We start from the raw sequence: 72,089 nt of genomic DNA, 5'->3' as shown, positions 1-72,089 counted from the left end.
TTCATAAATTTCAAAAGTTCTAGTTTCATAAAATCAAGAATACTTCCAAGATTGCAAGTTTACTTCCAAGTTTTCTAAATCCATTCCAAGTAATCATCCAAGATCAAGAAACCTTTGTTACTTACAGTAGGTTATCTTTCTAATACAAGGTAATAATCATATTCAAACTTTAATTCAATTTCTATAACTATAACAATCTTATTTCGAGTGGAAATCTTCCTTAAAATTGTTTTCGTGTCATGATTCTGCTTCAAGAACTTTCAAGCCATCCAAGGATCCTTTGAAGCTAGATCTATTTTTCTCATTTCCAGTAGGTTTATCTAAGGAAATTGAGGTAGTAATGATGTTCATAACATCATTCGATTCATACATATAAAGCTATCTTATTCGAATGTTTAAACTTGTAATCACTAGAACATAGTTTAGTTAATTCTAAACTTGTTCGCAAATAAAAGTTAATCCTTCTAACTTGACTTTTAAAATCAACTAAACACATGTTCTATATCTATATGATATGCTAACTTAATGATTTAAAACCTGGAAACACGAAAAACACCGTAAAACCGGATTTACGCCGTCGTAGTAACACCGCGGGCTGTTTTGGGTTAGTTAATTAAAAACTATGATAAACTTTGATTTAAAAGTTGTTATTCTGGAAAAATGATTTTTATTATGAACATGAAACTATATCCAAAAATTATGGTTAAACTCAAAGTGGAAGTATGTTTTCTAAAATGGTCATCTAGACGTCGTTCTTTCGACTGAAATGACTACCTTTACAAAAACGACTTGTAACTTATTTTTCTGACTATAAACCTATACTTTTTCTGTTTAGATTCATAAAATAGAGTTCAATATGAAACCATAGCAATTTGATTCACTCAAAACGGATTTAAAATGAAGAAGTTATGGGTAAAACAAGATTGGATAATTTTTCTCATTTTAGCTACGTGAAAATTGGTAACAAATCTATTCCAACCATAACTTAATCAACTTGTATTGTATATTATTTAATCTTGAGATACCATAGACACGTATACAATGTTTCGACCTATCATGTCGACACATCTATATATATTTCGGAACAACCATAGACACTCTATATGTGAATGTTGGAGTTAGCTATACAGGGTTGAGGTTGATTCCAAAATATATATAGTTTGAGTTGTGATCAATACTGAGATACGTATAAACTGGGTCGTGGATTGATTCAAGATAATATTTATCGATTTATTTCTGTACATCTAACTGTGGACAACTAGTTGTAGGTTACTAACGAGGACAGCTGACTTAATAAACTTAAAACATCAAAATATATTAAAAGTGTTGTAAATATATTTTGAACATACTTTAATATATATGTATATATTGTTATAGGTTCGTGAATCAACCAGTGGCCAAGTCTTACTTCCCGACGAAGTAAAAATCTGTGAAAGTGAGTTATAGTCCCACTTTTAAAATCTAATATTTTTGGGATGAGAATACATGCAGGTTTTATAAATGATTTACAAAATAGACACAAGTACGTGAAACTACATTCCATGGTTGAATTATCGAAATCGAATATGCCTCTTTTTATTAAGTCTGGTAATCTAAGAATTAGGGAACAGACACCCTAATTGACGCGAATCCTAAAGATAGATCTATTGGGCCTAACAAACCCCATCCAAAGTACCGGATGCTTTAGTACTTCGAAATTTATATCATATCCGAAGGGTGTCCCAGAATGATGGGGATATTCTTATATATGCATCTTGTTAATGTCGGTTACCAGGTGTTCACCATATGAATGATTTTTATCTCTATGTATGGGATGTGTATTGAAATATGAAATCTTGTGGTCTATTGTTGCGATTTGATATATATAGGTTAAACCTATAACTCACCAACATTTTTTGTTGACGTTTTAAGCATGTTTATTCTCAGGTGATTATTAAGAGCTTCCGCTATCGCATACTTAAATAAGGACGAGATTTGGAGTCAATGTTTGTATGATATTGTGTAAAAACTGCATTCAAGAAACTTATTTCGTTGTAACATATTTGTATTGTAAACCATTATGTAATGGTCGCGTGTAAACAGGATATTTTAGATTATCATTATTTGATAATCTACGTAAATCTTTTTAAACCTTTATTGATGAAATAAAGGTTATGGTTTGTTTTAAAATGAATGCAGTCTTTGAAAAACGTCTCATATAGAGGTCAAAACCTCGCAACGAAATCAATTAATATGGAACGTTTTTAATCAATAAGAACGGGACATTTCAGTTGGTATCCGAGCGTTGGTCTTAGAGAACCAGAAAATTTGCATTAGTGTGTCTTATCGAGTTTGTAGGATGCATTAGTGAGTCTGGACTTCGACCGTGTTTTCTTTAAAAATGATTGCTTAACATTTTTGTTGGAAACTATATATTATTAACATGTAAATAGTATGTGATATATTAATCTCTTAACGTGTTTGATATTATGTGATAGATGTCTACCTCTAGAATAAGTCCCATTGACTCACCTAATAATAATGAAGAGTCGAATGCAAATTGGAATGATTCGTGGACTGATTCACAAGTTCCCGAAGAGGAACCGGAAGAAGAGTCGGAACCGGAAGAAGAATCGGAACCGGAAGAAGAATCAGAACCGGAATAGGAGGAACCGGAGGAGGAAATAGAACCAGTGGGGGAAATAATAAAACGGTTAAGTAAAAGAAAATCCTCAACCAACTGACCAAGGTTAATTATGGTCAATGGTGTTTCCGCCAAGGAAGCAAAATATTGGGAGGATTACCAATTCTCCGATGAATCGGATTCCGACGAGAATTCCGATGATGTTATAGAAATTACCCCAACTGAATTTAAAAAGGCAAAAGAAAATAATAAGGGAAAGGGCATAAAAATAGAGAAATCTAATTCCAACCCCGATGAACTTTATATGTATTGTCAACCCCCAAAGTCCTTAAGTTGTAACAATGACCCGGGAACCTCTAAACCACCAGGTTTTTGTAAACCGTTGTGGAAAACGACAGCTAGTATTAGGGGAACATCATATATCCCTAGAAACTTGGCAAAACGAACCAAAACCGAAGAAGAAGAAACGAGCGAGTCGGAATAAGATAGTTGTATTCGTGTGGTGTAATATATGTAATATAGTGTGCTTATGATTTATGATATATGTAAAAATTTCTTGTATTAATAAGTTTTTTTTTATGAATCTAACTCTTGTCTATTTTACAGTATAAAAACACAAAATGGATAGACAACCCAATATTTTAAGAGACCTACCCGGAGACATGATTGATGAAATCTTGTCTAGAGTCGGTCAGAATTCTTCGGCACAACTATTTACGGCAAAATCAGTTTGTAAGACATTCGAAGAACGTTCCAAGAATGCCTTAGTTTATAAAAGGCTTTCATTTGAAAGATGGGGGATATCACATTGGGAAACCCATAAGTTATGATGTGTTTACTTTGACGCATATATTGCGGGGAACCCAAATGCTATTTTACGCAACGGGTTAAGAAATTATTTTGATTCAATGTATCCGAATATAGGACTTCATGATTTAGAAAAAGCGGCTAACATGCAACATAAAGAAGCATGCTATGCTTACGGGTTAGTAATGTTCGCTTCTCACCAAAGTGAGAAAAAGAACATCGGGCTACAACTATTAAACAAAACGTTCCCACAAGTGACGGAGTCGGTAATTGGGGTAAGAAATGAGGTTTTTAGGTTATTACGATACTGTTGGTCATTACGTAACCCTCGTCCCTTTGACGACGTTACAACACGCTGTCTTATCAACGGCCATAACGGTTATGTTCCACAAGACCAAGGATGAAAAGTAGTCCTAGTAAAACCAGAATGCATGACTTGTTTCTGGACGTATGAATTACGTGTCTTTATTGCCTTTGCTGAACGACTTGTGTACTAGCTAGAATTATCTTCACAACTATCTTGTATCGAAGTTATTGTGTGCTATATTTCATGCTTTATGTAAAATAAGCGGTATTGTAAGTTTGTAAAATATTGTATAAAAGTTTGAACGCGAAATATTATTATAATCAGTTTTTTATATAGAATTGTAGTAGTTGAATTGTATATTAGCTACTAAGTATGAACTTAACGGGTAGGTACTACCCGAATTTAAACTTATAAAACGCTAATATGAAGAAAAAGCTTTTATAAATGAGTTCATATTATGCTACGAAATACTATTAACTACTCTTAATATTCTGTATGATTAACTTGTTCCATTTGACTATTTTGAAGGAAATGGCACCGACTACTCGACACACCATGAATATGAATGAATAGGAATTCCGTACTTTTCTAGCTTCAAACATAGCCGCAGTACAGGCTGCGCTACATACCAACAATAACCTTGGATCTAGCAGTATAGGAAATCGTGTAGGATGCACCTACAAAGAATTCACTGCCTGCAAACCTTTGGAATTTGATGGAACCGAAGGACCGATCGGATTGAAATGGTGGACCGAGAAGGTCGAATCGGTGTTTGCCATAAGTAAGTGTACTGAATAGGACAAAGTGAAGTACGCTACGCATACCTTCACAGGTTCTGCGTTAACATGGTGGAATACCTATCTAGAGCAAGTGGGACAAGATGATGCTTACGCACTACCGTGGTCAGCATTCAAGCACTTGATGAACGAGAAGTACCGTCCTGGAACCGAGGTCAATAAGCTCAAGACAGAACTTAGAGGGTTACGAACCCAAGGATTTGATATTACCACGTACGAAAGACGATTCACAGAATTATGCCTATTGTGTCCGGGAGCGTTCGAAGATGAGGAAGAGAAGATCGACGCGTTTGTGAAAGGATTACCGGAAAGAATCCAAGAAGATATAAGTTCACACGAGCCCGCCTCCATACAACAGGCATGTAGAATGGCTCACAAACTAGTGAACCAGATTGAGGAAAGAATTAAAGAACAGACTGCTGAAGAGGCCAATGTGAAGCAAGTCAAAAGAAAGTGGGAGGAAAACGGTGATAAGAATCACCAATACAACAACAACAGCAATTACAATAATAATCGCAACAATTATCCCAACAATCGCAACATCAATCGCAACTACAACAAACGGCCCAACAACAACAACAACAACAACAACAGCAACTACAACAATCATCCCAACAACAATAACAACCGCAACAACAACAACAACAATCAGAAGCAGCTATGCCAAAGGTGTGAAAAGTATCACTCGGGGTTCTGCACCAAATTTTGCAACAAGTGTAAAAGAAATGGTCATAGCGCGGCGAAGTGTGAGGTCTACGGACCAGGGGTTAACAGAACGAAAGGAACAAATGGTGTCGGAACGAGTAATGGCGGAGCAAGTAGTGTCGGAGCAAGTTATGCCAATATAGTTTGTTATAAATGTGGAAAAACGGGCCACATTATTAAAAATTGCCCGAACCAGGAGAACACGAATGGACAAGGCCGCAGAAGAGTTTTCAATATTAATGCGGCAGAGGCACAGGAAGACCCGGAGCTTGTTATGGGCACGTTTCTTATTGACAATAAATCTGCTTACGTTTTATTTGATTCGGGTGCGGATAGAAGCTATATGAGTAGAGATTTTTGTGCTAAATTAAGTTGTCCATTGACGCCGTTGGATAGTAAATTTTTACTCGAATTAGTAAACGGTAAATTAATTTCAGCAGATAATATATGCCGGAATCGAGAAATTAAACTGGGTAACGAAATATTTAAGATTGATTTGATACCAGTAGAGTTAGGGAGTTTTGATGTAATAGTTGGCATGGACTGGCTGAAGAAGGTGAAAGCAGAGATCGTATGTTACAAAAATGCAATTCGCATTGTACGATAAGAAGGAGAACCCTTAATGGTGTACGGAGAAAAGGGCAACATGAAGCTACATCTTATTAGTAATTTGAAGGCACAAAAACTAATAAGAAAAGGTTGCTATGCTATTCTAGCACACGTCGAGAAAGTACAAACTGAAGAAAAGAGCATCAATGATGTTCTCGTTGCAAAAGAATTTCCCGATGTATTTCTAAAAGAATTACCGGGATTACCCCCACATCGATCCGTTGAATTTCAAATAGATCTTGTACCAGGAGCTGCACCAATAGCTCGTGCTCCTTACAGACTCACACCCAGCGAGATGAAAGAACTGCAAAGCCAATTACAAGAACTTTTAGAGCGTGGTTTCATTCGACCAAGCACATCACCGTGGGGAGCTCCTGTTTTGTTTGTCAAGAAGAAAGATGGTACATTCAGGTTGTGTATCGACTACCGAGAGTTGAAAAAACTTACCATCAAGAACCGCTACCCACTACCGAGAATCGACGACTTATTTGATCAACTACAAGGCTCGTCTGTTTATTCAAAGATTGACTTACGTTCCGGGTATCATCAAATGCGGGTGAAAGAAGATGATATTCCAAAGACTGCTTTCAGAATACGTTATGGTCATTACGAGTTTATGGTCATGCCGTTTGGTTTAACTAATGCACCAGCTGTGTTCATGGACCTTATGAACCGAGTGTGTGGACCATACCTTGACAAGTTTGTCATTGTTTTCATTGATGACATACTTATTTACTCAAAGAATGACCAAGAACACGGTGAACATTTGAGAAAGGTGTTAGAAGTATTGAGGAAGGAAGAATTGTACGCTAAGTTTTCAAAGTGTGCATTTTGGTTGGAAGAAGTTCAATTCCTCGGTCACATAGTGAACAAAGAAGGTATTAAGGTGGATCCGGCAAAGATAGAAACTGTTGAAAAGTGGAAAACCCCAAAAACTCCGAAACACATACGCCAGTTTTTAGGACTAGCTGGTTACTACAGAAGGTTCATCCAAGACTTTTTCAGAATAGCAAAACCCTTGACTGCATTAATGCATAAAGGGAAGAAATTTGAATGGAAGGATGAACAAGAGAAAGCATTCCAGTTATTGAAGAAAAAGCTAACTACGGCACCTATATTGTCATTGCCTGAAGGGAATGATGATTTTGTGATTTATTGTGATGCTTCAAAGCAAGGTCTCGGTTGTGTATTAATGCAACGAACGAAGGTGATTGCTTATGCGTCTAGACAATTGAAGATTCACGAACAAAATTATACGACGCATGATTTGGAATTAGGCGCGGTTGTTTTTGCATTAAAGACTTGGAGGCACTACTTATATGGGGTCAAAAGTATTATATATACCGACCACAAAAGTCTTCAACACATATTTAATCAGAAACAACTGAATATGAGGCAGCGTAGGTGGATTGAATTGTTGAATGATTACGACTTCGAGATTCGTTACCACCCGGGGAAGGCAAATGTGGTAGCCGACGCCTTGAGCAGAAAGGACAGAGAACCCATTCGAGTAAAATCTATGAATATAATGATTCACACTAACCTTACTACTCAAATAAAGGAGGCGCAACAAGGAGTTTTAAAAGAGGGAAATTTAAAGGATGAAATACCCAAAGGATCGGAGAAGCATCTTAATATTCGGGAAGACGGAACCCGGTATAGGGCTGAAAGAATTTGGGTACCAAAATTTGGAGATATGAGAGAAATGGTACTTAGAGAAGCTCATAAAACCAGATACTCAATACATCCTGGAACGGGGAAGATGTACAAGGATCTTAAGAAACATTTTTGGTGGCCAGGTATGAAAGCCGATATTGCTAAATATGTAGGAGAATGTTTAATGTGTTCTAAGGTCAAAGCTGAACATCAGAAACCATCAGGTCTACTACAACAACCTGAAATCCCGGAATGGAAATGGGAAAACATTACTATAGATTTCATTACTAAATTGTCAAGGACTGCAAGTGGTTATGATACTATTTGAGTAATAGTCGATCGTCTCACCAAGTTAGCACACTTCCTGCCAATAAGAGAAGATGACAAGATGGAGAAGTTAGCACGACTGTATTTGAAGGAAGTCGTCTCCAGACATGGAATACCAATCTCTATTATCTCTGATAGGGATGGCAGATTTATTTCAAGATTCTGGCAGACATTACAGCAAGCATTGGGAACTCGTCTAGACATGAGTACTGCCTATCATCCACAAACTGATGGGCAAAGCGAAAGGACGATACAAACGTTTGAAGACATGCTACGAGCTTGTGTTATTGATTTCGGAAACAGTTGGGATCGACATCTACCGTTAGCAGAATTTTCCTACAACAACAGCTACCATTCAAGCATTGAGATGGCGCCGTTTGAAGCACTTTATGGTAGAAAATGCAGGTCTCCGATTTGTTGGAGTGAAGTGGGGGATAGACAGATTACGGGTCCAGAGATAATACAAGAAACTACCGAGAAAATCATCCAAATTCAACAAAGATTGAAAACCGCCCAGAGTCGACAAAAGAGCTACGCGGAAAGTAAAAGAAAAGATATAGAGTTTGAAATTGGAGAAATGATCATGCTTAAGGTTTCACCTTGGAAAGGCGTTGTTCGATTTGGTAAACGGGGGAAACTAAATCCAAGGTACATTGGACCATTCAAGATTATAGATCGTGTCGGACCAGTAGCTTACCAACTGGAGCTACCTCAACAACTCGCGGCTGTACATAACACTTTCCACGTCTCAAATTTGAAGAAATGTTTTACTAAAGAAGATCTCACTATTCCGTTAGATGAAATCTAAATCAACGAAAAACTTCAATTTATCGAAGAACCCGTCGAAATAATGGATCGTGAGGTTAAAAGACTTAAACAAAACAAGATACCAATTGTTAAGGTTCGATGGAATGCTCGTAGAGGACCCGAGTTCACCTGGGAACGAGAAGATCAGATGAAGAAGAAATACCGGCATTTATTTCTAGAAGATACGTCAACACCTCCAACTGCTTAAAATTTCAGGACGAAATTTATTTAACGGATAGGTACTGTAGTGACCCGAACTTTTCCATGTTTATATATATATTAAATGAAATTGTTATTTACATGATTAAGTGTTTCCAACATGTTAAGCAATCAAACTTGTTAAGACTTGATTAATTGAAATAGGTTTCATATAGACAATTGACCACCCAAGTTGACCGGTGATTCACGAACGTTAAAACTTGTAAAAACTATACGATGACATATATATGGTTATATATATAGTTAACATGATTTTATTATAAGTATGTATCTCATTAGGTATTTTAACAATGAGTTATATACATAAAAATGAGACTATTAATTTAAGAAACTCGAAAACGATATATATAACGATTATCGTTATAACAACGTCTTACTAGGTACATATGAATCATATTAAGATATTAATACACTTGGTTAATTATGTTAAATGATAAGTAAATATATTATTAAGTGTATTAACAATGAAATACATATGTAAAAATAAGACTACTAACTTAATGATTTCAAAACGAGACATATATGTAACGATTATCGTTGTGACGACATTTAACTGTATATATATCATACTAAGATATATTATATATCATAATATCATGATAATATAACAATTTAACATCTCATTTGTTATAATAAATAATGGGTTAACAACATTCAACAAGATCGTTAACCTAAAGGTTTCAAAAACAACATTTACATGTAACGACTAACGATGACTTAACGACTCAGTTAAAATGTATATACATGTAGTGTTTTAATATGTATTCATACACTTTTGAAAGACTTCAAGACACTTATCAAAATACTTCTACTTAACAAAAATGCTTACGATTACATCCTCGTTCAGTTTCATCAACAATTCTACTCGTATGCATCCGTATTCGTACTCGTACAATACACAGCTTTTAGATGTATGTACTATTGGTATATACACTCCAATGATCAGCTCTTAGCAGCCCATGTGAGTCACCTAACACATGTGGGAACCATCATTTGGCAACTAGCATGAAATATCTCATAAAATTACAAAAATATGAGTAATCATTCATGACTTATTTACATGAAAACAAAATTACATATCCTTTATATCTAATCCACACACCAACGACCAAAAACACCTACAAACACTTTCATTCTTCAGTTTTCTTCATATAATTGATCTCTCTCAAGTTCTATCTTCAAGTTCTAAGTGTTCTTCATAAATTTTAAAAGTTCTAGTTTCATAAAATCAAGAATACTTCCAAGATTGCAAGTTTACTTCCAAGTTTTCTAAATCCATTCCAAGTAATCATCCAAGATCAAGAAACCTTTGTTACTTATAGTAGATTATCTTTCTAATACAAGGTAATAATCATATTCAAACTTTAATTCAATTTCTATAACTATAACAATCTTATTTCGAGTGGAAATCTTACTTGAAATTGTTTTCGTGTCATGATTCTGCTTCAAGAACTTTCAAGCCATCCAAGGATCCTTTGAAGCTAGATCTATTTTTTTCATTTCCAATAGGTTTATCTAAGGAACTTGAGGTAGTAATAATGTTCATAACATCATTCGATTCATACATATAAAGCTATCTTATTCGAAGGTTTAAACTTGTAATCACTAAAACATAGTTTAGTTAATTCTAAACTTGTTCGCAAATAAACGTTAATCCTTCTAACTTGACTTTTAAAATCAACTAAACACATGTTCTATATCTATATGATATGCTAACTTAATGATTTAAAACCTGGAAACACGAAAAACACCGTAAAACCGGATTTACGCCGTCGTAGTAACACCGCGGGCTGTTTTGGGTTAGTTAATTAAAAACTATGATAAGCTTTGATTTAAAAGTTTTTATTCTGGGAAAATGATTTTTATTATGAACATGAAACTATATCCAAAAATTATGGTTAAACTCAAAGTGGAAGTATGTTTTCTAAAATGGTCATCTAGACGTCGTTCTTTCGACTGAAATGACTACCTTTACAAAAACGACTTGTAACTTATTTTTCTGACTATAAACCTATACTTTTTCTGTTTAGATTCATAAAATAGAGTTCAATATGAAACCATAGCAATTTGATTCACTCAAAACGGATTTAAAATGAAGAAGTTATGGGTAAAACAAGATTGGATAATTTTTCTCATTTTAGCTACGTGAAAATTGGTAACAAATCTATTCCAACCATAACTTAATCAACTTGTATTGTATATTATTTAATCTTGAGATACCATAGACACGTATACAATGTTTCGACCTATCATGTCGACACATCTATATATATTTCGGAACAACCATAGACACTCTATATGTGAATGTTGGAGTTAGCTATACAGGGTTGAGGTTGATTCCAAAATATATATAGTTTGAGTTGTGATCAATACTGAGATACGTATACACTGGGTCGTGGATTGATTCAAGATAATATTTATCGATTTATTTCTGTACATCTAACTGTGGACAACTAGTTGTAGGTTACTAACGAGGACAGCTGACTTAATAAACTTAAAACATCAAAATATATTAAAAGTGTTGTAAATATATTTTGAACATACTTTAATATATATGTATATATTGTTATAGGTTCGTGAATCAACCAGTGGCCAAGTCTTACTTCCCGACGAAGTAAAAATCTGTGAAAGTGAGTTATAGTCCCACTTTTAAAATCTAATATTTTTGGGATGAGAATACATGCAGGTTTTATAAATGATTTACAAAATAGACACAAGTACGTGAAACTACATTCCATGGTTGAATTATCGAAATCGAATATGCCCCTTTTTATTAAGTCTGGTAATCTAAGAATTAGGAAACAGACACCCTAATTGACGCGAATCCTAAAGATAGATCTATTGGGCCTAACAAACCCCATCCAAAGTACCGGATGCTTTAGTACTTCAAAATTTATATCATATCCGAAGGGTGTCCCGGAATGATGGGGATATTCTTATATATGCATCTTGTTAATGTCGGTTACCAGGTGTTCACCATATGAATGATTTTTATCTCTATGTATGGGATGTGTATTAAAATATGAAATTTTGTGGTCTATTGTTACGATTTGATATATATATAGGTTAAACCTATAACTCACCAACATTTTTTGTTGACGTTTTAAGCATGTTTATTCTCAGGTGATTATTAAGAGCTTCCGCTGTCGCATACTTAAATAAGGACGAGATTTGGAGTCCATGCTTGTATGATATTATGTAAAAACAGCATTCAAGAAACTTATTTCGTTGTAACATATTTGTATTGTAAACCATTATGTAATGGTCGCGTGTAAACAGGATATTTTAGATTATCATTATTTGATAATCTACGTAAATCTTTTTAAACCTTTATTGATGAAATAAAGGTTATGATTTGTTTTAAAATGAATGCAGTCTTTGAAAAACGTCTCATATAGAGGTCAAAACCTCGCAACGAAATCAATTAATAAGGAACGTTTTTAATCAATAAGAACGGGACATTTCATTGGTGTCGCGAAACGCAACAAATGTCGTTGTAATGACATTATTAACCCATTTTAATGGAATCTTTTGAGGGTGTTTTGGTAAATTCACTTATGGCCGGTTCTAGAGCCATAAGACTAATTCAAGGCTCATATTATCCTCATTTTCACTCAAAAACACTTTCACCTTCAAACCCTAGAGAGAGAGGAGAGTTTTAGAGAGAGAGAACTCCATTTGGAGAAGAAGGAGGTTGTTTCGGGTCAAACCTCAAGTGTTAAAGTTGTTCATCTCGTCAACGGCATCATTTTGGTGGTATTGGTAAGTCACAACTCCGAATTTCATCTTTGTAATTTGATATTCAAGTTTAGGGTTTTGAGCTAGTTAGTTGTAAAACCCATTTAGGAGGTGAAATGGGTAATTGTAACTAGTTATTGTTGATGTTGGTGGGTTTTGGGTTGGTTAATGATTTAACCATGTTTAAGGCTTGTATGTAGCTTGTAATCACTAGTATTAGTGATTATAGAAGTGTTGGAACCACTTTGGGTGTATTTTGGTTAACTAATTTTGAAATGGGTCAAATTAGGGTTAAGGTGTCATATTGGGCAAGATTGGTATTTAACGCCTATGCTTGGGTTTAATTGGTATATTAGGACCATTGTCACTTGTGTTAGTGATCATTGGCTAGTTTTGGTGCGGTTTGAGCTTGGAAGTGCATTTGGGTCGAAATTGCACTAATTGACAATTTGGGTCGATTTGTAAATCCACCCTAATTGTGTTGTTGTATTTGTGTTAATGGAATAAGTACTTTCCATTGGCGTGTTGCGGATTACTTGGTTGCATTCATCAAGGCTTAAGGTGAGTGTTAATATCCTATGTGCATATGTATGTGTAGGATGGGTGCGGGTCGGGTGAAGTGGTTCTCGGTCATAGAGCTCACTTCACATATAGGTGGATTGATGGACTTGTGTGTAGGTCCAATTGGCACGGTTGTGCATTTTGGTTGACCACCTTTGGTGAGGTGCACACTTTGTGTGTACGTTATCACATGGGCGTGTGATGTGGATTATATAACCCCAATGGCAAAGGGTTAATATTGTGAGTGGAGTATTTATACGTACGTGTATATGGCGTATCTATTTGTGGGTGTTATGGCATGAACCATCGAGCCGGTAGTGCCATAACATGTGTGTGATAAGATGTGAACCACGTGCCGGTAGCATCGAGTGTGAACCACGTGTCGGTAGCACTATAAATATAATGATGTGAACCACGTGTCGGTAGCATCGAGTGTGAACCACGTGCCGGTAGCACTATAAATATAATGATGTGAACCACGTGCCGGTAGCATCGAGTGTGAACCACGTGCCGGTAGCACTATAAAATGAGCGTGAACCACGTGCCGGTAGCGTCGAAGTGTGAACCACGTGCCGGTAGCACTATAAAAGAGTGAGACTCAAATGCGTATGGTGTGAACCACGTGCCGGTAGCACCATAGCGTTATGGTTAACCATATTATGTTGTTGGATATTGTTTAGCATGTTAAATATTGTATACGTATATTGTTGTATTGTTGTGATGTAGCTAACCCTCCGGGTGTAGCTCATTGGCATTGTTCACCTCGTCATTGGTGAACTAACTTACACTTTGTTGATATCTTTAGCTTGTGCTTAGAGATCGTACGGTATGCTTAGTGTAGTTGCCTTATACTTGGATGCTTCGGTATGCGGTATTTGACTTTTGTGTGGCGTGTCCATTTTATACATATATATGTATGTAGTATATTATCACTCACTAAGCGTTAGCTTACCCTCTCGTTGTTGATATTTTTATAGGTTCTCATGCTTGGCGGCTCGGGTAATCTTGGGGATTAGAGATCTTGGCTAGGTTGCTTAGAAGATCTTGCTTTTGTATTCGATTAGGATTTGGGTAGCGTAGTCCCAAATCACCATGCTCGGTTTTGGTTGGAAACTAAACTAGTCGGGTCGTGTATGTCCGTTTGGACAATTAATCAATGTTTTAAGGTTTATTAAACCTTCTATTGTATTAAAGATGTTTATGGAAACACAATTGGGACCTAAAGTGTTATTTAAAGCGTATTAAAAGGAAAAAAATTTATGGGCCGGTTTTAATACGAGTTGGGTTGTTTCACAATATCAAACACATTAAGAGGTTAATATATCACATAATATTTACATGTTAATAATATATAGTTTCCAACAAAAGTGTTAAGCAATCGTTTTTAAAGAAAACACGGTCGAAGTCCAGACTCACTAATGTATCCTAACAAACTCGATAAGACACACTAATGCAAATTTCTGGTTCTCTAAGACCAACGCTAGGATACCAACTGAAATGTCCCGTTCATATTGATTATAAACGTTCCATATTAATTGATTTCGTCGCGAGGTTTTGACCTCTATATGAGACGTTTTTCAAAGACTGCATTCATTTTTAAAACAACCATAACCTTTATTTTATCGATAAAGGTTTAAAAAGCATTACGTAGATTATCAAATAATGATAATCTAAAATATACCGTTTACACACGACCATTACATAATGGTTTACAATAAGAATATATTACATCAAAAATAAGTTTCTTGAATGCAGTTTTTACATAATATCATACAAGCATGGACTCCAAATCTTGTCCATATTTTAGTAGTCTTGTTTTTACATATGCAGTTCATTGTTAATATACTTAATGATATGTTTACTTATCATAATACCATGTTAACTATATATATATATATATATATATATATATATATATATATATATATATATATATATATATATATATATCTCCATATATATATCTCCATATATATGGCATCATATAGTTTTTACAAGTTTTAACGTTCGTGAATCACCGGTCAACTTGGGTGGTCAATTGTCTATATAAAACCTATTTCAATTAATCAAGTCTTAACAAGTTTGATTGCTTAACATGTTGGAAACACTTAATCATATAAATATCAATTTCATTTAATATATATAAACATGGAAAAGTTCGAGTCACTACATAAACGGTAGACACTCAAAGTTCCAACCTTATTTGATCTATACCTTCTATTTCACCAAAGACTTTTCTTTCTTTTTGTTTTCAAGTTCACCGGAAAACAAAACTAATGAATCATCTTTGGAGATTTTCTTGGTCAACATAAATATGGGAGAAAAGAGAGTGGGGACATATTTTAAGATGCAAGTCTCGGTTGTTTAAAACAATACAAGCATGCCTCTTTTATTATTGTCCTTTCAAGGTCCTCTTCTTCTTTTTAAACCCACTATATTGATGAAGAGGTTTTCGGTGGTTTTTTAAGAGAGAAAAAGATTTGAAGAAATTAATATGAGATTACATGCACACTTGACTAAGTAGCAGTAGCATGTCTTGATTAATTAAAAGGAAACACTTTACTACTTCAACTCTTTTCAAGTTGCATGTTTTTGTTAGTTTTCTAAAAAGGAAAACATTTCACATGTAACATCAGTTGCATGAACCAATGTTGTCTAGATACTTACGAAATATTTAATTAACTATTACTTAACAAGTTAAGTAATTAATTAAACAAATCTCATATTTATTTAATTTATTAAACCATTAACAAATGTTCAATAAATTAATTCCCGATTTGAAGGTATATCAAACAATTTATAATTGGTCTTTGTGTGTGACCGAATAGGAATAATGGACTTTATATTTATTAATGTCATGGGCATACCTTCGGAATATATGTACCACGGTCAAACCACGGTTGAACCGTAACCAACCCGTGAACATATTTCCAACACTAGTTTCCCATCTACCTTCTCCATTTACTAAATTGATGAGTTGCAAGATTTATCCTGCAAAGTTACACTTCTCAAATTCTAGTCGGAGGAGTATTTGTTCCCGTACGAAGAAAGGAGGAAAGAAAATAAACATAAACATGCCTACTGAAGTCAAAAACTATCTATTAAATGGTTCTCCAAGTGCCACTGTCATGATTTTCTCACGTGAGGTAGTTTCGCCATATATGAAGGATTAATTTATATCCCAATTATCACTTGTTGCTCTAATTTGTAATTTAATGGAAAGTATTGTTTGCAATTGGGATATAATGAATTTATATCCCAATTATCACTTACCGCGTGTAGCCTCTTGCTTTACATATTGTGAATTTGCTGGTCAATTTTTGGATTTTATGATCACAAACGAAAAATGTTATAAGGTTCATTATAAAGTGTATGATGTCATGCAGGAGGTGAAAGAGTTGGAGAATGCAAAATCAGCACTGAATAAAATGGCGAATTTGAAGATGCTACTAGAGGAGCAGAAAATTGAATGTGAGACCAGTAGAACTCATATAGATCAGAGTAAAGCACCATTAGAGCACCACAAGGCAAATATAAATGATCAAAGGGAGACACAGAATGCGGAAGAGCAACTTGAAATTTCACATATCAACGACTGTTGGGATGATCTGTTTCAGCATATTGAAGGAGAAGGCTCTGAGATTAATGACATACTTTCAACGTTGCGTGAGATTGAAGAATTACTGAAAAACGTTCCAGCATCAAAGAAGGATATGATTCAAGCACGTTTTTCTAGCTTACGAGCTGAGGCTTACAATGTTATGAAATTAATAGTTAGAAGCGAGATTGCATTTGTGTCTACCTCTGCCTTCATGAACTTGCTATAGCTTCATATTAAATGATAATCTGCCAAGATTCTTTCAAAGCATATTCGAAATATGTGTATCTCTGTTAAGAGTTACAGTGAACATATAAGTTAATTTTGTAATTTTTACTTTTTATACTTAATTTCAAGTCTTATGAAATGAATTTAGTAACAAAATTTATTTGCATTGGACATGCAATATAAGGTGCTGGAACATCCTCTTGCAGGTGGGCACTCAATGTGTCATTTACTTGAGAGTCATTTTTATATGTTCAACTTATTGCACTCAAATTCACATGAGAGTTACTAAAGTTAATTATTACTACTTTACAAGAATAGAATATTTTGGTTCAAGAGAGTTAACTTTACAAAGTTGATTTACACCACTGTGTGGTTCATTGCACATGAAAATGTACAAATTCGATCTTGTAACTAGAAGTGTTCATCACTTCAATTTTTAATTTATTCAGTGTATTCGGTTCGGTGTATTGGTTTTTTTAATTGTTTTGCACAAACCGAAAATCAAATTCAAAATTGAAACTGAACCGAAACCGAGAACCGAATTTGAATTCGGTTCGGTTTCGATTAAAACCGAAAATCATGAAAAAAAATTAGAATCATGGTAGTTAAGTTGTGTTACTGATGTCATAATTATGTACAACCTAAAACAATAGCATACTAATAAATTATCAACAATTTGATGATTTATTAATACTATTTGTAAAGCCCGTGAACTTTGTGTTGTAGCTCATGTGGTAGTGGTCTGCCTCTCTTAGCGAGAGGTCGGGAGTTTGACTCCCGTGGGGTGTATCATTGCACACAAGGTTGTCCCTTTATAACCCTTGAATTCCACTCAAATGTGTCTTTCGCACATCGCGCTGCGGAAAGCAGTTGTTGGGGTGGTGTGGGGGGGGACCCACCCATGCCCTCAGATTGGGCCGAGTTTCCTCATAGGCAGCAGTTGGGGGCGAGTTATGCAACTATGAGAGATGAACGTGTGGGCGGTTTAGTCCCCCCTTGGTGATCCCATACTGCTGTTAAGAAAAAGGGTTGTAAAGCCCGTGCAATGCACATAATTGTTCTGTTTCGATATCTACATATTCATGTCATTATATACCGTAAAAGAGTTATTATCATTTTATGACAAAATGAAAAAAAAAATAGTAATCATAAAGTTCAAATTAGAGCTAAAAAAATCTCTGAAACTGCAAGAACCAACCATTTTTGCGGTTTTTCATATAATCAAGCAATTTGTGACATCAAAAAACATAATTACTTGCTCAACTATAAGTCACTAAAATTATAAATATATAAACTTAAAACATGACAAATACTATTTAGACGTTAGCAACTTCACCTAAATGAAATACAATTTACCTCTCACTTTAACTACAAAACTACTGAAGCAATCATTCCTCATTTTAAATGATATGAGTTCTTCGACACACACACACACATACACACATATACATACATACTAAGTTTTAGAGCCCGTGTGTTGTACGGGTGAGTAAAAAAACCGTGCAAAATTTATTATGAATGGTACTGGTACCCGCGAGCGACGGGCAACTCTCCATGATACCCGAGGCACATCCGTCAAGAATTTATTTTACCGTCGGCCCTCTACCCCTCAACAATCTTATTATTCCGCTCATTTCTGCGACCAACGGGCAAACTCGCAGGTTTTAGAAAATATATACATATTATCTAAGTAGTGCTCATGAATAGTCTCGAATTGCGGGTAAATCCGTAAATAATTATACATAATTTAAAAAATATTATCATTATTATTTAATTTTTTTAATTTACTTTTCTATATGCTTTTTATGATGGCAGGTGATTCTCACATATCACTTTTTGATCCATGTACATTTTTGTTCCATAAAGTCACAATTATGCCTCTAGGAAGTTGAACTTATATTATTATTGTAAATATGATTAAAGGTAAAATAGGTAATTAGGTGTACATGGATCAAAAAGTGGTGTGTATCTCCTCCCTTTTATTTAGGGATGACATCGGGTTTGGGTTTGGGTCGGGTTTAGGTAATCCCGGACCCGAACCCGATTAAGAAACCCCGCCCAAACCCGGTTCAAAACCTGTCGGGTCCCCCATTTTACTTACATACTATCGGGTTTCGGGTTTTCTCACGGGTAAACGGGTATACCCGATTAGTAATTCTGTATTTATTTTTCAATAAGTTACCAAATCAGAATATCGAAGAATAACTTAACTACTTCATGTTTAAAGTATTATAGAATATCACATAGAAAAAGTTGATTGAAAAGTTTCTAAAATACTTAAATACACAAAGTATATAAAATATCACATATCGAAAACTTGTTGTATATGATTATATTGAATAAAATTATACTCGTCTTTAAAACAAATAAGAGAAATCTTTCATACATTAACAATATAATACTAATACTTCCTCCGTCTCATCTTAAGTGTCACATTTTCATTTTGGGATGTCTCATTTTAAGTGTCCATTTGAAATTTCAACCAATCAAAATGAGTTATTATGGAGAGAGAAGATTTCTTATTGGTGGAGAATGAAGTTAGTGAGATTTTCTAAAATTGTGTTGAAAAAGTAAGTGGACACTTATAGTGGGACGAAGGGAGTAATAAAATTGTACATAAAAATTATTATTAAAATTTCTCGGGTCGGGTATACGAGTATGCGGGTTGAGTATGCGGGCCGGGTAAACGAGTTTGTATCCAAAACCATACCCGAACCCGGAAATTTTTTTCTAACCATCAACATACCCGACCAATGACCCGACGGACCCGGGTCAGACACGACCCAATTATAACGAATTTCGAGTTTCTCATCGAGTACGGGTCATTTTACTATCCCTACTTTTATTATACTTCCTACCTTATTTTAATTTTTTTTGTGTAATTTTAAATATACTACTCCCTCCGTCCCGGATTAATTGTCCAGTATTCCTTTTTGGGACGTCCCAAATTAATTGTCCACTTCCAAATATGGAAAGTAAATTTGATAAAGTTTACAATATTGTCCCTAATGAATTAATTAAATTACAAATGTGAGAGAGAATTCTAAATTAATTAGTTGAGGGTAAAACAGTAAAGTAAGAAAAAAGTACAGAAAAAGTACAGTGTGATAATGACATTTCTTAAACTGTGTATTTTTTGTCTGGGGACAATTAATCTGGGACGGAGGGAGTATAAGAGGTGAATGATTTGGTCGTTTCAACATGAGAAAACGGCAACAAAATACAAATTTACAAAACGGCCCCCAACAATGTTAAACTCAACGAATTTGCAGGGGCTAAACATGTAAAATTATTATCCTTTTTAAAAAACACCACCCACATTTTTAACGTGCCGTATCTTTTCGCTCGTCGCGATTTAAATTCTTCCGACATCACCGTTTAACTCGGAAAAAAATTACGAACACAACGAAACTAAGTACGCGCAAAATGGACATTTTTTAGAAAACGTTAAATATTTCGGGCTATTTTCCATACATATACACAGACGTAGAATAAACGAGCGAAACTAACTACATCACACCCACGGCTCCGTCTTCCTTTTTTACGCGAATTCTCTGGTTCTAAAAACGCGCACGCCTACACGATTTTTCAGGTTCTAAAAACGCGCATGCCATTAGGAACACTAGGTACTAACCAAGTGGATCCAACCACACCCTTATCACCGCGTTTATGGTTCTATAAGTATATAACGCTACGTTAAATGTGAATATGCAACCGGAAAGGCCCCGCTGCATCGCGCGGGCCGATCCGAATCTAGTTAACCCTTATATACTAAAAGTGGTGGTCGATTTCGTAGTTTCAGTTATGTCGAATTGTCGTTCTGACTTTACGTTCACATTACAAACGGCCCCTCATCTTCGACTATATTTACACAACGGCCCCTCAAATTTACACTTTTTCAGGGGTACAAAGTGTAAATATATATTTTTATTAAAATAAAAGAAACTAATTCCACCCGAATTTATAACGGGCCCTATCTTCTCGCTCGGTGCGAGTTAAATTTTTCATAGACCACCGTTCAACTCGAAAAAATCTTATGAACCCAACGGGACTAACTATACCCGAAACGGACACTTCTAAAAAAAATGCTAAACAAAACGACAACTCGTATCTTCCCGCTCGCCACGAGTTAAATTTTTTCGACGGAAGCGTCAGACTCGAAATAATTTTATTTAACAAAACGAAACTAACCACGTTCGAAACAGGAACTTTTTAAAAAACGCTAAACACAACGACAGCCCGTATCTTTCTGTTCGCCGGAAGTTAAATTTTTCAGACAGCACTGTTACACTCGGAAAAATTTATTGAACAAAACAAAACTAACTACGTTCGAAACGGATACTTTTTAAAAAACGCTTAACACAACGACATCTAAAACGGCGATTAACACATGGACCATGTTCCCCTCTTTAAATAAACAATGCTACGTTTAATATGAATACGCAGGCCGAAAGCGCCCGTCGCAACGCGCTTGCCGGTCCGGACTAGTATGTACTATAGAGAGAAATGGAGTTACATTTTGGGAATTGATATATCCACATTAATTTTTACTTGTTCCACTTGAAATTCCTAAAATGATATTAATGATAAACTTATATAATTTTTTAAAAACTTTTTATTATAATTTATGGAGGTGTATTTTAGGAGAAAATGATGAAATGATGGTGAAAGAAGTAAATGGAATGTTGGAAATATCATCTCCCAAAATGTAAGGGAGATATATTTCCAACATCCCATTTTAGGAATTTTAAGGGAAGAATTACGTGATTGTTGACAATTATCATTTACCTCCTTTCTCTCTATTCTCAATACAGAGATGGAGTTGCTCTCATTCTCTACCCCTTCTTCTTACCATCCCACCACCACCACCAATCTCCGCCGCATTCTTCACCCTAAACCACCGCAGTCTTTCTCTCTCCACCGTCTCCAACAACCCATTAAATGTTCAATTCAGTCGTCCCCTCAAACCCTAAATTTCGACTTGAAACAAAATCTTGGGTTTTCAGCTTCTTCACCACAAACTCCGGCGACGGCGATGAGAGGAGCGGAATCAGATGCGATGGGGTTGTTGTTAAGAGAAAGAATTGTGTTTTTAGGGACTCAAATTGATGATTTTGTTGCTGATGCTATTATTAGTCAGTTGCTATTGTTAGATGCTCAAGACCCAACTAAAGATATTAGACTTTTTATTAATTCTACTGGTGGTTCTCTTAGGTACATTTTTTTTCTTTTTAATGAAATTTCAGTTTTTGGTATTAAAGTTTGTGACTTTATATGCAAATGTTTGCTTAACAATCTGGGCGTGTTTTAATATCATGTTATTTGGTGTTTTACTGATTTACTTTCATATCCTTGAGATTGAATTAGTACTTGAAACAACTTATTTCACTGTAATGTATGTAATTGTTGAATTTACCAAGTGTATATTCAGATTGAAGTAAGGAACTAAGTAATTGTAAATTGCTTATTGAAATCGACTCATTTTGCCCTAAAATGAGCAGGTAAACATAAGCCTTTTCTATATCCAGACGCTTAAAAAGTAGTTCTCTGCATACAGAAGGGTGATAAGGAGATAAAGAAAAGTAATTCATTAACTCCCTCTCAAAAAGTGTATTGTGTGAAAACCTGTTGTATGTTACTCCGTAATTTATTGTGTTGCCCTGCTACTGCACAAAACCTTATACTCCATATTAAGTTAATCCTCGTATGTGTGTTGTAATTTTTTTTTTTTTTTCAATCTTCCAAGGATCTCCGTACCAAGAAATGGCTATAAAATTCATCCTTTGACGGTTATGGTATTGCTTCTTAGAGACATCTTGCTGCTTCCACATGATATTTTTCCATATGATTTAAGAATTTAAGAAAGCTTAATTCTAGTTTAGTTGAAAATTGAAATGGACGTTTTGTTAAAATACAATGCAAATTTGGAATAATATGGAATTTGTAAATATGTATGGAAAAATATCTAGATATTAATATTAATATGTATAAGAAAATATCTAGATATTAATATGTAAAAGAAATATCTAGATATTTATATGTAGAAAAATCAAGATAATATAGATATTTGTAGGTGAGAAATATCTAGATATTTATCCATGAAAATATCTAGTGTGTAGAAACTTCCATGGACAAGTATAAATATGGGTGAGGGGTTTCATTTGTAATCAAGTTGTGAAAAGAGTGAGTTGAGAAGTAGAGAAGAAGTAAGAAGTGAGAAGAGTGTGAGTAGAGAAGAAAAGCTTGTAAGTAAGTAATATTGTAATTGTATTTTGTATTAATACAAGTGTTCTTTGTTAAGCTTTCCGGTTAAGCCTTAGTTTGTGTTTAAGTTCTTAGTGAACTTGTGTTGTTCTTATTATATGGTCGGCTCTACCGCCTAAGTGATACATGGTCGGTTATACCGCCTAAATGATATATGGTCGACACTGTCGCCTAAGTACTATTGTGCACTAAGAATTCATAAAATTAAAGGCTAATTAACGCCAAAGTGTTGGTATAGTGAGTCTAGTATAGTCTAGATCCTCTATAGTGGGTGTGTTGGGCTCGTCGAAGCTTCCAACAATTGGTATCAGAGCGGATCGTTCGGGACCATCTCTAGTAGAGGAAATCATCGGTAAACGTTGGACGTTTACATCGACTTGTTTTCACCAAGGCTCTAAGGGAGATTCTGTCGGAGCACAGTTAGGAACTGTGAAAGCTCATCGGTCTGGGACCAAGCTTATTGGACATTGGACGTCATGATGGCAGATCTTGCAAGTACGAGTAGTGGAATCAAGAGTCTCAATAACCACAACTATGGTTATTGGCGGACTTGCATAGAATCCTACCTACAAGGACAGGATTTATGGGAAATAGTTGTTGGCAGTGACACAACGCCTCCACCGAAAGAAAATGCCGAAGCCTTGAGAAAATGGAACATCAAGGCAGGGAAGGCTTTATTTATATTGAAGACTACAATCGAGGAGGATCTATTGGAGCACATCCGTGACGAGAAAACACCAAAGACAGCTTGGAAAACTTTTGAAAAATTATTTTCAAAGAAGAATGTAGCACGCCTCCAGCTCTTGGAAAATAAACTCGCAGTTATCTCACAAGGAAGTCTATCTATTTCTCAGTATTTCACCAAAGTGAAATCTATTTATCGTGAGATATCTCAACTTGCTCCTGAAGAGAAAGTGAGTGATGCAAGGATGAAGAGAATTATCATCCACGGCTTAAGGTCCGAGTATAATGGATCTATAGCCGCTGTGAGAGGATGACCTACTCAACCATCATTAATAGAGCTGGAGAATTTATTGGCTAATCAAGAGGCATTAGCCAAGCAGATGAATGATGTAACCATAAAAGACGGAGAAGATGCACTCTTCACCAATAAGAAGAAAGCAACATCTCGAAGACAAGATGCGATGAAAGAAAGTCACACATATGGATGGAAGAGTCACCCAAAGTCAAAAGGCAACGCTTCAGGGGGAGCTCGGGGAGCTCAACAAGGAAGAAGAGATCATCGCCAACAACATGGAGAAAATGATAAGAGAAAGAATGGTGAATGCTTCAATTGTGGCAAGAAGGGTCATTTTGCTCGAGATTGTAAATTCCCCAAATGGCGAACTTTTGAAGGAAATCTGGCCATCGCAAGAGGTGAGAAGAAAGAGGTCACATTTGAAGCAACCATTAATGAGGAAACATGGGATGCAGAAGCTGGATTTTCTGTTGAAGCTGGCATGGATGATCAAGCTCTTGCAGCAACCTTAAAGTCAACAATAAACTACAAAGATGATTGGATCATCGATTCTGGTTGCTCAAATCATATGACCAATGATGAGACGAAGCTGCAAGAAATGGATGATTACAAAGGAAAGAGAGTCGTGTTGACAACCGACAATTCAAGGTTGTCTATTTCTCACATTGGAAAGATAATAATTCCAAATGAAGGCGGCTCTCATAAGCTCCAACTCAAGAAGGTGTATCTTGTCCCTGGCTTAAAGAAGAATTTACTGTCAGTACCACAATTGACAGCAGAAGGGAATTATGTGCTCTTTGGACCAGAAGATGTGTCCGTATTCAAGAGAGTGAAGGTGGTTGGCAATCCAATTATGCAAGGAAGAAGAATAGAGTCGGTTTATGTACTATCTGCTGAAACAGCATATGTGGATAAGACTCGAAAGAATGAGACGGCTGATCTTTGGCATGAACATCTTGGGCATGTGGGCTACAACAAGTTAAAGGAGATGATGGTGAAACACATAGTAAATGGGCTTCCTCAAATTGATATCCGAACAGATACAATATGTGCTGGATGTCAATTTGGAAAAGCTCACCAATTGCCATTCAAGGAGTCACAACATCAGTCCAAGACACCACTAGAGCTCATATACTCGGACGTCTTTGGCCCAGTGAAACAAACATCACTTGGAGGAATGAAGTATATGGTGACATTCATTGATGACTTCTCAAGGTATGTGTGGGTTTACTTCATGAAGGAAAATTCGGAGACTTTTCAGAAGTTTAAAGAGTTCAAGAAGAAGATAGAAAGTGAGCTCAATAATAAGATTAGGTGCTTACACACAGATAATGGAGGAGAATATTTATCGACTGAGTTCAATATGTATCTTGAGAAGCACAAGATCAGAAGGCAATTAACTTGCCCTAATACTCCACAACAGAATGGAGTGGCATAACGTAAGAATCGTCATCTTGCTGGGGTAAGAATGTACCAGGAAAATTTTGGGCCGAATGTATGAGGACGGCTTCATACGTGATTAACAGACTCCCACAAACAAAGTTGGGATATATTTCACCATATGAAAGATTATGGAAGATCAAGCCAACCGTCAATCATCTCAAGGTTTTTGGATGTGTATGCTACGTCTTCGTGCCAGATCATCTCCGAAGCAAATTTGATAAGAAGGCAATTCGATGCATTTTTTTCGGTTATGATGAATCAAGAAAAGGATGGAGATGTTGTGATCCAAATACTGGAAAGTGTCATACTTCAAGAAATGTGGTATTTGATGAAGCTTCTTCATGGTGGTCACCTCAAAAGATAGAGCTTCCAGAATCTCATGGATTAGAAGAAGTTCTAGAAGAAATAGAAGAACGTAAAGAGCAAATAGTAGATCCAACTAAAGAAGGAGAAGAGTCGTACTCTAAGGAAACGAGTCCATGGAAAACTGGTGTGCATCAATCTGTATCCAAGGAGGTTCGTCCAAGCCAAATGGATGTCGAGGAGCATGTACAAGAATTACGGAGATCAACAAGACCGAGGCAACCTAATCCGAGGTATGCCAATACTGCTCATGTGGATGAATCAATACCTATTGAGCCTTCTACTTATGAAGAAGCAGCACAAAGTCGAGAATGGCAGAAATCGATGGAAGAAGAAATTAATGCACTAAAAGAAAACCAGACATGGAGTTTAGTTCCAAAGCCAAAAGATGTAAAACCAATATCTTGTAAATGGGTTTACAAGGTGAAGACTCGATCAGATGGCTCCATTGAAAGGTATAAAGCTCGACTTGTTGCTAGAGGTTTTTCTCAACAATATGGGCTGGATTATGAAGAAACGTTTAGTACAGTGGCGAAGATCACAACAATTCGAGCTCTACTAGCTTTAGCCACTAGCAAATCTTGGAAGCTGTGGCAGATGGATGTCAAGAACGCTTTCTTACATGGAGAACTTGACAAAGACATTTATATGGATCAACCAAGAGGCTTTGAGAACAAAATCCATCCCGAGCATGTCTGCAAATTAAAGAAAGCACTATACGGCTTGAAGCAGGCTCCAAGAGCTTGGTACGGGAAGATTGGCGAGTTCTTGGTACAAAGTGGTTTCACAGTTGCTCCTTCAGATTCTAGTTTATTTGTAAAACAAGATCAAGGAAAACTAGTCATAGTGCTAGTATATGTGGATGACTTAATCATCACGGGAGATCACTACGAGGAGATCCAAAGGACAAGAGAGAATCTGTCTATCAGATTTCATATGAAGGAGCTTGGAGAACTCAAACATTTTCTTGGACTCGAAATAGAGCAGAAAAGAGAAGGATTATTTCTGGGACAACAGAAATATGCGCGAGATCTTTTACAAAAGTACGGAATGCCTAATTGCAAACCTATCTCAACTCCGATGGATCCGAATACAAAACTACGAGCAGATGAAGGAAAAAGTCTTCAAGATGTTACCATGTATCGAAAGATGGTCGGAAGTCTTATTTATCTCACACTAAGCCGGCCAGACATATCTTATGCAGTTGGAGTGGTTAGTCGATACATGAGCAATCCGAAGAAGCCTCACCTTGATGTTGTACGACGCATCTTAAGGTATGTTAAAGGCACTATCAACTTTGGTATTTTATACAAGAAAACAAAAGAATGTCATGTGACTGGATATTGTGACGCCGATTACGCTGGAGACTATGATACACGACGGTCAACAACTGGATACATGTTTAGTCTTGGATCAGGAGTAATATCATGGTGCAGCAAGAGACAACCAACAGTATCCTTGTTAAGCACTGAAGCAGAATATCGACCGACATCATCAGCAACACAAGAAATTACATGGTTGAAACAACTAATGGAAGATCTTCATCAATCAACAGACTATCAAGTAGAGCTTTTCTGCGATAACCTATCAGCTATACGTCTAGCAGAGAATCCAGTCTTTCACGCAAGAACAAAACATATAGAAGTACACTATCACTATGTTCGCGAGAAGGTCCTTGAAGGGGAGATCAAGATGGTGCCAACAAAGACAGATGAACAAGTTGCAGATATATTCGCCAAGAGCCTAAGTAAACCAAAGTTTACAAAATTCAGAGAAGTACTTGGAATGGTCTGCAAGTCATCGTTGGAAGAAAATTTGCATTGAGGGGGAGTGTTAAAATACAATGCAAATTTGGAATAATATGAAATTTGTAAATATGTATGAAAAAATATCTAGATATTAATATGTATAAGAAAATATCTAGATATTAATATGTAAAAGAAATATCTAGATATTTATATGTAGAAAAATCTAAATAATATAGATATTTGTAGGTGAGAAATATCTAGATATTTATCCATGGAAATATCTAGTGTGTAGAAACTTTCATGGACAAGTATAAATATGAGTGAGGAGTTTCATTTGTAATCAAGTTGTGAAAAGAGTGAGTTGAGAAGCAGAGAAGAAGTAAGAAGTGAGAAGAGTGTGAGTAGAGAAGAAAAGCTTGTAAGTAAGTAATATTGTAATTGTATTTTGTATTAATAAAAGTGTTCTTTGTTAAGTTTCCCGGTTAAGCCTTAGTTTGTGTTTAAGTTCTTAGTGCACTTGTGTTGTTCTTATTATATGGTCGGCTCTGCCGCCTAAGTGATACATGGTCGGTTATACCGCCTAAATGATATATGGTCGACACTGTCGCCTAAGTACTATTGTGCACTAAGAATTCATAAAATTAAAGGCTAATCAACGCCAAAGTGTTGGTATAGTGAGTCTAGTATAGTCTAGATCATCTATAGTGGGTGTGTTGGGCTCGTCGAAGCTTCCAACACGTTTTGCATAATTTTTTTTTGTAGAAGTAGGTTGCAAACGTGTGATTATAGTAGAAAGTTTATTACATAACTAGTAACTAGCACAATACTCCCTCAATCAGCCATACATTAATTCTCTGGATATTATAAATGGGTAGCCATAGAAAAGGGTCGGAAACAGTCACTAGGTCACGGGATAACATGGCCCTTTAGGTAGCATGAATTGGGTAAAACCTTATCTGTTTAGTTAGCCAACCTAAAATCTGTTGAATATTTTAAAGAATCTATAGAAGTTTTAATTATTTGAGAAGAATACGATAAAAATAGTTCCAAAGCAATTTTGCAGACTGTTTGATGGAGATAAGTTTATGTTTTAAAAATTTTGTATAAGTTTACACATTTTGAGGTGTGTTTGTAGTTATTTTTAAAGATTCTTTAAGCTGTGTTGGATATGCATTGACAGGGGACTTGCTCGAATGTTTTATTGCTTGGTCTAATTAGTCAATTTGGTTACGTTACTTGGTTATTAAAATCGTCTTTTCATGGTATTTTAGGTAATATCCACAGATTGCCCTTTCATGCCTATGGCGATGTCTAATATAGTTAGTTATATTGAAAACTATCAAAAAATTATTATCGACACTTGAAGTACATACAAGTCATGCACTTGCCTTATGTATATTGGATTCTTCCATTAGTAATTAAGTCTATTGAAGATCCTAAATTCTCTACATATTTACATATAGTAAAAAGTTTGTTAATTTGATATGTGTACACCTGAGATATTCATTTGTGTAATCATTTAGCTTTGGACCAATATTTGTTTCATATTTGTCAGAGTGCTTACTTTTGTTAGTTAACTACATGTATTTTAAAATGTGTAAAATATGTGTGTGTGTAGGTGTATATATATATATAGTCAGCTTATAGTATTTTACATTGTGAAAAAGCTCTTCAATGGCTGTTTACGACGTGTTGAAGCTAGTACGTGCTGACGTGTCAACAATTGCTCTAGGCATATCAGCATCAACCGCTTCACTAATTCTCGGTGGCGGAACTAAAGGCAAACGTCTCGCAATGCCCAACACACGAATCATGATCCACCAACCGCTTGGCGGTGCTAGCGGCCAAGCGATCGACGTCGAAATCCAAGCTCGCGAAATGATGCACAATAAAGATAACGTCACCAAAATTTTATCAGAATCTACTGGTCGGTCGTATGAACAAGTTCGAAAAGATATTGATAGAGATCGATACTTGTCTCCTATTGAAGCGGTTGAATACGGAATAATTGACGGTGTTATTGATGAAGATAGTATTATTCCACTTGAGCCTGTTCCGGATCGAGTTAAATCTACTCTTAGTTACGATGCGATTACCAAAGATCCTGAAAAGTTTTTGAATCCTGATATACCGGATGATGAAATTTATTAGGTGGGTGGGAGGTAATGAATGGATGAAGATGATTTTAGAGTTTATGTTTGTTTGATTGTTCTGTTAGTGATTAGAGTTTGTTAGTTTTTAGGTTGAAGTGATAAAGCTGTTTCATTTTATTTTTTCACACTCAAATTTGTTGTATGTTTAAGTCTAATAATAACATTGACACATTATTGGTGTTTTTAGTTGTTTTTAGTAATACGAGAACAGATGATGTATTGGTATCAACTGGTTTTGATAAAAATGAGTTGGAGAAAAACATAATTAAGGTGGCGACTGAAGATGTCGTGATTAGGGATGAAGATGTTCAGGAGGTGAATGATGCGGACAAGATCGGACCCGATGTTGGTGGTGTTTAAGTGGATCGCAACATTGACTTTTTTTAGGGTCTTGAGGAGGAAGGGTTGGCTCCCTCCTTTCGTACCGGGTATTAGGAATGGTATCTCTTCGGCAAAGGTTTCTTCATATGCGATTGAAAACCGGGTGGACAAGAAATTCAATCGACTGAAAGTTGACGGTGTGGTTGTTAAGCAGATCATCATAAAGACTCGGAAAGGTAAAGCGGTTGCCAGGTAGTTTCTGATCGGGGTGTTGTTTTTGTGTTGTTTGTCGTTGTTTGGTTAGATTTAGGTTCTTGTAATGGATTTTGTACCGGGATCGTTTTAGTAATTCGGTTGCTCAAGGCTCGGACTTAGTTAGCTTTTGCTTGTTGTTTAATGATATGGTGCGTTTACTGCTTTCGAGCCTTGCAGTACTTTTGGTTTATCTGTATCTTTGTTCGTCTTTCTCATCGATTGATGAAAAGACTTTATTTTAACGTTATCGTTATTTTAGCAAAATAAAAAATAAAAAATAAAAAAAAATTGAGACTATATCTATCTGTCGTGTCTAACATTGGTTTTGAGATATTCCATAATCTTGAATCATACTCCCTCCGTCCCAAATCTATTGTCTCCAGATAACAAACACACAGTTTAAAAAAAAAGTACCTATCACATGCACTTTTCTGTTTATTTTTCAGTTTTAACCCTTACTTTTTATCTATCTTTTTGTCATACATGCATAAAGTAGAGGCACAAAAAACTTTTATCACAATATTCTTTTCAATCTATGAATGTGGACAATTAATTTGTAGTGGACAATTAATTTGGGACATTCTAAAATAGAATAATGGACTATAGATTTATGACGGAGGAAGTAATAGCCTAACCTTGAGATATTACATAATCTTGAATCATAAATAAACATGTGTTCAACTCAACATGTACTTGATATACCATGTATTTTATGAAAATGTGTGAATTCTGTTTTATATCAACAAGTATTTTACTAAACTTTTACTAGAAGTAACAAATTTGACTCAACTACACTTATGAATTTTGTTCTTTTATTTATGTTATATTAAATATATTATATAAGCATGTAATATTACCATTTAGGACAAATTGAAGAGTAATTAGGGGCAACCACCAAATGATATATAGAGTAATATATGATATATGATATTATGATATATACGATATTTCTAAGTGAAAGTAGTGACATGTATAAAATTCAGTTTATTGAAAGTAAGGGTGCATTTTTTTACCTCTAAATAGAATGACTTAGCACTGAATTCTGAACCATTCATCATTCAGTACGTTTGTTTCTAACATCCGAATGACAGATGATGCTGAATGGTACAACACCGATACTCCGAATTCTCAGAGCCCGATCGGCCGGAAGAAGGGCCCGGCAGCCCTTCGTCGAGCCTTTCCTTTAATGGTCGGGGGAAGCATTCCCTTATTCGAACTTGGCCGGCTTAGCAAGAATTATTACAGTAGGATAGAGCTGGAACTATCTCTTAACTATTAAGTACCTAAGTTTTTGTAATATGCTTTTTAAATTATATCAAGAAAACTTATTCAACAACTATACCCATGGTTGCAAAACTCGGTTAACTCAGCCGATTTATCGGCGATTACTCGTCAAAACTGTCTGAGCGAAAAATCGGCGCCTAACTCGCTAATAACTCGGTCAACCGCCGGTCAACGATGGTCAACAGCTTCGGAAAACTCAAAACTTGCCGGAGATGAGCGTTGTTGATAACGTCGATCATCGATCTGAATGATTTGAAACCAAACCTTAAAGATTCGAAAGATTTGAAACCCAATTGAGACTTATTTTTCTTTTTCTTTTATTTTAAAGGGAAGACAGAGATAGATTCACAAAAAGAGAAATGGAAAGCTGCATTTCTCTCACGTCAGATCTAGAAACTAGTCGATTATTATTTAAATTTACATTTAAACTCCTAAAGTTTAATTGTCATAGATTTTAACACCATAAATTCAGTTTTTCTTTTAACTTCATTATCAAATAGATACAAATCTAACCCTTCTAATTAAAATAAATATTTATATGTAACTAAACTTTATATATTTAACATATATATTTATAAAATGTTTGTTTATAGCTAATATATATATTTTATATTTATAATATATTAAAAATATTTATTTATATTAGAAAAGTCAACATTAGTCAACATCCGAGTTCTCCCCCGAGTTCTCCCCGAGTTGCCGATAACTCCTCAAAAATCTCCTGTCGAGTTCTCCCCGAGTCACGAGTTTTACAACCTTGACTATACCATATTGTAATTTTTATTCATATCAAAGTTTAATATGGTAAATTTACATCATTCAAATTATTCGTTTAAGATAGTTATTAAACAGGTTATTTTCATTCAAAGACAACTTTATTCAGAACCTTTAAATCATTCGGATTATAAACCTTTTAACATTGTTTTTTTTTTAAATAAATAAAATAATCATTCAGTATTAAATCATTACACTCTAAATATTATCTATAGTTTCTATTAAAATCCTATAATGATGATGTCATTAGTAGGCTAATTCTTTTGTTAAAAAAAATTAAAAAGAAAAAGAAAAAAATTTAAGCCCTTAAAGTAATGTTATTAATCTAATTAATGACTAATTAAATTAAATCTATGACTGATTAAATTAAATCTACTTATTTATTTATTTCATGTTTTTCGGGGAAAAAAACTCACTCTCATTAATAATTAATTATTTTTATATTATTATTCAAATTCAAATATGAGTTCTCTTTACGAGATTAATTACGTTATATATATATATATATATATATGCAAAATACACGTCTCAATAAAAGGTTCTAATGTAGGCTTTTATGACAAGGAAAATAGTAATTGTGATGAAAATTGGAAGATGGTGGTGAGAGAATAAATGTAGTTCATTTATTCCGACCAAGTTAAGTACATCAATGTGTTTGTAAAAACAACGAGAAGTTTTTTAGTTGGAATCCGTCGGATCATTAAACTAAATGACTTTAGCGTTTAAATTCACTTAATACCTAAAATATATTATTAAACTGTTTCACTTAAATAACTCGTGATTTCACGGGTCATTTTACTAGAATATTCCTTAATCATTAATTAATTAACCCAATATTAAAAAAGTAAAAAATGGAATATTGCACGGAGGAGCAAGAGTTAACGTGGCGAACAATAAAACCCTGCTCCTTAAACCTCCCAACATTGGGGGATTTTCAAGATCACTGTATGGAACTACGTCTTCTTCATTCTTCCATAATAATCTCAAACAACAAACAATGCTCTTATTATCTAAATCATACACCTCATCGTCATCATTCAAAAAGGTAAGTCTTCCTCACTTTCTCAAATTCATCTCATCTTTCAATTCCCTTCCATATATATCATCACAATCTCAATTAATCAACCACATAGTGACGTCATTTCAACAGAAAGACCATAACCAACATTTGTTAAACCATTCTTCCATCGTTAATTTGAAACCCCATCAATTAGAACAAATTCTGTTCGGTTTACGCGCGAAACCCAAATTGGCAATTAGGTTTTATGAGTGGTACGAACATCGTCTAGGGTTTGATAGTATGAAGATTGAATCTTTTTGTTGTCTTATTTGTTTACTGCTTGAAAAACGAATGTTTGATCATGCGCGCAAGGTGTTTGATAAAATGTCTGAGAGAGTTGGGGATTTTGATTGTTTTGATGCTTTTTGCGCGGGTGTTTCGAGTTATCGTTCGAATGAAACTACAGTTTATAGTTTCTTGATTGATAACTATTGTCGAATTGGGAAAATTGACCAGGCGGTAGATTTATTTTATCGGATGTTAAAAACAGGCATTTCTGTTTCACCATATGCGTTGATGAAAATGTTGAATTGTTTGGTTGAGTTGAAGAGGGTTGACTTAATAACAGACGTGTATTCGGATATATGTAATGATCCTAATGAAAAGAACAAGGATTCGTGCTCAAATGCATACGGGTATATAATGGGTGGCTTTTTTAATAAAGGTGAGGCACATTTAGGATTCGAGTTCCACAAAGGTGTAATCGAAAAAGGGATTGTTCCTAACATAATTACATGTAATAAGATCATGAAAGGTCTTTGCAACGATAAGTGTTTAGCCACTGCACAAGAGTTTTTATCTTTGATGATAGAGGTGGGTCCGGACCCCACAGTTGTAACGTTCAGCACATTAATGAAAGCGTATTGGAAGGAATTAAAACCAGACGAAGCGTTTAAACTTTATGATATAATGCTTGTAAAAGGAATCACTCCTGATTTGGTTGTATACAGTATTTTGGTTGATGGTTTTTTTCGGGCAGGCAAATTGAATGAAGGGCATCAAGTAATTATAGTTGCGTTGGATCAAGGAATTGTTTTAGACGTCGTGGTTCTTAGCTCGATGATAGATGCATTCGTAAAAGTAGGAAATTTTGAAAAGGGGTTTGAAGTTTATAAAAAGATGGTTAATGGAGGGGTTAAACCGAGTTTAGTTACGTATGGCATTCTTATAAATGGGTTGTGTCAAAATGGGCGGGTCGATGAGGCGGTTGGAATGTTTGGTCAAATTCTTAAACAGGGTCTCGAGCCATCTGTTCTAGTTTATACCAGTCTTATCGATGGTTTGTGTAAAACAGGAAATTTAAGGTGCGGGTTTCGTTTTTATGATGAAATGTTAGCTTATGGTTATAAACCAGATGAAACGGTATATAGTGTGCTTATAAATGGTCTTGCAGAACAAGGTAGAATGCGTGACGCTATTCGATTATTTCATCAGTCTTTAAACAGTGATTTTAAATCTAGTATTGTTGCTTACAATATTTTGATGGATGGATTTTGTAAAATGAAGCTAATTAAGGATGCTGTGAAGTTGTACATAAAAATGGGTACATATAATTTAAAACCTGATGTCATCACTTACACTGTGCTGATCAAAGCGATTATTGAGTCTAGAAGGTTAACCGAGGCTTTAATATTGTTCTTTCGAGTACTGAAGATGGGTTTATCACCCGATAATGTTACATATAGCACTCTTATAGACGGATTTTGTAAAGAAAAAGGTGTGGATACCGGGTTATGGATTCTTGAAATGATGGTTGAAAACGGAGTAGAACCTGATATTGATGTTTATAACGTTTTGATAAATGGGTGTTTCAAAAGTTCTCAACTTGAAAAGGCGTTGGAGCTTTTTAGTCACGTTCGTGAAAATGGGCCCGAACCTGATATTGTGACGTACAACACAATGATTAGTGGCTATTGTAGTGAAAAAATGATGAATGAAGCTTTTCGAATTTATGAAAAGTCGAAACCTAATATCATTACTTACACTATCATGATTGATGCGTTATGCAAAGAAGGTAAAATCGAAGATGCAATGTCGATATTTTTAGGGATGGTAAAAATAGGTTTAGAACCAAATGTGCTTACTTATAGTAGTTTAATTGATGGGCATTTTAAAGTTATGGAAACACAAACTGCACTCGAGTTACATGAAAAGATGGTTAAGAATGATGTTTGTCCGAATATTGTGAGTTATAGTATCTTGATTGATGGTCTATGCAAACGGGGATTAATGGAAGAAGTGTTATTGGTGTTTCGTAGGGTTTTAGATAAGCGTTTGTTGCCGGATGTTATAACGTATGCGATTATGATTCGTGGTTATTGTAAGGTTGGAAGATTAGGTGATGCAAGATCACTGTATAGCCTTATGCTTAAAGAAGGTATTGTTCCTGATAGATTTTTACAAGGAATTATTGTAGAGTATAATGTTGTAGATATTTAAGGTAAAGATTTGTTCATTGATGAATATAACGAGTTCTTTTAAGATATGTAACCATGGTATAAAAAGTTACCATATTCTAAGTTGGGGTAAAAAGTTACCATATAATTATAGTACATACATTTTCCTTATATACTAAAAGTCATGAGAATTTGAACGTTTTATTTATTACGGATGACGTTTCATTTTGTGGAGCGATGGATTCACCTGGATTAAATCCGTTCTATACTTTTCCAGTGATTGTTTCTTCAGATCGGTGTAAAATTAAGGGAGGTTTTTTCCTCGCCATTACCTTCCCAATTATTTATTTGCTGGATGCATGTCTTATTCCGTTGTTGTACAGTTGAACGAAATTGGATGCCAACCCTAATTTCTGGAAGCAATTGTACAAAAATTTTTTTAGGGTTTTTAAAAAAATGAGGGTTAATATTGCTTGTTCTTTGGCGTTGTTACATGTTATTTTTCTGGTATGTACGTTGATTATCGACGCCGTTCCCATCATTTCATGTTGTTTTAGTTTGGTTGGTGGCTTTCGGTAGCGATGGTTTTCACTTGCCATCTTCGTTGAACTGTGAGTTCCATTATCATTTTCTTTTGCTTTAATATGTATTTACACAATTTTCTTACCGATTGTATGCTTCTGATCTTATTAGTGACGGTTGTGGTTGTATCGACGCTAGCAATGTTTGTCTGTTTTGATACCCTAATTTGATGATGCTTCAAATTGACCTTATCTTCCATTTGTTAGCTCGAGTTATCATGTTCTTTTGTCCTCTGCTCGATTGTATGGTAGTCAAATTGTCAATGGCAGTTATGGTTGTATCGATGGTGGCTGTGATGCTTGGTATTTTTTAGGGTATATTTATGGCCCCTCCCGTTTCTTGGCGAGGCAACATCCGGAAGGCATATAATCAATGCAACCGTTTGTGTTTGCAGCCATGGCGGGTTTTGGGACCTCTTTTGTCCTCAATATCATATATGAGCCTAACTAATATTTTGTCAAGTTGCTGTTCCGTTATCTTAGCGTAATGATATTCTGTTGTTCTAGCTTGGTTGGTGGCCTTCGGTAGCGATGGTTTTGGCTTGCCATCTTCATTGAACTGTGAGTTTCACTATCGTCTTCTTTTGCTTTAATTTGTGGTTACACAGTTCCAATTGTATGCTTCTGATGTTGTTAATGACTGTTGTGGTTGTATTGACGGTTGCGATCTTCGTCTGTTTTCATGCCCTAACTTGATGATGCATCATATTGATCTTATTTTTCGTTTGTTGGCTCGAATTATCATGTTCTTACGTTTTCTGATCAATTGTATGGTAGTGAACGTGTCAATGGCGGTTATGGTTTTATCGATAGTGGCTGTGATGATTTGTGATCTTTATGGTCCCTCCCGTTTTATGGTGAGGCAACACCCGGAAAGTATATAATCATTGCAACTGTTTGTGTCTGCAGCCATGGCGGGTTTTGGGACCTCTTTTGGCCTCAATATCATATTTGAGCCTAACTAGCTTATATACTAAAAGGTATGCGAAAAGTGGTTGTTCTATTCACTACGGATGTCGTTTTAATTTGTGGGCTGATGGGTTTCACCCACGTGAAACCGTTCTATTTTATTCTACATATCTTATTTTCACCGACTCCTTATGTTTCCTTATCTATGCGATCCCTTTTCAGTGAATGTTTTTTCAGTTTGGAAGTAAAAAATTAATTGAAGTAACAGTGTAAGGCAGGGTCAGTGTTTTCTATTTTACTGAGGTATATGTTGAACTTTATTCAGCACCATGTTATTTGTTTTTGGTTTGATTTTAGCAGCTCTGCTGCCATCCTCGGGCATGGCAGCCATTCTGTGGAGTTTGGCTGCAGCTCTCGGATATGGTGGCGACTATCTTTTTAAACAACTAAGGTAAGTGTAAGATGTTATCTACACCCTCTGGGCATGGCAGCCATTCTGTGGAGTTTGGCTGCAGCTCTCGGATATGGTGGCGACTCTCTTTTTAAACAACTGAGGTAAGTGTAATATGTTATCTACACCCTCTGATAAGGACGACCGAGGTTAATATTGAAAAGGTTTTAGAAACGAAGGCTATGATGATGAATATGTGGGACATCAGTCTAACAATGAGAAAAAAGAATGAGTTCGTATCTTGGCGAGGCAATCTAAAGATTGCAGCCATGGCGACCCATGTTTTCTTGCTTGATTTTATACATGGATCTGAGCCTCATTTTTTTTCTCTATAAACAATATTGTTTTGCTACAATGTGGGCCTTCCGAATTTTCACCAAAGTTTTGCAGCCCTTATTACCTGCAGTTCATCTGCAGAGGCGATTATGGATTCATTGTCGTCAACTGAAATCTGTAGAAATGCAAAAGGTATGTTTTTTTTTTTTTTTTTTTTTTTTTTTTTATTGTTTTCAATCTGATCTCATATGTATTAATAATTTTTGAATGATCTGTTTTCTTATTTTTCTGATTTATTTGGTGAACGAATTCGAACTGCTGCATTTGGTATAGTTGGTGATGGTATTTAACATCTAAACTTATAAAATTTATTTACTTACCGAGTTATGCAGCATTTTCCGGTCACAGCAGCAACTCTACAGTGTGTAGTTGCACTCCTCGGAAATGGTATTCTCTTTTTTTACAGATAATCGAGGTAATAATGAGAATGAGGATTGTTGATTGCTATTTTACTGGGGTAAGTCAAACACTCATGGCGAAAAGGATACAAACATTACGCGTGAAATTATTCTTATAGCTTTAGTATGTACTATGCATAATACATGTAATCTGATTTCAGCTCTGTTCTTTTGAATATACATAGATTTTTCCACGATGAAGACACAAATTCTTCAATGAAATGTCAAGGAAAAAAACCAATAAAGGTAAAATTTAATTAATTTCTTTCTCCTGATTTATGTTTGTCGTTGTTAAGTATTTTGCTTCAACAATTATATTTATCTTGGTTCTATGGTGTTTGCTTACTCAATCTATGTCATAATATGTTCGCTTTACTTTCACCCATTTCCTAAATCAATGTTTATGTATATATGTCTTTACTAAATTTCGATTTGGCTAATTACAATTCTTTTTATTGCCCATTTGGATCTTAGTAGGCTTTAATTAAGTTAGTTCTCTTAAGAGAACCGTGTTCTATTTGTAGATTTATTAATTGTCAATGATCCAGGTATGTTGATAACCATTTTCAGGTTTTATTCATTGCTCATATTTAATGCCCCAATCCGACCCATTATGACACTTTGACTCCTCCCAAATTACCAAAGAAAATGAAGTAATACCGTTACATGCTTAGATAATTTATACATTGAATCCACCTTTGCTGTAGCAAACTCCTCCCTGAGATTAGTGACAAAAACTTAAAAATTCCAGAAAAATGTAAATGATGAGAATATTGATTTCATTGTAATAAGGTACTTTGACAAGACTTTGGATATTTGGAAATCTAATAAATTCTTTATCGTTGCAGCTGTCTACCAAAAGATGACTCCCTCATTGTAATCAGTGACCGTTTGGCTTGAACTGAAGTTGCAACAAAGCACCGAGAGGGAAGCTGCCTACCAAAAGATGAACTCCCTCTTTCACGCCTTGACAAACCTACAAAGATGGGTTCTTCGAGCACCATTGTCCCATTCAAAGTACCCACATCTTCCAACACAAAAGCAGGTATGTAGATAGATAGTTCTAAAAATACTTACGCTTCGGAAGCTCAACCAATTTGGTTGAAGTTGGTTTAGTTTGAACTTTCTGAATAAATGCACTTACTTTAGTAGTTGATATTGCTAAACCAGTCTGCAATTGTTCTGGCAAGAATTTTTGTCTCGTTTAGTGAAAGAGTCTTTAGTCTTTGAGCAATTGCATCTGCTGAGTGTATACACTGCCTACTTGGAGTTTTGGATCCTGATCACACAAAATGTGACAATTCATTACCATCTTAGAAACTATTGGATGTAACAATTTTGACCCATTTTCTTACAATTTTGAATGGGTCCTGTTTGGGTATATGATTAATCCCTTATTGGGCGAATCATAAAATTTTAGCTAAAAGAAAAACATGTCATCTGGGAATTGGGATAATAGTCACAACAAATTTATTCAACGCTATAAGTCTCCTAACTCAACTTATTTTTCGAAGTTTATGGTTACAATAATGACATAGTGTTTGTCATCATATCTGATGTATCATATATTTACAAAAATATGGACACAAATGTTTGCAAGGCAATTCTGATTGTCGCAAAAAATTAACAAAATACATAAGTAATCATCTTATATAGGATTTCTTCCTCTTTAATTTCTGTCTCACCCATTTTCTCACCCTAATACATAAGTAATCATCTTATAGGATTTATTAACAAAACATTACCAAAGATTACCAACCGCGTAACTTTTGTAAAGTGACCAACTACATAACTTTTGCAAAGGGGAGGCCAAGCACGTCGGAAAAAGGGTTTAGAGATATCACGCAATTTGAAAAGAAGATTGATCATTATTGCTTCCTATCTAACTATGGTAATTTCATAAAGCCTTCAGCCCAAATTAAAATTATCAAAGTAATAAATGCATCCACAACTTTTTTGATTTAATTTGAAAGAACAAACCATTCCTAATCCTGCAGGTTCAAACCCCAGCTTATTTTAAGTGACGATTGAAGCTCATAATTAAACAGTTACAAGATAACTCGATTAGACTGCATACTTGTAAGTAAAAATATTCAGCCCTTTCCGAGTAGCCTGAACAGGAAAAAGGTTACTGATTACTATTTGACGTTAGCTCGAAAGAGCATCATCATTTTTAACCTTAATTACTAAAGAATTTATTAGGATCTACCTTTCTACTAGCTTATTTCATTAAAACCATCAATAATTGATCCAGAGTGTGCACCTTAAACATGTAAGTTTTGGTAGAAAAGATGAAATTTGTTAACATGTTATTTGATCTAGTGATCGAATCATGACCAATTACATCACCTCCATCTTTTCGATCTATATGAATCACAAAGTCCATTCTTTTCTTTTGGATCAACTTATGTTAGATTAGATTCTGGAATACATTGCGCATTTTGAACTAAATCGCAAACGTAATTATACTTTCGGCTTTTTATAGTTTAAAGTACAATAAGGGAAGTCGGCAATGGTACGAGGTAGATGATTAATAATGAGACATATATACTAAATTTTAGGGCTTCCACCTGAGATTTGTTTTTTTATTGCCCTAATTGTAACTAGTGAGGATTGACTTGAGATTCTTATCTTCAAGAACTTTTGCTTATACTTGTCAAGACTTATTAAGTGCGGTTCAAATAACAATAAGTGATGGAAACTAATAATTTCAGTCTTAAACCACAAGCACAATGTTACTTGTATACGTTCTATAGCTTTAGTACTCATCGCACATCACAAGCGCTACTAAAAACTATAAGAAAAACAAATAAATGTTGGGATAACTCTAGCGAGGGAGGTATTAATTTATATGTACACAACATATAATCGAGTATCTCATAACTATTTTTGACCATTTTCCTGATCACCCAAGATATACGTCTGAATCTAAAGAGTATATGTGGACGTTAACCACTAAACTAGTTTGGATGGCTTATAAGAAAAGCATATGATAATCATAAAAAGAAAAATAAAAATGTACACGGCATCATTATCATGCAATTTTATCACATGCAGACGACAAACAGTAATTCTATACATCACGATAAAACAGACGCAATCCTTAGGGTCAAATTTGAGGGCGTGCAACACGTGCGCTCGCACTGGGCTCATAATCCAAATGGGCGTATAATCCAACAATATGTAATATTTATGAAAAAATATCGTTATGATTAATACAGGTACTTAATCTAATTTTTTAGTATTTACCGAACTTTTTCTTACATATATTTAAAACTATTGTATACAAAAGACCTATTTTATATTAATTGAACTGGACCCATATGAAAAATTTGGAATTGACGAGAGGCCCTGGCCTGCAATCCTACTCTATCAGGCCTTTGTCTCGATGACTCGCTACCACCATCACCTCCTAGCTGGTACATGGTTGATGGTCCTTTCTCCATCAAGGTCAATACCAAATAAACGCACCCTTGAAACAGGCTGCTGCATTGTCTCAGTCTGTTCTTCACAAGGAACATTAACGTCAAGAAACACAGGTTTAGGATCAGCAACTTGGTTGTTGTTGCCGTTACCATCAATACTAACTTTAGATTCTGCAGTTTGTTGTTTATTGTCACCATGTTTTGCATCAACTTGGTTTAATTGAACTCCATTAGCAATAATACCAGGCCTCCTTAGGCTACTACTACTGCCATACAACATATATAGTCTATTAGCTGAAGATAGGAAAATATAAAAGATTGAAGTTTTCTCAAAGATAATCGTTTCTTGATCTTTATGACTTTGTCTTAATTGGATTATGTTAAAAGATCTCTTTTATATTTAATTTCTTGTTTTTTCAAAATAATAAAAGAAAAAAAGGACTTATTAATATGACCTTAAATGAGTAATAAAATAATTGCATGAATATTAACTTTACACCAGTACCCATAAATACACCATTTTAATCTTTTTATATAGAATTCTTATTTCGCAAAATAAATAATAATGATAATGATAATGGTGGTGGTGGTGGTGGTGGTGGTGGTGGTGGTGGTTTGCTGTAAAGGGTTGTAATAATCTGTACGTAAAAGCTATTAAAGACACAAACCTCATGTTCATTAGTGTGGACAAGCAAATTTCAACAAGATCCATGTCAGAAGCTGCAGCTGATGATGGATTCACAATTGGATAGAATTTCTTTTTCTCATGTGCACCATCATTTTGGTCATTAGAGGACTTCAAATTTTTCTCAACAACTTCTATTATTGTTCGAAAACATGGAATATATATATATATATATATATATATATATATATATATATATATATATATATATATATATATATATATATATATATATATATATATATATATATGACTCGCGTCCTCATCAGAGCATAAAAATCGTGCCCTTTTTTTAAAAGGAAGCACTTGTTCATCATCAACAAGATCATGCTTTCTGCTCTCACCATTTGGATTTTGAGATACTGATCCCTCCTGCATCATCTTCAAAGTTTTCAAGACAAATTTGTTTGAAAGATGTTTGGAAATGAAGGCTCATTGGTGTGTGTATATATAGGATAGGGCTAAGAAAACATGAATTAAACCTGAATTAAAGGGAAATTAAATGCTTACTTTCTATGTATAAAGGAGAAAAAAGTAAAATACACGGTTAGTATTTTTCTTTTCTTATGCGAAAAAAACTTACTTTATAAATTATCGGTTAGTTATTACTACTACGGAGTACATGAATACTTATTGACTTCGCATTAACTACTAAATTAATTCTGAAATATATATTACCTAAGGCAATAAGATTATGTCTTAAACAGAAAGATATAGAATCACTAAATTCAATTTGTCCACACATACGAACAATAAATTCTATACTGTCGAAGTCAATTAAAAGTGCAATAGGAATTAAACAAGGAAATATTTGAAAACTTCCCCAATAAATTTCCTTACATTAATTTTAGTCAATAGGAATTAATCCAAGAACAAATCAGTTCGGACATGATTCATTGTGTATATGGTGTGCGAGGTATAAGCGTCGGTTACCACCTTTTACATTGCACTTGGTACCCCAAAATATGGTCGGTTTTATTCAAATGGTAGAATATAAGATGCAACGTCCTTCTTCGCTAGCAAGTCTTCCTTCCGATTATTTTCAAGTTTAGAGATTAAAGATTCAAAATTTTGATGCTTAATTGGTCTCGCGGCCTTTGATTTATCTGGACTTCTAGGACTAATGCCGTGTTTTTAGGGGTTTTCACGTATTGGATGGAGTTAGTTCGGGCCATCAAGCTTAAAGTGTTCTTTTAGCTTCAAATTCGAAGATGCGTTATAGTCACCAACATTACATTTGCACAACGTGCCCATGGTTCCTTATCTGCGATGAGTAGCTTTTCTTTTGTAGAGTATCGAATCTAGTTTACTCATTTGTAATGTCTTCATGATTTGTTTTGGTATGTTTTGTTATGTCTATTGTATTGTAGTTGTCCCAGCCTTTTCTTGTATCGTTTCGTGACTTTCATCATTTTGATTACTTACTACTTTGCTTAATATCATTCATTGTAGACGTAAGTGCAGATCTTAGACTAAACGCATATTTGATCTAGATACGTAAATCACTAGAAAAAGCTTTAATCAAATATACTTAACCTTTCGGGATCGATGAATCAAACCTAAACTAGATTATATCGACATTCGTCACCTAGAGTTGTCATTGGTGTTGGGTATGTTTGGGACCAAAACCACGAAGAATTCGCGGCTAGGGTTTGTGCAAAGTGTGTAACCTCTCAATGTAACTCGTAACCCTTATCTATATATATATTTGCAGCGACATTCGATCGACAAACTGTCTATCCGTTGACTGAGTTCCTCAGTCGAGTCGACTGTTACTCAACTTCCACCGACTTAGCTCTGTCCACCGAGAGATCTGTCTTTCGATCGACAGTAAGTCAGTTTGACTTCGGATTTATTCTTTAACAATCTCCTTTTCTCATACTTAACAATGATATCAAATCATGCACGATTATCAAGATAACGTAAACAAACAATATACAAAAGTCAATGTACAATTGCAATAATGTTCAATAACAAATGACTGAATTAATTAAACAAAACGATTAGAACTATAGATTTTCATATATGCACTAACATTCATGCTTTATCGGAAAAATAAACAATATAATCAAACTCTATTAAAAAGATTTCTAAGGTCATATATTAAAACGTTACTAAGATAACACCAAAAACAAGTTTGGACTAGATAGCTGATCTAACCAAGTTATACAACTTTCATTACCATTAGAGCGGTGCCAACAATCTCGTGCTCACCTCATGCTAACTTAGGCCCTTGAGGGCACCACCGCTTTCGGCGCCCTCCCCTTGCTCCCACTGCATTTCGTGATTTTAAGCATAAATGAGAAAGAGAAGTATGTAAATATTTTTTTGTACATTTAGTTTAAATACTTATACATTGGTATAAATAATTAATATATTGAACACGAATGTTTTAAGAAGAATGTCATAGACAACACTGATTATGTCCTTATTCATCCTGAAAGAAAGTGTAGACGTAACGTTATTGTATCCATGAAAGGAAGTGGTATAATGGGAGTAAACTTGTTAAATTCAAAGACAAGAGAATAGTAACTTTTAAGATCATCTACAGTGTCACTTCTTCTAAACTGATTCATCAAAAGTAGTTAATTAAGTTCACTTTGGAATTATCAAATGGATATGAAATCTTGCCCTCCAACTAAAAAGAGCAAAGAGCGATTGAGAGTGGATTACATGTTCGATGATGTCGAGCAAATACAGTTTCGCTTAATAATTTATTAAGTTCATTTTGGAAATATCAAATGGTCAATAATTAGACTTGATGAACTCGCAACATATATCTAAGTAAAAAATATGTGCACGATCCAGTAACTCTATAACTATGTCGTAGATTGTACATGATGATGTACTTTAACTCTCTTGAGATTACAGTCAACCACATTCGATCATAATAGCCTATCTCCATAGATCCTTGATTGTATATTCTACATATTTGTAGATATATGCAACTCGTCTCTTGAGCTTCATCATAAATGGGCTATATTGTGATGAATGAATTCAGATAAACACCTTAATTTTTTGATCTAGATTTACTCTTGTCATATGACTTTCAAGGATTAATCCAAGTTAAAACCATGATCTACTTTTGTCTTAGAACAAATTTATTTTGTTCTTCTTTAAGCCGTCAAAGAAATATTATTTTACACTTCACATTAATACTCAATTAGAAATAGATTAGATTAAACAAGTATATTATTGATTGTAGATTATATACATCCTCTAGAAACATGAATATACAGTACATCAAACATCATTGTAGAAGGCTAACTGGTTTAGCGGCCACAGATTAATCACCATAACGGTATATGCAATGTGGCTAATTTGACGGTATATGGGGGTAAAAAGAGAGTGCACACAAAATCCTCAAATTAGTTCATGTCGGGACTTGAACTCACAATCTATTGGTGAAGCTATAACTTGACAATGTTTGGTCAAATGCGTGTAGATGTTGAGTATGGACGTAAATAACTCGATTGTAGTTTTCATAACACTCATTTATATAAGTTAGTCAAACCAGAAACACTTTCCACAAAAAATTGTAATTAATTACTTTTAATCATCAAGACAATGTACTGATATGATTCTACAAATGGAGAATAACCAGCCATTATATGCATCCAATGCACCATTTCACATTGTGTTCTTAAGTTTGAATATCAAATCCAAACAGTTGGAATCTAGATTTCTCCATTTAGTGTGACAAACCAGCGGTTGGGGTCATGATAAACTTACAAGAGGTCTCATGTTCAAGCTTGAAGCATATCTCTTGAGGTGCGAAGGAAAAGGGTCAAAAAAATTTACGGAAAAACCTGATTAGGTCGCGTACATCTGAATAAGTATATTTCAGGCCCTTCTCAGGTAGTCTGGATAGAAAAAATCTTATTTGTTTACAATGTGGCATGAAATGTCAATTCTAAACAACCGCAACTTTATATAACTTCTTTCTTCTTGCATCCTTATTTCTATGCTACTTTCGTTTCATACTGTCAAGTCTGCACTGTACACATCTCTTGGAACTTTCTTTTGTTGTTATCCTATATTGTATGTGATGAATCACTTCTCTTTCTTTCTTTTCTCCAACTCTTATTGGCATCAGGATTGTCTCAGAAAATTGTTGCACCACTATTTCCCCCTCTTGGATTCAATCTACTTTAACAATCTGATGGTTTCCAGCCATATTCCAGCTTCACCTTCTAGATGATGTAATCAAGATTTGTTTCTAGATATTCAAAGAAGACAGCTTTGAACAACTCATACGGAAGTAGCAAAGTTGAATACGATGACGGCCGCCCACCTTCCTCGTTCACACCATTCCACCGCCATAGAATTTTTGCTATAAATAGAGGTGCAAACCTCAGTTGTAAATCATCCTAAATCACTCAGAGAAGTGTAATCACAACCTAGAGAGTGTGTGTGAGTTTGAGAGTTTTTTTGTAAGAGTTTTGTAATACTCTGTAAATCTATTCTTGTGAGTAATAGAGTTGTTTTTCTCTCAAATTTATATCTCCCAACGTCCAGGCGATCCCCTCTTCCTAACAAGTGGTATCAAGAGCCAGGTTAGAGACGTTGGTTGAGTTTTTGGGTTTTCTGAAGTTTTCTCAAAATTAAATTTTGAGTGTACCATTAGATTCGTCTCGTCGAACCGAGTCCAACGCAAAAAACGGCGACTTAAACGGAGTTATAACAAGCTCAGAAAACGCGGTCAAAGTTTGGTCAACTCGCTGGAATCTCGCCGGAGAAGACGACCGGTGCCGGAATTTTCGCCGGAGAAGACGATCACTGTAGCAATTCACTGTAGCAGCTGGCGGCACTGTAGCAAGTCACTATAGCAGTACTGTAGCGGTATTGTAGCAATTCTGAAATTTTACAATTTGGTCCCTGAAATTTTCAGAATTTCATTTTTGGTCTCTAAAGTTTATAAAAATTATAATTTTGCCCCGTAAGTGGAATTTAAGCCGCGAAGTGTCTATTCCACCATTTTCAACCGTTCCGGACGTAACGGTGATCTCTGTTTTCTACAATTCAACCCCGTTTGTGTTAAAAAATTATTTGTAAGGTGATAATGTCCACAGAAGAGTCAACATCATCTTCCGGAGCTATGATTATGCTCACATCCACAAACTACACGCTGTGGAAACCTCATATGGAAGATCTTCTCAGCTGTAAGGATTTGTTCGATCCTATTGAATTGAAGGGTATAAACCCTGATTCTGCCAAAGAGAAATAGTGGAAGAAATCAAACCGAAAAACTATTGGTCAGATCCATCAATGGATTGATCATAGTGTCTTCCACCATGTTGCACAAGAGACAGACGTATATGTCCTCTGGAAAAAGTTGGAGGACATGTACCAGGCCAAGACTGTTAGGAATAAAGCCCTGCTGATGAGGCGTTTAGTCAACATGAAGCTCAAAAGTGGAACTTCAGTTGCCGAGCATACTAGTGAGTTCCAGAGCTTGGTCAACCAGTTATCGCCTGTAGAGATGCCGCTTAGCGATGAAGTTCAGGCGCTACTGCTACTTAGTTCCCTTCCCGATAGTTGGGAAACGCTGGTAGTAACACTCAGCAACTCAGCCCCGAATAGCAAACTTACCATGTCAATGGTCAAGGATGCCCTATTCAGTGAAGAGGCAAGGAGAAAGGACATGGGCACAGATCAGACTCATGTCTTTGTCACCGAGAATCGGGGGAGACAACGAATGAGTAGCAAAAACAAATGTAGAGGCAGAAGCAAGAGCAGGGGCAGGTCAGCTGATGGCAGAAAACCAACATATAAATGCCATCATTGTGGATTAGAGGGACATATGAAGAAGAACTGCTATAGATTGAAAGAGGAACAAGGTCAAAGCAGTTCACAGCCGAAGAATAAGGGTGGAGAAACATTAGTGACTATCTCTGGTGATGTAGCTTATTGTTCAACCCATGATGAGACATGCGTTCACGTCTCACGAGAAGAAACAGAATGGGTGATAGATACTGCAGCTTCCTACCACGTGACTCCATACAAGGAATAATTCACAACATACAAAGCTGGTGACTTTGGAGTTGTGAAGATGGGAAATTCCAGTTCCGCTGAGATTGTCGGAATTGGAGATGTCAGGATAAAGACAAGTTCCGGGAGCACAATCACTCTGAAGGATGTCCGCCATGTGCCAGATCTTCGGCTGAATTTACTTTCTGGGATAGCTCTCGACAAACAGGGCTATGATAGTCATTTCAGTAAAGGCACATGGAAATTGTCAAGAGGCGCTATGATAGTCGCTCGAGGACACATTTGTGGCACACTATACAAAACTCATGTGAAGATCTGCACAGACAGCCTTAATGTTGCAGAAAATGAGGCTTCACAAAATTTATGGCACCAGAGACTCGGTCACATGAGTGAGAAAGGGTTGTCTACCCTAATAAATAAGAAGCTTATCAATGTAGACATGGACGCTGCACTAAATCCTTGCAATCATTGTCTGTTTGGTAAGCAGCATAGAGTCTCATTTAATTCCTCTTCAACGAGAAGATCAGAGTTACTCAGTCTGGTACACTCTGATGTTTGCGGTCCCTTAGAGGTTGAATCAATTGGCGGCAATCGATACTTTCTGACGTTTATCGATGATACTTCTCGAAATGTGTGGGTATATTTCTTGCGGACGAAGGACCAGGTGTTCGATTACTTCAAACAGTTCCATGTCATGGTAGAACGTGAGACAGGAAAAAAGTTAAAGTGTCTTCGATCTGACAACGGCGGTGAATACTCTTCCAGGCAGTTCGATGCCTATTGCAGATCATATGGCATCCGACATGAGAAGACAGTTCCACATACCCCTCAACATAATGGTATAGCAGAAAGAATGAACCGAACAATCATGGAACGTGTTCGGAGCATGCTCAGTATGGCTAATCTGCCAAAGCCATTCTGGGGAGAAGCAGTCAGAGCCGCATGTTACTTGATCAACCGATCTCCATCAGTACCACTGAATTTTGAAGTTCCGGAGAAACTTTGGTCTGGAAAGGATCCATCATACTCTCACTTAAGAGTATTTGGATGTTTGGCGTACGCACATGTATCCAAGGAGCTCAGGCAGAAGCTGGATGTGTAACGACCCTGGATTTTCCAACGTTTATTTATTAATAATTATTATTAATACGTGTGATTAAACGAATGTACGTTATTACATTTACATGTTGCCATGATTGCCCGAACTTGACTTTTAAGTGCCCGAAACGTCTTTGTGACACCCGAAACTTTCACGAATAATATTTTTAGATATTATTTGCGTTCATGATTAAATTTATTGATCATTTTAATTAACTAAGGCTATTAGTTAGTTACTTGGGCTTTAATTGGTTTAACTTGTGATTTATTTGAACTTGGGCTTTGTTAGTGTAATGGACTCATGTTATTGGACTTCCAAGCCCACCCTACATTTTGTAATGGACCATTTAGCCCACTCTTGCAACTTGTAAGCACCATTTAACATGTAACTAGTTAGTTACTTCCTTTAGAATCTTGTTATCATATAATTCCCATGTAAACACACCAAGTAACCAACTTTTGAAGCTTTACATGCTAGAGACCACCAAACAAAGCCCTCCCCCCCTTGTGAGCTGCAGCTGGCCGAAACTTTTAGGCCTTGGGAGTGCTTTTTTTGTTTCATTTTATGTAATACTACTTCACTTGTATTCCCTCTCATTCAAACACACACTTTACTTGCTTCATTTTCTCTCTTTCTCTCATCTTGTAAGTGACTTGAAACAATTAATTCTCTTCTCTTTATACTTCTAAAAACTGAATTCTACATCTTCATCATCATCATTCTTTTATTTAAATGTTACTTGTCTTTGATTACTAGTTATTTAAATCATGTTGTTGTTACTTACTTTGTAGTTTCTTGTTACTTAATTACTAGCTTTCAAGAATCAAACTTACTAGTTTGAATTCTTCATTATATCTTGTATTCATCAAGAACACAAGAACTAAACTTACTAGTTTATGTTCTACATATATTGTTTCAAAAGATATAAGTTCATTGTTGTTGAAATCATACTTGTAAGTCATGGAAGTAAACTTAAAGTTTACTTTACTTAAAGATCAACTTTGGTTGAATCTTTAAAGTATGAGCATCCCTTGAACTAATTACTTGTTTAATTAACTTGTTTCTTTATTTTATACACTTTAATTTCATGTAGTTTGTTTATATAGTCAAGTACTACAAGTTAGTCTTGATCTCATATCTCTTGAACAAATTAAGTTAACTTTGAAAGTTCAAGAACACACAAACAAGTTTTCTTTAAATAGAACTTTGGATCTAGAATTTTGAGTCTTGGATCTTCAAGATCAAACTAAGAACTATGTTCTACTACTTATGATCTTGATTAGTTAGTTTACTTTCAAGTTTGTAACTTATTATTAGCTTTAAAGTCCATGTATGTGTTAGATCTAAGACTTTGATGCAACTTTGGTTCATCAAACTTCATATAACTCTTAAGTGAGTTGTGCTTCATGTCTTAGACTTGCACATGGGTTATGATGGTCAAGACTTGGTTAAGATGATGTAGATACATCAATGAGTTGTGCACTTGAAGCTATATGCATCAAGGATGAGAGCCATGATGAACATCAAGCACCAAGACCACCGGAACCCTTTTAAACTCACTGTTCTGTCCAAAACCTACTGACCTGATGCTTCTGGAACAGACCAGTAGACCTGGGCTGTTCTAACCTTGATTTTTAGATAGAACTTTTCGATTAGATAACTTTTCATATAGGACTCGTCTTAATCCGAGTTACGGTTTAGGATTTATGGCCCTCCGATCGTTACTATGTCCTTTAACGTTGTGCAGAAATTTCTGACCTACTCGCACTTAGACCGTTGCCACGGTCAAACCAAGACGAGTTTGCTTCTGTAAATTTTACCACACTTAAGGGACTCATATACGGAGCCGCGGCCACTGGTCTCACCTTAATTCAGTAAGGGTAGAGGCCGTGGTGACTGACTGAAGTCAGACTTTGTTTTACATTACTTTCATAAACGAAACCTACCTTACGCCTTTTGTTTGATGATGAATGATGATGACCCTTAAGACCTTAATTACATACTTTTAAACCTATTAAGATGATTTACTGACTTAGTACTATTTGACTTAGGTTGAGGACTTCGGACCATTTACTTGCACACCTTTCCCGACTACTACTTTACCGCTACATATCATTGTGAGTTATAGCATTCCCTTTTTACTTTAACTTATTTTGGGAACTGAGAATACATGCGGATTTTATGTTTTACATACTAGGCATGAGTACTTAAACTTTTATATGTGTGGGTTATATAACAGCAGAAACATTCCCTTTAGCTCGGTAACGTTTAATCATTGGTTTATGAACCGATGAACGCGAATCTTAGATATGGATCCATAGGGTTTGACATCCCCACTCGGGCTAGTCGCGCTAGCAGTCAACGAGTGTTTAATACTTCATAAACATACGCACTCACCAAGTGTACTTTCAGGGGGTATTTTAAACGTTAAGTTAGTTACCAAGTGTCCACGGTTAACATATACTTTATCATACTGTTTTGAAACGCTCTTTGTAGCACTGAAATCTCGTGGCCTACCTTACATACTGTTATACTTAAACTATAGCTCACCAACCGTTGTGTTGACGTTTTTAAGCATGTATTTCTCAGGTGCTTGAGGTTGCTTCCGCTGTGTACTAGTCGTGCTGTAGAACCCGCTGCTTAGAGTTGTCCACGCATGAACTACTTTACTATGCATTCAAACATTCGTACTTTTGAACTATGACTTGTAACGACCATTGTGGTCACGTACACTTATTATTTGCTTCTACTTAGTGAAGCATGCTTTTGAAATGTAAAACATTTGATGTCGGTTATGACATCACCTTTTTATCGCGAATGCAGTTTCTTTAATTACAGCATATAGTACTTAACCTTGTAATGATCCTGTTGTTGATGATTCGTACACGATGGTTTTGTACGGGGCATCACATTTGGTATCAGAGCATTGGTTGTAGGGAATTAGGTTGCATTAGTGAGTCTAAGACCGACCCGAGTAGTATTCACTAATAGGACTAATCTACAACTTGCTAGTTTACTTGTTTCCGCTGAATTTACTGCATGCTACTGCTTACTTTTTCCGCTATATGCCGTATGCTACTACATGATTTCACTACTGCATGATGCTACTTGCTTTCGATTGCATGCTACCTTCATACGAATTACTGTTATTGCCATGCTAGTTACCGTTATACATGATTTAAACTGTTGGCCTATTATTTGCTTGCTTTATGACATACTGACATGGAAAATTTATTTTTCCTTGTTCAGATGTCGGATGTTCCACCTGCTGGCATTTCGGGCAGTACAGACTCAGACCCCGTCGCCCTACCTACTGCTACACCTGCTGCTGCTACTGCCGATACACCGGCCCCGACACCCACTAGTGATCCCGGCGCTTCCACTTCCGGAGCTGGTACTAGTGCACCTGCCCCAGTGTCTGCTCCCGGACCCTCGAGGTCACAGCCCCGCATTGGTAGTATTGAGATCCCCGCGGAGTTCGGGGAAGGGCCATTTCGTAACCACATGCGCACGCCTTGCCGACGCACTCCCGACGGACGTTTAGTCGTGATTCCTCCAGGCAGACACAGACAGATGTTGGCCGCCTTCGGACGCTTCGGATTACCAGCTCAGCCACCAGTGTCACCACCACACGATTCGGATGACTCATCATCCGCCGATTCTTCATCATCAGACGACTCCAGCGATGATGAGGATCATGCTGATAAACCTATTCAGGCACCCTCCACCCCGCCGAAGAAGCGGTACCGTTTCGACGGCACCGTCATTCCAGGGGTGAATAGAGGTCGTGCTTTTACTGACGCTTTTGGCCATCGTCGTAGGGTTACTGCTCATAAACGAGTTGTGCCATACCCTGACGACCCACAGATACGTAAGGTTCCCCGTTATGTATTGACTATTCCTGGAACAGTACCACCTAGATTTAGATACGGACCGCTTACATCTAGGGACGTACCGTCTACATCCGGAGCCGGACCATCTACATCAGCACCACCCGCACCACCCGCCCCACCTGCATCGCCTGCCCCACCAGCTCCCTCTAACGAGGAACTGATGAGGGAGACTGAGACTCTCCGAGCTCGAGTCACTGAGCTAGAGGAGCAGTTGGCTCGAGGAGCAGTTCACCCGCCTTCACCGTAGGACCTTGTATTTAGATTTCATGATGTAATCTAGACATAGTTTCATGTATTTCATATGTATTGTACGAACTTATTCAGATGTATGAAACTTATTATTATTAATGAATGGAACTTTGCATTATTTAATTCTTGCACGATATTCTATTTACATTGCTGTACGATGATTCTGTGGTATTTGTACCTAGATGCATTATTTAATAACATGTGATGTTTTGATTCCATGTTGGTCACTATATACTGTATTACTACTACTTGCATGCTGGATTTTGACTTGGGTCAAAAATTTTGTTTGGAATACCATGGCTAATGGAAGAACCACACCTATCGCCGCCCAGATTGAGGACATGATCAGCGAACGGGTCGCTGCAGCCCTAGCAGAAAGAAATCTCCAAGCTCCACCGCCACCACCACCAGTTATCCCACCCGTTCGAAATGGGTGTACATACAAGGAATTCCAGAGCTGCAAACCGCATAACTTCAGCGGCACCGAGGGACCAGTTGGTCTCACCAGATGGTTCGAGAAACTTGAATCAGTATTCCGAGTTAGCAACTGTTCGGAGGATAATAAGACCAAGTTTGCATCTTGCACGCTATCTGACGGCGCGCTAACGTGGTGGAACACGTTAGCTCAAGCAAAAGGGATTGATGAGGCGTATGCTACGTCTTGGGAAGAGTTTAAGTGTGCTATGATTGATGAGTATTGTCCAAGAATCGAAATTCAGAAGATGGAAATTGAATTCATGCAGTTGAAGGCCGTAGGGAACGACCTTAACAGTTATAATCGTAGGTTTTTGGAGTTAGCATTAATGTGTCCGACCATGGTCACCCCCGAATTCAAGCGCATGGAGAAATACTTCTCGGGACTCCCTAAGTCCATAAAAGGAAATGTCACCTCATCCAAACCACCGAATGTTCCCGAAGCAATGCGCATGGCGCATACTCTCATGAATCAGATCCTTATTGATGAGCCGGAGAAGGCTAAGTTTAAAGCTGGTAGTAGCGAAAAGAGGAAATGGGATAACAACCACAATAACCACAACAACAATAACAACAACAGGGGTAGAAACTATGATCAAAACCCGGCGAAGCGACATGAAGGGTTCAGGCAAAACAACAACAACCCCAACCCCAATAACAACAACTCCAACCCGAACTACAAAGGCACACTACCACAATGCAAGAGGTGCTACAAGCACCACACCGGGTATTGTAATGCTGTTTGTGAGAAGTGCAAGAAGAGCGGGCACATCGGTAGAGACTGCAAGACTACCACGATGACAGGGAGGCCGAACACCAACGGGCCGAAAAAGTGTTACGAATGCGGGCAGACGGGCCATTTCAGAAACGAGTGCCCGAACAAACGAAAGGATGGCGGACCACCGCGTGCTAGAGCTTTTAATGTTAATGCAAGGGATGCACGCGATAACCCTGACTTGGTGACAGGTATATTCAAAATCAACAATCTTTTAGCTTCTGTCTTGTTTGATACTGGTGCGGATAGAAGTTATGTATGTAGACATTTTTGCTATAAGATTAATTGGTCATTAGTCCCGTTAAAAGAAAGTATGCTTGTCGAGGTCGCTAATGGAAAACTTGAAAAGGTTGACCATATTAGTCGTGGAGCTATTATCAACATAGCTGCTGCAGATTTCGAAATTGATTTGATACCTATCAAATTGGGAAGTTTTGACGTGATCGTCGGTATGGATTGGTTGAGCAAGATAAAGGCCGATGTTATCTGTGGAGATAAAGCACTTCGCATACCACAAGGAGATGGCGAACCACTGGTTATCTATGGAGAGAGATGTACCTCGAAGTTGAACCTCATTAGTCGCGTGAAAGCGCAAAAGATCATGAAGAAGGGACGTTTTGCTGTCCTAGCACATGTGAAAGCGGTAGAAACTGAGGAGAAGAGCGTGAATGACGTTCGAATTGTGAACGAATTCTCCGATGTCTTCCCAGAAGAATTGCCTGGATTGCCGCCGCAGAGAGCCGTAGAGTTTCAGATTGATTTAGTGCCAGGAGCAGCACCTGTAGCTCGCGCACCTTATAGACTCGCACCTTCTGAGATGCAAGAATTACAGAGTCAACTACAAGAGCTGTTAGACCGAGGATTTATTCAACCAAGCTTCTCGTCTTGGGGCGCACCTGTGTTGTTTGTGAAGAAGAAGGATGGATCCTTCCGTATGTGTATCGACTACCGTGAACTCAACAAATTGACTATCAAGAATCGGTATCCCCTTCCACGAATTGACGATCTTTTTGACCAACTACAAGGATCGAGTGTCTACTCAAAGATCGATTTGCGATCCGGTTATCACCAGTTGAGGGTGAAGGAAAGTGATGTGATGAAAACTGCATTCAGAACCCGCTATGGTCATTATGAGTTTCTCGTGATGCCATTCGGTTTAACAAATGCACCTGCCGTGTTCATGGACCTCATGAATCGTGTCTGCAAGCCTTACTTGGACAAGTTTGTTATCGTCTTCATAGATGATATCCTCATCTACTCTAAGAGCGAAGAAGAACATGAGCAACACCTTCGATTAGTGCTTGAACTCTTAAGACAAGAGCAACTTTACGCCAAATTCTCCAAGTGTGAATTTTGGTTGAAGGAAGTACAATTTTTGGGTCATGTTGTAAGCGACCAGGGTATCAAAGTTGATCCCGCCAAGATTGAAGCCATCAGCAAGTGGGAGACCCCCACTACTCCGACGCATATTCGCCAATTCCTAGGTCTCGCCGGTTACTATCGAAGATTCATCGAAGGATTTTCTCTGATTGCGCGTCCTTTGACCGCGCTGACTCACAAGGGCAAGAAGTTCATTTGGGAACCCGCACACGAATCAGCATTCCAAACTTTGAAGAAAAAGTTAACCACCGCACCTATCCTATCACTTCCTGAAGGCAGTGACGACTTTGTTGTTTATTGCGATGCTTCGAAGAGTGGTTTTGGTTGTGTACTAATGCAATGATCAAAGGTTATTGCCTATGCCTCCCGTCAATTGAAGATTCACGAGCGGAACTACACTACACATGATCTTGAACTTGGAGCCGTGGTCTTTGCGCTCAAATTGTGGAGACATTATTTGTATGGAACTAAGAGCACTATCTTCACCGATCACAAGAGTCTCCAGCACATCTTCGATCAGAAGCAACTGAATATGAGACAGCGTCGATGGATCGAGATGCTCAATGACTACGATTGTGAACTCCGTTATCACCCTGGCAAGGCCAATGTTGTAGCTGACGCTTTAAGCCGAAAGGAGAGGACGGCACCTCTTCGTGTTAGGGCTCTGAACATCACCATTCATTCGAACCTCAACAACCAGATCAGAGTAGCCCAAGTTGAGGCTCTCAAGGAGGAGAACATATCTCACGAACATCTGAACATACTTGTCTCTCGATTCGAGGTTAGGGAGTCTGGACTCCGATGTTACGCCGGAAGAATTTGGGTACCCCTTTATGGAGATCTACGGAACCTGATACTTGATGAAGCACACAAGTCGAGATATTCGATTCATCCTGGAGCGGGTAAAATGTACCACGACCTTAAAGAACAGTATTGGTGGCCGAATCTTAAGAAGGACGTTGCAACTTATGTTGGGAAGTGTTTGACTTGTTCGAAAGTTAAGGTCGAGCATCAAAGACCTTCTGGACTACTTCAACAGCCGAAAATCTCACAATGGAAGTGGGAGATGATAACTATGGACTTTATCACCAAGCTGCCAAAGACGGTGGGCGGATACGATACCATTTGGGTTATTGTTGATCGCCTTACTAAATCTGCACATTTCTTAGCAATGAAAGAAACCGATACAATGGAGAGGCTTGCTCAACTTTACATTAAGGAGGTTGTATCACGACATGGTGTATATCAATCATCTCCGATCGCGATCCCCGTTTTACTTCTAGATTTTGGCGTTCTTTGCAAGAAGCCATGGGAACTCGTCTCGACATGAGCACTGCTTATCTTCCTCAGACTGACGGGTAAAGCGAACGAACGATTCAGACCTTGGAGGACATGCTGCGTGCATGTGTCATTGATTTTGGAAAGGCCTGGGAAAGACATTTGCCACTCGCCAAATTCTCGTACAACAACAGTTATCACTCAAGCATTAATGCTGCACCTTTTGAAGCATTGTATGGCCGAAAGTGCCGATCTCCTATTTGTTGGGCCGAAGTAGGCGAAAAGCAAATCACCGGACCCGAGGTAGTCCACGAAACGACGGAGAAGATTGCTCAGATTCAAGCTAGACTTAAGACTGCCCGTGATCGCCAAAAGAGTTATGCCGATCTTAAACGTAAGGACTTTGAATTCAATGTTGGTGACCGTGTAATGTTGAAGGTTGCACCTTGGAAGGGTGTGATTCGTTTTGGAAAACGCGGAAAGTTAAACCCACGATACATTGGTCCTTTTGAAATATTGGAACGTGTTGGACCCGTTGCATACCGTTTGGATCTACCAGCACAATTGAGCTCAGTTCATCCTACCTTCCATGTTTCAAACTTGAAGAAGTGCCTTGCTGCACCTGAACTTATCATACCACTTGAGGAACTTACGATTGACGACAAACTCCACTTTGTGGAGGAACCAGTTGAGATTATGGATCGTGAGATCAAAACTTTGAAACGCAACAAGATTCCAATTGTACGAGTACGATGGAATGCCAAACGAGGACTTGAGTTTACTTGGGAGCGAGAGGATCAAATGATGCGGAAGTATCCTCACCTTTTCCCGACTCCTCCATCTACCTCAGCTTAAATTTCGGGACGAAATTTTCTTTAACACGTGGGTAATGTAACGACCCTGGATTTTCCAACGTTTATTTATTAATAATTATTATTATTAATACGTGTGATTAAACGAATGTACGTTATTACATTTACATGTTGCCATGATTGCCCGAACTTGACTTTTAAGTGCCCGAAACGTCTTTGTGACACCCGGAACTTTCACGAATAATATTTTTAGATATTATTTACGTTCATGATTAAATTTATTGATCATTTTAATTAACTAAGGCTATTAGTTAGTTACTTGGGCTTTAATTGGTTTAACTTGTGATTTATTTGAACTTGGGCTTTGTTAGTGTAATGGACTCATGTTATTGGACTTCCAAGCCCACCCTACATTTTGTAATGGACCATTTAGCCCACTCTTGCAACTTGTAAGCACCATTTAACATGTAACTAGTTAGTTACTTCCTTTAGAATCTTGTTATCATATAATTCCCATGTAAACACACCAAGTAACCAACTTTTGAAGCTTTACATGCTAGAGACCACCAAACAAAGCCCTCCCCCCCTTGTGAGCTGCAGCTGGCCGAAACTTTTAGGCCTTGGGAGTGCTTTTTTTGTTTCATTTTATGTAATACTACTTCACTTGTATTCCCTCTCATTCAAACACACACTTTACTTGCTTCATTTTCTCTCTTTCTCTCATCTTGTAAGTGACTTGAAACAATTAATTCTCTTCTCTTTATACTTCTAAAAACTGAATTCTACATCTTCATCATCATCATTCTTTTATTTAAATGTTACTTGTCTTTGATTACTAGTTATTTAAATCATGTTGTTGTTACTTACTTTGTAGTTTCTTGTTACTTAATTAATAGCTTTCAAGAATCAAACTTACTAGTTTGAATTCTTCATTATATCTTGTATTCATCAAGAACACAAGAACTAAACTTACTAGTTTATGTTCTACATATATTGTTTCAAAAGATATAAGTTCATTGTTGTTGAAATCATACTTGTAAGTCATGGAAGTAAACTTAAAGTTTACTTTACTTAAAGATCAACTTTGGTTGAATCTTTAAAGTATGAGCAACCCTTGAACTAATTACTTGTTTAATTAACTTGTTTCTTTATTTTATACACTTTAATTTCATGTAGTTTGTTTATATGGTCAAGTACTACAAGTTAGTCTTGATCTCATATCTCTTGAACAAATTAAGTTAACTTTGAAAGTTCAAGAACACACAAACAAGTTTTCTTTAAATAGAACTTTGGATCTAGACTTTTGAGTCTTGGATCTTCAAGATCAAACTAAGAACTATGTTCTACTACTTATGATCTTGATTAGTTAGTTTACTTTCAAGTTTGTAACTTGTTATTAGCTTTAAAGTCCATGTATGTGTTAGATCTAAGACTTTGATGCAACTTTGGTTCATCAAACTTCATACAACTCTTAAGTGAGTTGTGCTTCATGTCTTAGACTTGCACATGGGTTATGATGGTCAAGAATTGGTTAAGATGATGTAGATACATCAATGAGTTGTACACTTGAAGCTATATGCATCAAGGATGAGAGCCATGATGAACATCAAGCACCAAGACCACCGGAACCCTTTTAAACTCACTGTTCTGTCCAAAACCTACTGACCTGATGCTTCTAGAACATACCAGTAGACCTGGGCTGTTCTAACCTTGATTTTTAGATAGAACTTTTCGAGTAGATAACTTTTCATATAGGACTCGTCTTAATCCGAGTTACGGTTTAGGATTTATGGCCCTCCGATCGTTACTATGTCCTTTAACGTTGTGCAGAAATTTCTGACCTACTCGCACTTAGACCGTTGCCACGGTCAAACCAAGACGAGTTTGCTTCTGTAAATTTTATCACACTTAAGAGACTCATAGATGGAGCCGTGGCCACTGGTCTCACCTTAATTCAGTAAGGGTAGAGGCCGTGGTAACTGACTGAAGTCAGACTTTGTTTTACATTACTTTCATAAACGAAACCTACCTTACGCCTTTTGTTTGATGATGAATGATGATGACCCTTAAGACCTTAATTACATACTTTTAAACCTATTAAGACGATTTAATGACTTGGTACTATTTGACTTAGGTTGAGAACTTCGGACCATTTACTTGCACACCTTTCCCGACTACTACTTTACCGCTACATATCATTGTGAGTTATAGCATTCCCTTTTTACTTTAACTTATTTTGGGAACTGAGAATACATGCGGATTTTATGTTTTACATACTAGGCACGAGTACTTAAAATTTTATATGTGTGGTTTATATAACGGCAGAAACATTCCCTTTAGCTCGGTAACGTTTAATCATTGGTTTATGAACCGGTGAACGCGAATCTTAGATATGGATCCATAGGGTTTGACATCCCCACTCGGGCTAGTCGCGCTAGCAGTCAACGAGTGTTTAATACTTCGTAAACATACGCACTCACCAAGTGTACTTTCAGGGGGTATTTTAAACGTTAAGTTAGTTACCAAGTGCCCACGGTTAACATATACTTTATCATACTGTTTTGAAACGCTCTTTGTAGCACTGAAATCTCGTGGCCTACCTTACATACTGTTATACTTAAACTATAGCTCACCAACCGTTGTGTTGACGTTTTTAAGCATGTATTTCTAAGGTGCTTGAGGTTGCTTCCGCTGTGTACTAGTCGTGCTGTAGAACCCGCTGCTTAGAGTTGTCCACGCATGAACTACTTTACTATGCATTCAAACATTCGTACTTTTGAACTATGACTTGTAACGACCATTGTGGTCACGTACACTTATTATTTGCTTCTACTTAGTGAAGCATGCTTTTGAAATGTAAAACATTTGATGTCGGTTATGACATCACCTTTTTATCGCGAATGCAATTTCTTTAATTACAGCATATAGTACTTAACCTTGTAATGATCCTGTTGTTGATGATTCGTACACGATGGTTTTGTACGGGGCATCACAGGATGCAAGGACCACTCCATGCATATTCATAGGCTATGGAGATGAAGAATTTGGATACAGATTATGGGATCCAAAGGAGAAAAAGGTGATCAGAAGTAGGGACGTAGTGTTCCATGAAAGCCAGACAATAGAAGATATTGAAAAGCCCACAATATCTCAGAAGACAAATGTTGCTGCTCAGGTGCCAGAGGCAACAACGGAATCATTCATGAGAAATGAATTTTCAGTGCAGGTAGAAATTCCAGAAGTAGAAGATAATGAGGAAAATGACGGTGCTGAGCAGGGGGAGCCACAACCCCATCTGCCAGACGTTCCAGAACCATCACAAGGTCAAGATGATGGTGGATCTCCTCAGAATGTTCCAGAAGTTCGTAGATCTGAACGAGGTCGGATTTCATCGAGTAGATATCCGGAATCCGAGTACCTTCTACTTACTGAAGATGGAGAACCAGAGAGTTTTCATGAAGCAGTAACTCATAAGGATAAAGAAAAATGGTTGCTCGCAATGCAGGATGAGATTGATTCTCTGCAGAAAAATCAAACTTATGAGATTGTAAAACTTCCACGCGAGAAGAAGGCACTGAAAAATAAATGGGTGTTCAAGCTGAAAAAGGATGGTAGCGGAAAAGTGGTGAAATACAAAGCACGACTTGTAGTCAAAGGATTCCAACAGAAGAAAGGGATTGATTTTGACCAGATATTTTCACCAGTAGTCAAGATGACTTCAATTAGAGTCATACTTGGATTGGTCGCAAGTATGAACTTGGAGCTTGAACAGATGGATGTAAAGACAGATTTTCTTCATGGAGATTTACATGAAGAAATTTACATGGAGCAGCCAGAAGGTTTTGAGGTTTCAGGAGATAACCTCGTATGCAAGCTGAAGAAAAGTTTGTACGGTTTAAAGCAGGCACCTAGGCAGTGGTACAAGAAGTTTGACTCGTGCATGGTGAGTCACGGGTACAAGAAAACTGCAGCAGATGAGTGTGTCTACATTCAGAAGTTTTCTGAAGGAGATTTCGTTGCTCTTCTACTATATGTAGATGATATTTTGATCGTAGGGAAAGACGCAACGAATATCAACCAGCTGAAGAAGGAACTCTCTAAGTCTTTTGACATGAAAGACTTAGGACAGGCTCAACAGATTTTGGGAAGGCAGATAACCCGAGACAGGAAGAATAAAAGGTTATGGCTATTTCAGGAGAAGTATATTGAACGAGTGCTTTCACGTTTCAATATGAACAATGCCAAACCTGTTAGAATTCCATTAGCCAACCATTTCAAGTTAAGCAAGAGTTCTTGTCCCTCATCCAAGGAAGAGATCGGGGAGATGTCGACAGTACCATATTCTTCAGCAGTTGGAAGTTTGATGTATGCGATGGTGTGTACAAGGCCCGATATTGCTCATGCAGTGGGAACGGTGAGTCGTTTTCTCTCCAACCCCGGGAAAGAGCATTGGAATGCGGTAAAATGGATTCTCAGATATCTTAAAGGTACAAAGAATCTATGTCTTTGTTACGGGGGAGCTGATCCAATCTTGGAAGGCTATACTGATGCGGATATGGCCGGAGATCCTGATAGTAGGAAATCTACTTCAGGATTCATTTACACTTTTGCAGGAGGAACTGTTTCATGGCAGTCAAGACTACAAAAGTGTGTTGCATTATCCACAAGTGAAGCAGAGTATATTGCTGCCGCAGAAGCTGGAAAAGAAATGTTGTGGTTAAAGCGTTATCTTCAAGAATTTGGAATCAAGCAAAAGGAATACAGGGTACATTGTGACAGTCAGAGTGCTCTAGATTTGAGCAAGAACTCCATGTACCATTCCCGTACAAAACATATTGATATTCGCTATCATTGGATACGCGAGGTAATTGATCGACAACTGTTGAGACTAGTGAAGATCCATACAAAGGAGAATCCTGCGGATATGTTAACAAAGGTGGTGACTCGAGAGAAGTTGGAGTTATGCAGAGACATAACTGGAATGTTCGTGGATTCGGCTGGAGGGGGAGAATTGATGGTTTCCAGCCATATTCCAGCTTCACCTTCTAGATGCTGTAATCAAGATTTGTTTCTAGATATTCAAATAAGACAGCTTTGAACAACTCATACGGAAGTAGCAAAGTTGAATACGATGACGGCCGCCCACCTTCCTCGTTCACACCATTCCACCGCCATAGAATGTTTGCTATAAATAGAGGTGCAAACCTCAGTTGTAAATCATCCTAAATCACTCAGAGAAGTGTAATCACAACCTAGAGAGTGTGTGTGAGTTTGAGAGTTTTTTTGTAAGAGTTTTGTAATACTCTGTAAATCTATTCTTGTGAGTAATAGAGTTGTTTTTCTCTCAAATTTATATCTCCCAACGTCCAGGCGATCCCCTCTTCCTAACACAATCGGCATAAGTTTTGCTACTTTGATTGCCTAGTTCTCTCATTAGTGATGGATCAATGATCACTAGCACCTTAACACGAGTCATCTTTTTATTGTCAACTCTTTGTAATGGTGCACTTATTTTTCGACGCTAAAGTTAAAAATGCCACAGCCTCTTAACAATTCGGTTGCAGGCGACATCAAACCTCATTCCCTTTTATTTTATGGCAAGCAAGTCATGTCCACTACCACAACTGCTTTTTTGATCGTTGTATCCTAAAACTGATAATATATTTTAAGAAAACTGTGTTCAACGGACACCTTGATCTCTTTTTGTTTATGATATTGACTTTATTTTCTCTTTTATTTCATTCTTCTATATCATTATTTAGGGGCGATTATTTATTTATTTAAATTAAAGTGAGAGTTATGTAATTGTCCAAAACTATTATGTAACCCTTAGTGATGTAATAAAAATCAATTTATTTAATGACAAAATTTGTGATAGTATGAATTATTATAAATTTATATATAATAAAACGATATGCGCTAAAATATATTTTTATATTTTTACTGGCTTCTTATTAGCATTTTTATGATTACCATGTATGGTGAGATATACTTCGAAGGATTCAGACTTCTCTCAATTTTACAATTCAAGTTTTATGATTTTTTTTTTGCTAATAATTATATTCCTTAGTTCTCTGATTAACTATTAGTAGTTGGTAAACAATAGTTAAAACTAGCTTAAGTCTTATATAGTCATTAAATAACTACAATTATTTTCCGTTCGCTGACTGTTTTCTCTTGCCATCATCATCATTGTCACTATCATCAGAAATAATGATAACCGGAATCCTTGTTGACACTGTATTTTTAACTGGATCTTTATCTCTTGGGCTCTTGTTTACGTAGCCTTCCTTGCCCGCTGACGTGGCAATCAATGATTCACCTTCTTTCCTACAACACAAGAAAATATATTACTCAAACACGATATCTTCTATAAAATCTATGTTGGTGTTAAATTTCATACATTTCTTTTAAAAAAAATTAATTAAATTTATAAAACGATAGCAAAGGGCAAGGAACAAAATCACAAAGGAATTGATTGGAATTGGTGGATTGAGAAGATCAATTAATGATTTTTCGCAATTAATTTCATTTCATTGGTCGTCTAAAGTGAAAGTAATGTTGTTATGGAACTTCCAAAGAATCTATATTGTTGGTGCATAAATCCCGAGTTCAACAACAGCAACAAAGTCAGCCACGGCAACAAACTCAACCGCAACATCAATCACCGCCAATTGTTCAACAATTGTCTCAAGAGACTGTGTCTACTCCAACTCCGGAGGCACCACATACAGGAGCAGAAGGAGGAGTTAGTTCATCTGTGCTTCAGAATCTGAATGATTTGTATGTTCAAGCTATGGCTGATAATCTGAGAATGAAGAAGGATATGGATGCGAAAGTGGAGGAGTTGAGAGAAGAGAATCGTGTGAAAACTGAGGATGTTACTAGGTTGAGAACTCAGGTTGATTTGTTACAGAAGAAAGTTGGTGATCAATCATTGTTGTTAACTGCTGCAAAGAAAGAAGCTTCTGAAGCTAGAGAGGTGGCAGAGTCGGCTTTGGCTAGGATTACTGCTTGGGAAGAGAAGTTTGATCTGGTTGAATTGCCAGAGGGAGAAACTGATGTTCAAATGGTGGTGGCTCCTGGTACTTCAAAAGAAACAGCACTGTCAGTAATTCCTTTACAAATTGATTATAGTTTTAGTGAATTCTTGTCTAAACAGGATGAGCTCAAGCATTCTGTTGTTTATGATGATTTAGAGGAGGGGGAGATCCCTCACAACTTCACCAGAGCTGAGCTGGACGAGCTGGTGCGTCTAGAGCAAGAAGAAGCTAAAGCTGCTGACGCACAATCCGATGATCCTCCATCAGAGGATGATTCTTTTGGCCCTGAGATTTCTAAGGATATCGATGATGGGGAAGTTGATGGTTTAATGGAAGATGTTACTTTTGAAGAATATCCTACGTATATGAATGATAGGAATGAAGATCTTCCTGGTTTTGAGGAGTTATTTAGAACAGATGACGAAGTTTTGAATCGAAGGTGTAAAGAGAAAGAGAGAACTGAGGTTTTGCCTGAAGGGTTCTTGCCAGTCAAGTATAATGATGAGGTTGCTGCGAAGTTAGAAGCTGACTGGCGTGATATCTTGAGGATTCGAAAGTATTGTGAAAAACCGAAGCTTGAGCCAAAGTATTTGAAGATGATAAATTTGAGGAAAGGTGCGAAAGGAAGGATCTTGGCCTGGGCATACATTGAAGAATTCAACATGTTTGCAATTAAACGAGAGTTTGGAGTTGACTACATCAAACATGGTCATGAGTTCAAGTCACTGCCGTATTTTGAGCTTATGCAGATTGCCAGGTTAAAGATGTTGTATTGTGGAATGAACGATCGCTCATCATTGTTGGTTAAGAAAATTCGAATCGCGTACAATTCGAATAACTGGAAGGATTTTAGACCACAGTATCCGAGGATTAAGTACAGGGTTGATCCTATTAGTGGAGTATCTCGACAAATTTTGAAGTATAAGCCGGCAAAGACTATGAAGAAAGTTCCGTTAAGAAAATTGCCGCAGAATTGGAGTCAGAGATTTCGTTGGTGGTTTTATGATGATCGTTCTGAGGAAGCTGTGATTGTTTTAGATAAGCTGAAGGAAGATGATATCGATTGTATTCGTGTGTTGGATCCGATCTGGTTAAGGAACTGTACCGAAGCTGATATTTTTACTTTGTACTATAACCGTATGCTTTATCGTCGTGAAAACAGGGTACAGGCTGAACAGTATGTTAAAGTGGCTAAGCTGTGCTACTTGAACAACATGGTGATCGATCCGTATGATGACTGAAGACTTATGGAATAGAACTAGGTCTTAGGGGGAGTTTGTTGGTGCATAAATCCCGAGTTCTATTACGTTTATTGTTCTATTTGTTATGTACTTGATATTTCAGTCATATATGTACGTGGACATTTATACTTTGTGTTTATGATACTTAGTATAATGTCGTGAATAGGTCAAGCAGTCGGTTGGCTACTCAAGACCATCGACCGATGGTAGGGACCATCGGTCGAGGGACTGTCACCATCGGCCGAAGGTCCCCGACCACTGGCCGATGGTCACTGTATTTAGTATAAATATGGGTTTCGTGGTTTTGTGTTAGGTTACACACCATAAACCCTTAGGCCGTCGTATTACTTGCTGCTAATCGTCCCAAAACCCTTACCAACCGAATACACAGTCTTAGGCATCAATTCTATCAATTATTCATTGGTTAATTTGATCCCGTTAGTCTAATACGTATTCGACTCATTCTAATTAGTGTTTCCGCCATTAATCTAGATACAACGTATGATCTAAGGTCCGAATTACATCTTCAAAGTGGTATCAGAGCGTTGTGTTGCTGATCCATACGTTATTTGAGTCGAATTTTTGATTTTTGTGATTAGGGTTTGTGTCAAAACGGGTTTCAATTAAAAGGTTGGAACTTTTACGTTTAAATCCAGTGTTTTCGAGTGTTTTTGTGTTCAAAGGTGTTTTTGTGAAGTTTTCATCGGTTTTGTTTGAGTCCAGAACGTTAGAATCAATCAAAATTTGAGTTTTGGCCAAAAACCCTAGTTTTTTTTCTGCCCAGATACGTAAGAACTACCCTCGGCCGGTCGTCATTGACCATCGACCGAGTGTCTTGACCTTCGACCGATAGTCACTCACACTCGACCGACCGTCTTAAGTTGAACCGGAGGACAGTTTGTGATAACCTTGAACCGTTTATCTAGACCATCGACCGTTCGTCCTTAGACCATCGACCGATTGTCTCAGTCCTCCGACCGATCGTCTCAGTCCATCGGCCGATCCTCTTTTAATCCAGAATAATTTAATTAATCCATAATTAATCACTTAATCAGTTAATGATGTCTGATACAAACGAGAAATTAACAAACGAATACAGTGCACTTGTTATTGCACCCGGAATTCAAAGACTATTATTAAGCGAAAGTGAATCAGGATCTAACAATAAAGTTCCGAGGCTTGAAAACTTAAAAGACTTTTTAGAATGGAAAGTTAGGTTTGTGATTTACCTTAATGGACAAGATTCTCGACTTTGGGAGTGTATTGAGACTCCTTTTGTTTGGCCATCAGGGGCTGACGGTGAACCTAAAGAAACTCATGATTTTGATCCCGCAGAACGCGAAGGGTATAATCTTGAGTGTCGGTGTTATGCTCAGTTAACGCAAGCCTTGTCTAAGGAAATCTTCGGTCAGTTTAAGAACCGTTATAAGACGTGCTATACTCTTTGGCAGGCTATTGTGTCCGCAACTGAGGGTACTGCTACTTATAAAGCAACTAAAGGTAAAGTGTTGAAGGATGAGTGGAAGGTGTTTGCAGCCCTTCCAACAGAAACTTTGAGCCAGACCTTAGAAAGGTACAGGTTATTGGTTGCCGAGATGACGGATTATGGGATTGAGGTAAAAGATGATAAGGCAATAAAAGTGTTGGCACTTGGTCTTCCTGAGAAGTGGGATTATGAAGTAGAGAAGATCCAAAACCTATATGTTGCTTCTGCACGTCCTTTGACATTGACTGCATTTACTTCAAAGTTAATGGAGAAGGATATTCAGGTTGAGGCCAAAAGGAAAAGGCTTGGTACTGTAGCAGCCAATGTCACATCTAGTGCTTCTTCTTCTGGTCATGCTCCATTGCAGACAGCGTACATCACAGCAAATGCAAATCAGATATCTGCACCAAAGTCACAATCTGGTTACTTTAATGCCAAAATACAGAACTCTACAATTAAGATGATTGAGGACGTTCCGACTCAGCAGACTCAGATTCGACCTCAGACTCAGACTCAGAGTCCTATGTTTCAAACTGACAATATCAGGAAAAGATCTATTGAGTCCATTCAGGAGGACATGGCTTTAGCTGCTATCGTTGTTAACTCTTACAACGATATGATTAGTGGACAGGTTCTTAACAATCATCTCGAGAATGAAGATTATGATCAGATCGATGAAGATGAGCTAGAGAGGATGGACATTCTGTACTGTATGGGTAGCATTGTTAGGCGTGCAAGGAAGTATTTAAAGAGAACTGGTCAACGATCTTTGAGTTTAAACAGGGATTCTAAGTTTGGTTTTGACATGGCGAAGGTTAGATGTTATAACTGTGATGAACTTGGTCACTTCAAGAAGACTTGTACTAGACCACCAAAGGCTGGTTATCATGATCCTTTTCTTAGTACAACCATCTCAGTGACTCCCCAACACGTCATTGTTGAGAAGGAATCATCTGGTTCTGCTCAACCTAAAGCCTTAACTGGTTCCACAATATATCCTGATGAAGTTTGTGACTGGTCTATTCCAGTTGATGCTCAGAAAGCTAATGTTGTATTTGTGGGAAAGAGTTCGGCTGAAATTGAGGAAGAAAGAGTAGTTCGAAGAAGAGCAGGTTGTAAGGGTAAAGATAATCCAAACTGCACATGCTACGTGTGCAAGTGTGATGCAAGGTTAAAGAGAGTTGAGGAGCTTATGAAATGGTGTTTCAGAAAGAGGGTTAAGGAACAGCTGTATGATAAGTTCCGGAAAGCCAAGGATTTGTCAGACATTGAGTTTACTACTGATCCATCCGATGAAGAAGAAGGTAAAAGTTGTCATGAGGGTACTTGGTTCAGAGAAGAGTTGGGTCATTTGCTCAACCGTGATTTTGTGAGTGGTGATAAGAAAGTTGTGACGGTTCAAAGTCAAGTTAGTTCAGATAATAGTGAGGGTAAGGAAGGTTATGAAGCTGATTATTCGGACAGCACAAGTTCGGAGTACGAATCAGAGTCAGATGCAGAATCACAGGATGAAAGGAATAACTATGCTTTTATGGCTAATACTTCCAGTAACGATAAGGTATGTACTGATTCAATTTCTAAATGTGCTTATTGTTTTGGTTATGAACAGGAAATTGAAAGACTTGAATGCGTTATTTCTAAGCTAAGTGAAATACCTGTTACTTGTGAGACCTGCCCTAAACTTAGGACTGACCTTAAGAACCTAAGCTTAGAAAATCAGACCAACAAGAAGAACTATGAAGATGCCCTTTTCTACCTTAACAAACAGAAAGAATATGTTGAGGTGATTAAGTCTCTAGAAAACCAAATAGGTCACATGAAATCAACGATTAGAGATGATGAAAAGGTGATCACAATGTATTTGGGGCAAATAGAGACTCTTAAGGCTGAAAAGGATTCTTTTAAGTTAAAATATGAGTCTGAGAAAGCTAGAATAGATAACTGGCAGAGGATGTCGTATGTGACTCAGACTTTTAATCATTCTAATCGGGAGGGTCTGGGATATTCTGAGGTTGCACCACCTCTTATGGGTGAGTATGTTAATAAGCCCGTAGAGAAGTTTAAGGAACCAGTGGTGGAACCACCATATGGTAAACCTAAGGAGACCCCAGTGGTTAGTGCTAGTAAGGTTGTTGATTCTAAGAACCCTACAGAGGTTGTTTATGAGACTGAGTCTGATACTGACATAGACACTGAGAAAGATAGCAAACCATTTGTACCAGTGACTAAGCCAGTTACGATTCTTAAGAATCCAAAACACAGTGAGAATAGGAGTGAGAGTCTTAAGACGCCGACAAAGAGTGTAGAAAGGCCCAAACAGAGTAAGAAAAAGACCACTTTGTCTACTCCTATTAAGTTTGTTAAAGAAAATAATTCAGGAAAACAGCAGGTTAGTGTTCCTAAGGTAGAACAACCACCTAAAGGTGGGAGTTCTAATTCTGAGATAGTGTCCAAGTATGTTCCGCCTAGTCGGCGTCAGACTGTTGAAAAACAGGTTTTGACACCCCCTACGATTAGACAACGTACTGAATAGCCTAGGAGACAGTTTTCACCGATTAGACGCAGGTTGTTTAACGTTAATGATTTTGATAATGTTAACTGTTTCAAATGTGGGAGGCTGGGACACAGGGCTGTGGATTGTGGACCCATTAGACAGACACCCCGCAGGAAGATTGATCTCAGTCCAAATCGTTCTTTTTATAGAAGATCATCTTCTCCTGTGCACAATTCAAATGTGAAAGTAATTGATTCAAAGGTTTTTCAAACTAACGATTATTATAGAAAACCATTGCCTAAAAATACAGTTTGGAGACCAAAATCTGAGGTGAAGGGTGTTCAACGTCCTGCAGGTCCTTCGGGATCCAAGGGACAATGGGTGGAATTTCCAGTTGTTGGCATTGACGGGAAACCCACTGCCATTAGGGCATGGGTTGCCCTTTCTAACTAATCCTCTTACTTTAATGTGCAGGTCGCCTACAATCCACGCTGCAGTACATGGATTGTTGATAGTGGGGCGTCCAGGCACATGACAGGGAACTTGTCCTTACTTTCTAATGTGAAAACAGTGGATGGTGGACCGGTTTCTTTTGCTGGTAGTGAAGGAGGGTTTATTACTGCTCAAGGTGTAATCGCGAATGAAAATGTCAGCTTTGATAAGGTTAATTTTGTGGAGCAGATGTCAAACAATCTGCTTTCAGTCTCTCAGGTTGCTGACAAGAAGTATACAGTAGCATTTGATGATAAACAATGCTATATTTTGAAGAAAGAATTTGTTATTCCGGAAGACATGATTCTAATGACTGCTCCCAGATGCAAGGATCTCTATATCCTTGACATGCGTAAGGCTCATGTAAAGGAAGCTACTGGCCATCAGGCTTTCGTTTCTAAAGCTACTGAACAAGAGTCTATCATATGGCACAAGCGTATGGGTCATTTGAGTCTGAGGAAGATGAACAATCTAGTCCACAATGGATTAGTTGATGGTGTTAATCTTAAAAGTTTTCATATTCCTGATGTGTGTCTTCCATGTAAACAGGGGAAACAAACGAAAAAGTCACATGC

The 72,089-nt window shown here is 36.9% G+C and overlaps 2 protein-coding genes across 2 annotated transcripts; both read left to right on the top strand.

Moving 5' to 3' along the window:
* The first annotated feature begins 21,764 nt into the window (after positions 1 to 21,764).
* Positions 21,765 to 30,162, top strand: LOC139857272 (ATP-dependent Clp protease proteolytic subunit 4, chloroplastic-like). The gene is made up of 2 exons (XM_071846006.1): positions 21,765 to 22,196; positions 29,447 to 30,162. Exons 1-2 carry the CDS (start codon positions 21,799 to 21,801, stop codon positions 29,928 to 29,930), a joined length of 882 nt encoding a protein of 293 aa, XP_071702107.1. The 5' UTR covers positions 21,765 to 21,798; the 3' UTR covers positions 29,931 to 30,162.
* Positions 30,163 to 33,851: 3,689 nt separating this feature from the next.
* On the top strand, positions 33,852 to 36,092 carry LOC139858524 (uncharacterized). The gene has a single exon (XM_071847363.1). It carries the CDS (start codon positions 33,867 to 33,869, stop codon positions 36,063 to 36,065), a length of 2,199 nt encoding a protein of 732 aa, XP_071703464.1. The 5' UTR covers positions 33,852 to 33,866; the 3' UTR covers positions 36,066 to 36,092.
* Positions 36,093 to 72,089: the final 35,997 nt, after the last annotated feature.

The sequence above is a fragment of the Rutidosis leptorrhynchoides genome, chromosome 7, assembly GCF_046630445.1.
Source record: "Rutidosis leptorrhynchoides isolate AG116_Rl617_1_P2 chromosome 7, CSIRO_AGI_Rlap_v1, whole genome shotgun sequence".
Lineage (NCBI taxonomy): Eukaryota > Viridiplantae > Streptophyta > Magnoliopsida > Asterales > Asteraceae > Rutidosis > Rutidosis leptorrhynchoides.
Note: the sequence above shows the minus strand (reverse complement) of the source record. Positions and strands in the feature narration are given on the sequence as shown.

What these genes read in the sequence shown, in the direction of transcription:
- LOC139858524 (XM_071847363.1), top strand. Translation starts at nt 33,867, where the DNA reads ATGAAGATTGAATCTTTTTGTTGTCTTATTTGTTTACTGCTTGAAAAA.
- LOC139857272 (XM_071846006.1), top strand. Translation starts at nt 21,799, where the DNA reads ATGGAGTTGCTCTCATTCTCTACCCCTTCTTCTTACCATCCCACCACC. An exon ending in TCTACTGGTGGTTCTCTTAG is followed by an intron (nt 22,197 to 29,446) that starts GTACATTTTTTT and finishes ATTGTGAAAAAG; the next exon opens with CTCTTCAATGGCTGTTTACG.